Genomic DNA, 72,089 nt, shown 5'->3' on the forward strand with positions numbered 1-72,089 from the left:
TTATTTCTATTGGCGAAAATGTGTGCAATCCATGATTCGCAAACCAGCTCCTATCACAACTATAAATAATGCGTGCAATATTTATGGGTAAAATTTATAATTTTCGGTCACGCAGCTGGTGTAAGTGATTGGTGGCAAGCCAAGTGACTCGGGATTCATGGTGGTAGGTCATGGAACAAAAATACTTTTTTTGCGATGTTTGGTCACTGCAGCCTAGTAATTTAAGACGATAGGTTGTGCGGCAAAACAGATGATGATGTTAGTCGATCATTCGAATGATAAAAAAGGTAGTTCTTCGAATGATAGAAAGTTACTCAGCACTGATGTCCTGAGGCTGTTAGTGAACGCTCGTTAGCATGGCTTCGTAACATCAGGATGCTGCATCGACGTTAACCATTAGACTCTGGACGCGCGGAAGATTGATGAGCCTGAGTTGGCTATCGAAACATTAACACCCCTTCATTTTCAACCTCTATTGTTTGCTATCTTATCTTGAGTGAATGAAAACTTGTCATTCGATTGTCGCGAAAATGTGCTCAATGGTGTTGTTAAAATATGAAAATTAAATTTATCTGAGAATTTTAAATCAATTAGAAAGATTTATTGTCGATGATAAAATTTGAATGTAACGCTGGACAAATCTCATTTACGAAAATAAATATCCAGCTAGATTTTTGCAGTGTAAAAATTATTAAAGAATGTTTCAATGTCACAATAAAGATCCGATTTTGTTTCATGAGTAGCGTTCTTATTGAAAGCTTCAACAAAAGCATTAGTACATTTTAACAACAATATCTGCGCTCGTAATTAACAACACAAATGATTGGAAACTAATAATATGATCAAGATATAACACTGATTCAGTTATTACTTCAATACCTGCATTCGTAAGTGACATCAAAAATTCTCATATGACGTACAGTAATTACCATTACTGAAAACTTAATTACAAAAGCGTACAATATATGATCAGAATAGAGCACTGATCTCAACTCAATAGAGACATGAAAAACACGCTGAGGCTTTAGCAATAGTTGGCTATCTGTACGGCTCATCTGGCACTCAATATGTCGCCTCGGCCTCACCATCAAAACAAGTCGCCGACACAGCAATATTGGCCTCCTACCTTTTGTCTCCCGTGTGCTTTTGAAGCCAAAAACTCAGCTGCAAACATCGATATATTGCGCTGTCGCTTCCATAGTTACATCGCGTGGTCACAGTCTACTGAATAATGATATCTAATGAATTGCGAAACTGATAATTCTATTAAATTATTTCCTTTTATTTTGTCTTTATAATGACATAAATACTATCACAATGAGCTGCCTGTATTGCAATTGAAATTGAAGAAAAAGTAGAAACTTTGGAATAATACTCATAATGACGAAAGTTTTCCTTATAACCATGTTTAAGATTCATAACAAAAATAGTTTGCGTGTATAATACGAAAATATTGCAAGGCAATACTCCTAAGTTAAAGTTTGTTTATATTCATTCAAGAATTTTTGCAACTGTTTTAATTTTTACATTTCATTTTTCACAGTTCATTTTTTACAGCAATTTTCAACATAATTTTTGATACACAACGAGGGTTCCAGTCAAAGGTTAATTAATGGGACTCTTGACGGATGTTATCCTAAATATACTTCTGCAAATATTCCTAGAAGTGCTGGAGTGCAAATTATATTATCAGCTAGTACAAATTATCAAGACTAAGTTCATTCAGTTTTGCTGTGTGCAAACTGAGTGATAAACTCTGAGAGACAAAAATGTTCCTTTGGGTTTCCAAAAAACTCAGTAAATTGGGAGGCGCTCCTGCAAAAGAGGGCCGTGATTTACAAAGTTGGCAGCTCGTTTAAAGTTAGCGGATTCTACTCGAGTGGCTGAAATCTTCATTAGATAGCCGGCGGCGTTCGGTCCATTGAAAAGCTGAATTAGCTGGGATTAAGGATCGAGCAGTGAGGCTGGGACACGCGACTAGGATTGGAGTCCTTGGACTAGGACCCTTGTGATAAGATCTTGTGACTGTTCTGGTAGATCCTTGCAAAGACTCTTCTTGTTTCAGGGAATAGAGGAATATCCTATTTTGACGATAATTTACGCAAATTAATTGAGGTTCAGGTGAGTTTTTAGTGAACTGAGAGCCGGAGTCATTTAGTGACAGAGTTATTGGCAAATTACTAAAGGTGTATAATTATTGAATCAATTTAACAAAAAATCGTTGCGATACTTAGAACTTTATCCTGAGAGTACAGGGATTGAGGAAATCTTCGAGTTACACTCTAGGATCTGAGTTTGGGCATGTAAAATAGTTTGAAACTCCGTTGAGAGTGAGATAAATCGAGATGTAGACGAAATCGATCGAATTCGAGGAACTATTGTTCCAAATTGCCTCCGTTCATCGCTCAAAAGGGCTATTGCGAAAGCCTTCATGCCCAAAATGAAGTAGCGTTGCGTCCCTTATAGTCCATAGATACAGTTGAAATAAAACGATCATGTTAGCCGTGAGGTCGCTAGGTTTGTACCCGCAACCGAGAGAGGATCGCTCTGTGCTTTGAGCTGGTCGAGGCGCGCTTCATTTAGTACGTGGTCCCCCCAGGTTGGGCGGGCCGAGCAAAGCAATATCGAGATTCTCTGTTGACTCAGCACTCTCGAGCGCACGCTCCGCTGCTTCTGCGCCCGGAGCGCTGCCGCCTTTTGCCTGTCCTTCCTGGAGGATGACAGCAGCCAAGAGGTTGCTTTCTGTTCGCTCGTGGTGGAGAATCATTATGAGTAGTGAACCACTAACCATTATGAGGATGATCCTTATGAGGAACGAACCACTAAGACTTATGAGGATAATCATTATGGGGAGCGAACCACGAAACCTTATGAGGATAATCCTTATGGGAGCGAACCACGAAACCTTATGAGGATAATCATTATGGGGAGCGAACCACGAAACCTTCTGAGGATAATCATTATGATGAGTGAAACACTAACCCTTATGAGGATAATCATAATGAGGATAATATGTAACGGGACAGTTGAGAACATCGGGGTCGTCGTTAAAGAGTATATCGTTCTTGAAACAAGTTCATAAGCAGGAACACCATGAATACAAAAAAGTTGCGATTATGAAAAAGCGAAATGTAAAGTGTCCTAGAAGATTTGAACTTTTTCTTGAGTTGAGCTTCACTAAAGATTAACATATGTTACGAACCAGAAAACACAAATCCGGGAAAAACGACTTTTTCAATTTTTAATTAAGAATTTGTAATACTGGAACCGCAATTTTTATTTTCCTTATTAGTTAGCTTCTTGTTCATATGACTGGTGCTAAAATATCTCATCAACATAGTAATAAAATAATTTTTCCATGCCTCTAATGCCTTGTCTTTTGTTCACAGCGGCGTCCAGTATGAAGAGTTCGAGCTGGAAGCATCCAAGATTAAGAAGCTCAATACCGGGTGAGTGTTGCTGCATTGGCATAATAGAATTGAAAAAGTTGAAATACTATTCTTCTACCAATACTTTTCTTATAGATACATAAAGGTTTAGTGACATACTGGTAGTGACATAGAGGTTAGTGACATGTACTTATAGTGACATAAAGCATTACCGCGTGGTTCCGTTCCGTTTCCGTTTTTTGAAAAAAAAAATCCATAATTTCGTTGAAGATTTGGCTTCACGTAACATTTCAGATTATTATCAAGTACTGAGTTCAATTTTTGTAGTAAAATTATTTCCCTGCATTGGATTGCTTTTCTGTTGTATTGGGTTTGAAAAAAATGAGTTTCAGTAATTAAAATAACATCGATGTGGCTTGAATTTAATGGACTTTGAAACCTTCCAATGTTTGACTCTCATCAATCTGCGCTCCGCTAAATTGCCTGGAGCTCCCTGGGCAGTGCATGGCCTCCACGGAGATTTCATAGATATTTGCTCGATTAAATGCATAAGATTGCCTATTCTGTACGTATTAATTTACATATTTTATAGTATCTGATGTCATCTATACGACATTATATATTGTTGATTACACTTTATATTATTTATTATTATTTATTTATATTATTATTATATTATATTATATTATTATATTATTATATTATATTATATTATATTATTATATTTATTATTATTTATATTATTTATTATTATATACACTTTACCATTTACTGGATTACTTGCTCATGCCTACGTTTATTTTAACAATGTTATATTTTACAAAACTTTTTCACGTGACGGTTATTGCTGTGGTGGACCAAAGATAGAAAGTTCATCAATGAAGTGTAAAGCAGGAGTTATGAAATAATTTAAAAGTTACAACGGGCACATAAGGTGTAGATCTTGTGTGACCAAGTACGCTAATTGTACAACAACACAGAAGTACGCTAATTTTATCCGACGGGTGTAAAACTGATCGATTCAAATAGAACATTTTTGAATGTCAATCATTTTCAAAACAATAAATTTTTAGCAAACTATGATTATTTGAATAAGAAAACATATTGCAAATATATTTTTTAGAATCTTTAATGTTCCACCGTAGAACGAATGAAAATTTGCGCCCAATAAATCGTTGGGATTTACCACTCGCATAACATTCGTGTTGTTTACCTTGGCTTCTCCGCGATTGCGACATCAGCCAAGATTGAATTGGTGTGAAAGTGCGAAGCAATTCACTTAGCGTTCGCTGCTCAGTTTACCGCCACAACTTTTGCGCGTTCTCGTTCTGCGCTTCTGGTCCCGCGGGGGCCGTTGTCTCCAGCAACCCAAACCCTAACTGAATTTTAGGGCGTCTTCTTTATCGCTAAATGAGACCTCCAGTTCTACGAGTATGAAGGCAACTCTAAAATTGAAATGTTAATAAGAATAACAGTAATCAAAATTTACTTACCTAGGATTAATGCAGTGCAAATTCTCTGAGCACAATGATTAATATTTATGATTTCCTTTAGGAGAGCCACCAGAACTAAATTTATGGATTTTAATTCTACGATCATGGGTTTAATATTTGGGGTCACTGAAGAATTTATTTTCATTAGTATTATTGAATAGGCCCACAGTAACGAACAACTTGCTGCGTACAGGTTATTCGATCAAAATTCGTCTCTGGCATCCAGGTTACAGCAACAGAGTTCCATCTCTGGGGCCGTATTATCAAAATTTCGTAACTTTTTGTACTTCCGACAAAAAAGTTACGTGTTACGTAAGTACACCCTAATTTTGGCATTATCAAAACATTCGTACGTAAGACTTAGCTAAAAGCGTACTATCAAAACCACCTGGCCAACTGACCAATCAGAGGCTTTGGATTTGTTTACATTCTGTGAACTTCGATGGCGGGAATCGATGCCTTGTGATGATTGCCTTCGATGGTATCGACTATCGAATGCTGTCTGTCGGTATTGCTCATTGTTGGCCCAGAAAAAGCCGTTCTAAAATAGTTGCTTGTAAAATATAACGTAAAAGGAAAACAAAATCAGTTTCTGGCATTAACTCAATAGAATTTTTTTCCAATAGCACTGTTTAGCACGATCACTTATTTTGATCGTGCAAATGTTGCACGATCAAGTAGTGGAGCCATCACAAGTAGAGCCCTCATTCTGTGCGTGTATAATCCGCGCTGTCGGATTATTGACAAAATTCTATCACAAGTCAAGGTGTTGCTACTTGCTAGTAAATCAATAGTTTCCTATCGCTTCAACAGACACTCTAAACTTGTGGGGAACTTCACTTGCGACATCTCCGAGCAGGCATACAGTTACGTTACGTATCTTCCCGCGCAAATGTTTTTATAATACCGCCTCTAGAGTTACGTCATCAAGTCAGCACAGACGCCACTCGTAAGTCGATTTTGCGTACTTATGAAGTTTTGATAATACGGCCCCTGGTATTCAGGTTACTGCATCAGAGTTGCGTCTCTGGTATCCAGGTTACTGCATCAGAGTTGCGTCTCTGGTATCCAGGTTACTGCATCAGAGTTGCGTCTCTGGTATCCAGGTTACTGCATCAGAGTTGCGTCCCTGGTATCCAGGTTACTGCATCCCAGTTGCGTCTCTGGTATCCAGGTTTCTGCATCAGAGTTTCGTCTCTGGTATCCAGGTTACTGCATCAAAGTTTCGTCTCTGGTATCCAGGTTACTGCATCAGAGTTTCGTCTCTGGTATCCAGGTTACTGCAACAGAGTTGCGTCTCTGGCATCCAGGTTGCTGCTTCAGAGTTCCGTCTCTGGTATCCAGGTTACCGCATCAGAGTTGTGTCTCTGGTATCCAGGTTTCTGCATCAAAGTTCCGTCTCTGGTAACCAGGTTGCTGCATCAGAGTTTCGTCTCTGGTATCCAGGTTGCTGCATCAGAGCTCCGTCTCTGGTATCCAGGTTACTGCATCAGAGTTCCGTCACTGTATCCAGGTTGCTGCATCAGAGTTCCGTCTCTGGTATCCAGGTTACTGCATCAGAGTTCCGTCTCTGGTATCCGGGTTACTGCATCAGAGTTGCGTCTCTGGTATCCAGGTTACTGCATCGGAGTTGCGTCTCTGGTATCCAGGTTTCTGCAACAGAGTTCCGTCTCTGGTATCCAGGTTACTGCATCAGAGTTCCGTCTCTGGTATCCAGGTTACTGCATCAGAGTTCCGTCTCTGGTATCCAGGTTGTTGCATCAGAGTTGCGTCTCTGGTATCCAGGTTGCTGCATCATAGTTGCGTCTCTGGTATCCAGGTTGCTGCATCAGAGTTCCGTCTCTGGTATCCAGGTTGCTAAATCAGAGTTGCGTCTCTGGAATCCAGGTTTCTGCATCAGAGTTGTGTCTCTGGTATCCAGGTTGCTGCATCAGAGTTGCGTCTCTGGTAACCAGGTTACTGCATCAGAGTTCCGTCTCTGGTATCCAGGTTACTGCATCAAAGTTCCGTCTCTGGTATCCAGGTTACTGCATCAAAGTTCCGTCTCTGGTATCCAGGTTGCTGCATCAGAGTTTCGTCTCTGGTATCCAGGTTGCTGCTTCAGAGTTGCGTCTCTGGGCCTATACTTTCAAAAAAGTTAAGAGATCGTAAGTTCATCAGCCAATCATTGACGGCCTTTCAAGCAAAATCCACCAATCATAGACAAGAAAATAGAGCGTAAGTACTTACGTTCACTTAGCGAATTTTGAAAGTATGGCCCCAGGTTACTGCATCAGAGTTGCGTGTGTGCGACATGAGGTGGTATGGTGCAGAGGGTACAGGTGCACGACGCGTTTTAAAGCTACATGTGCCAAGCGAAGCCAAGCCCGCGCTGGGCGTCGCGGTTTCCACAACGAGCTCTGCTGGATAGTTAAGTTCGGTGTGGCAACGTAGAATTATTTCTACCGCTAGGTAGTTACTTAGTATGTTTACTTTTTTCTTGGCGCAATTTTCCTTTTATTTAGCGATAGCGCGAATCTTTCGGCTGACATGCCCTTTTAATCCCTTTTTAGCGCATTTTCTCATTTATGAAAAAAAAAACACACTATTGTGCTCGCCATGTCCGTCTGTCCGTCAGTCCGTCTGTCTGTCCGTCCGTGACTTCATGTTTTCGTCGACGAGAAAATGTGCACTCTGTCACTCACTGCAGTGAGTACTGAGTTATATTTTTTACTTCTTGTAATTATCAACAAATTCAATTATTCTATTACCTCTTATGTTTTCAAATCATGATATTCTCCGCTTTTAATTTCACTTCGTTTCCAGTCCGTGCCTCCCTTGTTCGCCCCTCTTGTTATGAAGTGAAAATCTTGCCGAAACTATACCTCTGGGAGCAGCGTGAGCCTCGACACCGTCAGGGCCGCTGGCGCCACACAAATCAGAGCGTCTGAAAACACAAGCAATTCCCTGCAAGTGGGACACTCTGCCGCTGATTTATTGCACTCATCCATTGCAAATTCATTGAATATCTCTAGACAATTGATAATTTTGCATAATTTGGAGTACGAGGTTTGAAATTGAGAATATTTATATAAGTTAATTGACGAACAGTTCATGCATAATGCCTGTAATCTTTGTGGTTTGCCCTCCATTGTATACCTCTATGGTTCTATTACTGAGCGATTCATCACTGACACATTAGTTACAACGAACTCGTCCGCTATCACTTACTTATTTATTGAGAACTTTCATTTTAAGTGAGTTCATTATTTCGTACAGAAGCTCCGTTCACTATCATTTTACTAACGCTGCTCAAATTTTTGTTCATGATTATTATAAAATTTCGACCGACTGTTCACGGTACGTGCGCTTACACGTGTTTGCTTCACCGACCTAATACGTCGTGAGCTCCGCCCGCTCAAAAGAACGTCTTATCGATTTCAAGTTGCGGAAGTCTCTCATGCCAGGCAAACGCAATAATCTTTCTCTGTGATCTCTTCTGTTGTGGACACCAAACCGGATCATTTGTACTGAACATCTGAGCGGCTTCGCAGTTGGGGAGTGAAGCTGATCCTTGGGAGCTGCTGGGTTTCGATACGAATAAAATCATTCGGCGAAAAATGTAGAACGAACTGCTGGTAAATCTTATATGAAAAAAATGAAATGAACAACTAGCTTTCGACTTTAGTTCAACTTGACGCTAAAAAGCTTTTGACTAGTTAAAATATCTCCTTACGTCAAAGGAAAGATAATGAATTTAAATTCCGTGTAGAATCTTGCTTTTCCAATTGAAAAATTTGAATTTTTCTGTTACTTTGCAAATACGCATCGGGCATTCATTAGGTTTCCTAAACTTACAGGTAAAGAAAAAAATTTCTTTTATGTTAAAGGCTAAAATTAAAAATTATGTTTCCGAGTAGTTAAATATAAAAAACGGGTAGATTAGGAGTCCTATAGATTGGAACGAAATGCATATAAAACAGAGCATGTTATATGTACATGTTCATGGTTAGCGAGTGTAGTTGTAATAATGCTCATGTACATTGTGATGGCATGGCGATGACACCGTTCATTAATGAGCGATTTTATTAGGACGTTTTTCAACTATATCCATTTTAAGAATTATAACAACTTGATTCGACAAATAAAAATCAAACCAAAACAATATTATTGTTCATTGGTAAGTTCTAAAATTGAGCATAGTATTCAACTGCAAAACCTGAAATAAATATCTCATTACCTAGGCAAAATTTTCTCTTCTTCGCGACGGCCCAGCTCACGGGAAACCAGACAAGTCAGCCTCCAGACAACTGGCATATGCAGGATATACTTCAGATCATCACACGTCTGAACCTGGGCCTATACTTTCAAAAAAAGTTAAGAGATCGTAAGTTCATCAGCCAATCATTGACGGCCTTTCAAGCAAAATCCACCAATCATAGACAAGAAAATAAGTCGTAAGTACATACGTTCACTTAGCGAGTTTTGGAAGTATGGCCCCAGAACAATTTCTGCACTGCCGCCATAAGGCTGATGGCAAAATAAAGAGCAGCTGGAAGGAGCCGTGATTCCATAAGCTCCTCAATTTACCTGTTCATTAAGTCGGTAAAAGTGGTTGCCGAGAAACTTTTGAGCTGCTAATTACATGAAAGAGAGGCTGTAATGGAGGCGCTCGGGATACCGACGCTAAAACGAACTTTACAAGCGAGCTTCTTATTCCTCACGAGGTTAATTTCGAAGCCTTCTTTGATCATATGGCTTCGGCCTTGGGCCAAGCGCGCTCTCCCTTCAAGAGAATTATTCTTTCGACTAAACTGGTATCTCGAAATTATCTGTTGAGAAAAAACCAATTCATGGAAAAACCGATTCACGAAAAGTGACGAGGAGGAGGTAGAGAGAGGGTGACGAGGAGGAGGTAGAGAGACGGTGACGAGGAGGAGTTGAGCGAGGATGACGAGGAGGAGATTGAGCGAGGGTGACGAGGAGGAGGTTGAGCGAGGGTGACGAGGAGGAGATTGAGAGAGGGTGACGAGGAGGAGGTTGAGTGAATGTAAGACATATTGGGTGGCAAATGCGAGGTTGTTTTGTAATGACAAAGACACGGCTTCTTATGGTGACAAGTTCTATACTTGCCGTTGTAACGACAAGATTCTGCTGGGGTCCCGGAGACGTGGCATGCGAGATAACTTATACCAATGACTTAAGCCAGATATACGAATGCGTGAAGCCAGGTAGAGTGACGATGGCATGAAGCCAGGCAGAGTGACGATGGCATGAAGCCAGGCAGAGTGACGAAGGCGTGAAGCCAGGCACAGTGACGAAGGCATGAAGCCAGGCAGAGTGACGAAGGCATGACCTCAGCTTGAGTGATTACTGCAGCAGGGGAGCTGACGTGTTAAGACGGCAGGACGGGGGCCGCTAGCGCGGCGCTGACGGGAGGATGAGTAGAGGTGTCGCCCGCGTCTGTTTCTTTTGGGTCGGAAAAACATTTTCAAGAAATATTTATTGCGTTATTATAATCATAATCATAAAAATTAGGCTTATAATAAATTGGCGAACAATATCAATGTTCGCAATTAAATTGGCCGAGAAAAGATTGTTAAGAAATATTTATTGCGTTATTATAATCATGATCATAATTAAGCTTATATTAACACACTCCGTTAGAACATTTGCAATAATTGAAACATGTTTAAAATAATTACCTATGGTTTTATGGTAAAATTTAAATAACAGGAAGATAATTTTGATGAATATTGATGAAAAATAATATTGCAGATGTACCTTATTTTTTAGTAAAATGTTCATGGCGTGAAACACTTTGTTCAAGCTTTTTTTCTCTATGAGCCTCGAAGAGATCACTTTGTGTTAAGCTATTCTGCAATGACGCAATAATTTAGATCATATATCGATGATATCGTTTGATGTGGCAATCCTGTTGTGTTTATCGTTCATTTCCGAAGCATTGCTCACTTCCTTATTTGATACTACATTTGCATCTTATCCTGGAGTTTTTATATCAAATGCATAATAGCGCGAATAGTTATCTCTTGAAAAAGTTGTAATATTTTTAATGTCGTTTTTTGGAATTTCTATGACGATCAACACTTTCCCGTCTCAACCTTTTTTTTCTAGTTCTGGAAATATTTTCCTAATTATAGGTTTCTCTCATTAAATTTTTTCCCTTTTTTTGCTCCTGTGCACACAATCTCGCTCTCCCGCCCCAGCTGTCTCGCCGCGTCGCAGCGATGACGGTTTGTCGATGAAGGAGCGCGTCGTTAGCGAGAAACAAGAGCCGCCGTCGTGCCGGCCGTACTCAAGAATTGGAGACGTCAAATGACGCTGCCAAACTCAGGGCTTATCAAACCAATTCCGATGAAAGTACGCAGCTAAACGACTTGTTAGGCAGTGTTCGATCCTTCCTTTGGAAGACCATGCGTGAAGATTAACAGATAAAATATTCAGTAAAGCACCGGACGGATTAAAAATAAAATTGTTTCCAGTAAATTCGAATCTTAGACCGAAACAGTGCGTGAGATATTTGGTGATGATGTCCTTCATGGCATTATAACAAGTAATTGGCATTTTTATATAACAGACGACATTATGCTCCCGACTTCCGGCCATTTTTTTAGTTTTATTACAATAAAATAGTTTCTGTATCATGTCGAGTTGTTTGCAGATTGAAATGAAAATAATTCCTTATAATAATGGCTGGATCATTGTTTCGCAGGGTGCCAGGAGCTTCTATGGAGGAGCCTGAAGAGCTGACGAGGGAAGTGCCGCGGCTGAGAAAAATAGATCAGTACATGACACCAGACTGTCCCTGCTGCAGCATGAGCAAGCGCTACACCATGAGCGTGCTAGCCAGCATCGGTGTGTACAGCATGATAGAGGCATAGAATGTTGATGTCCACTGAGTATTCATTTCACTATTATATTTTTAATAATTTAGGCATTCTTCAGGCAATGAAAAAACCCCAAAAAATGTAAATAATAATGTTTTGCCTTGCGTCATGTCTTACTTTCTCTCTGTGAATGAATGTAGTAACAGTAACCAATTACCTTCAAATTTGATCAATTAAATTTTAAGTAAAATTGAGAACTGGCTCTATATAAAATAACGCATGCCAATTTAATCTTATCGATATTAAACAAAAATACTGCAATTTCAGAAATAATTTTTTGCTGGCAGGTTTCCTCATCTCATTCGGCATCCGGTGCAATATGGGCGTCGCAGTTGTGAAGATGACGTCTAACCTCACCGAGAACGGGGTCAGCATTATATAGTTAGTGAGAAACATTGCTGAGGTCACTTGGTGAACTTGAGTCGAAAAACAAGAATTATCTTAATAGAAAATTCTTTTTTAAATATTGCTGAAGTCATTTGGTGAACATGAGCCGAAAAACAAGAATTATCTTATTAGAAAATTCCTTTTTTAATTCTCGTTCTTTTACTTTATTTAAGATTCGCAGGGCCAATTGAAGCATTTAATACTGTACTTCCTATCATTGAGCAGGTATAAGTTTCATTTTTGCCGGCGCATTTTTTATTCTCATTAACTAATATTGGCCTTATGTTAGTGGCGATTTTGAAAAAGGGCCGGAATGTTATTATTTTCTTTTTTTTCCTCATTCATGTTAGTGGCGATTTTAAAAAGGACAGGAATGTCATTACTTTCCGTATTTTTTTTTTTTGCTTTTGGCTGCTCCGTTCGTTCTGGTTCCCTCCATTCGTTGTGAAGTGCAGCCACCAATTTCTGGCGCACGTCGCAATGAGCCCTCCGCCGGCCTCTCCATCACCCGCTTCCTTCCGATCGCAAACACACGACGACTCCGCGTCTCCTGATCGCCTGGCGTCACGGCCGCTCGAGGAGGGGATTAGCTCGCGGTCTCCAGACCGAACTCAACAATAAAGTAAATGATAGGTCGTGGTGTCCAAAAACTGACACACTTTCTGCCCGTAGCAATGATACGCCCTTGATCGCCCGGCGCCACGGCCGCTCGAGAAGGGGTTTAGCCCGCGGTCTCCAGACCGAACTCAACAATAAAGTAAATGATAGGTCGTGGTGTCCAAAAACTGACACACTTTCTGCCCGTAGCAATGATACGCCTTTTAGAGTGGGTCACGATGACTCACAGAAAGACAAGAAGTGCGTCAATATTTGGATAAAATCTGGCTCACTTCTCCGAGTGAATGATAAAGCCTCGGGGGGAAATTTAGTTTGGTGGTAGTGTGCGCTGTCCAGGGATTCGTTCAAATTTGTTTTTATAAGGCACACGGCATATAAGACTCAAATTTTCAATTAGAGAACAGCAATTAAAGAAACTCGTAATTCTCTTTTTTTGATATATAGTTAGTGTGTCAACTATGAAAGCTAACTAAATAAGTATACCGGAACAATAATTTGATATTTTCAATTAGAGAACAGAAATTAAAGAAACTCGTAATTTTCTATCTTTGATATATATATATATAGTGTGTCAAGTATGGAAGCTAACTAAATAACTATACCGGAACAATGATTTGATAACTGATTAATTTGAATAATTTTGTTAATGAACTAACATCGAAACTTTTGTGCGTTCCAAGTTTGATGAGAAATTCATTTGCTTGCCATTGCCGCACTGCTATCGATCACGAAAGCATAAATCGAATGAAAACAATGTTCATTTTTTAAAAATCTTTCGAGGGATTAATTTTGTATCCATCATCTACATAATTAGGTGCACTTTTGGAATAAATGTGCCATGCGATATCTTAGACTAAACATAAAAGTATTGATAATTAATCTTAAATATTGCTAGAACATCAGGAGCAACACATCACCCTGGAGACCTTGCACTGCTCGGTGAACGTTCCTTGTGTCCACGTAATTGCCAGCAAGCTGTTAGCCAGTAGGTGTCTGTTATGCAAATTTATTCATAAGCTTCTCCTCAATCTGCGACAAGCAAGTGGCTTCATCACAGCTTCCTACATTGAAGCAACGTGAAAACCCTTTCTTTTATACCATTTAAAATGAATATTTTTTGTCGACTTGAAGTATGTTTATGACTGTGTCAAAATATCTAGAAGTAAAGCATTTATATTCGATAACCGCGAGTTACTGGATGCAAATAACGCAACAAAGGTCCAGTTAGGCGACAGTCGCAAGAGCAAGTTTGCAGGGACGCACTTTACGAAGATTAGAGTAAATTGGCCGCGGTGCTGAGGGCAATGATCGCACCACCCTCAGAGGGATATGACCCTCGGGGCCGCTGCAGGAGCACCGTCCGGCAACGAGCAAAATACGAGGGCTCGATATTTTTATGGGGCTCGTTATTGGATGAATATCGACTGCTTCTTTGAGCCATTTATGCTGGCTGGCTATTTTACTGTTGTGGCTTCCTGATGAAGGTTTTTTTTTCTGTCAGGCTCTTGATGTTTGTTGATTGAGCGTATTGCAGCCCCAAATAAAGTTTTTTTTTCGCTTTTTTGCGTTATTCATGGTCATTTCTTGACATTTTATTCTACATTTTATAGTTATTAGGTTTATTTATTTCGTAATTTTTAATTTAGCTTAGATTTGGCCCTACCCATAATCAATGATGATTTCAGAAGCGCGCTGAGAGGCTCCATAGGCATACATACATCGGATTTATGCTTCATAGTTATTACTTGTTGTTTACATGCAGTCAAATATACTTAATGAAGATTATTGAAGCGCAATATGTCTAATCGGCTTGCCTTTACATACGCTCAATAGCACAAATCTGAGATGAATTTTTACTATCATAGCTTTATGAGTTGGACTTCATATTACCCAATAGAATTGTGAAGAGGAATTAATGTCCATATAAAAAATGAATAAACACACAAATTGATTGCAGCCCGTATAAGTTTATGGTTATTCAAATGAGGAAATAATTATATTATATAGTACATTTCACTTCACTATACACAAGATGAATGTATAGAAAAACATTATTAATGCCATATCAATCACATATAGGCCTAATTCACGAATAAATAAATTATCTAATTTATAAATAAATTATCTAATTTATAAATAAATTATTTATATAGGAATTAATAAATTGAATGAAAATAATTAGATGCCTGGGGTTGTTTTGTTGGCCAGGTGGTGGAGATTCCGTGGACGGACGACGTGATCGGCGTGGTAGACTCTTCGTTCTTCTGGGGCTACATCGTCACGCAGATCCCGGGGGGCCTGATCGCCTCCCGCTATCCTGCACACAGGTTGTCTCGCCCCCCTACAGTTTATCTTTGATTCCTTTAGCCTGTGCTTAATATTTTAGCCTGTTCCTAACACCCAAGACTGTTCCTAACACCCATGACTGTTCCTAAGACCCAAGACTGTTCCCAACACCCAAGACTGTGCCTAATACCCGGCCGGCCTGTTCTTAATGCCACAGCCTGTTCTTAATACCCAAGACTGTGCCTAACAATCGAGCGTGTGTCTAATATCCCAGCCTGTTCCTAATACCCCAGCCTGTTCCTAATACCCCAGCCTGTCCCTATAATACCCCAGCCTGTTCCTAATACCCCAGCCTGTTGCTACCTCAGCCTGTTCAAATACCCCAGACTGTTCCTAATAGCCGAGCCTGTTGCTAATACCCCAGCCTGTTCCTAATTTCCTAGCCTGTTCCCAAGCCTGTCCCGAAGCTCTTAGCCTTCCTCCATTTCCCTAGCCTGTCGTATTCCCTAAGCATGTCCCTAATCCCCCACCCCATCCCAAATACCCCAGCCTGCCAATATTCTCCCATCCTGCCTTTAATGCCCTGTTACTGTCGTTTCCAAGAATCCATCGTGTCTGACCACAATCTCCCTTGCCTGCAACCAACAGGTTTGCCTGGAAACCTTAGTGTTTGTCCGTAATCCCCAGTTTATGTCAGTAATCCCCAGTTTCTGTCTGTAATCCCAGCTTCAGTGTAGAAACCCTAGTTCATGTGTGCAATCATCGGCTCTTGTTCGTTATCTTGATCCTTTCTACAATCGATATCCGTATTGTGAGGACTTAATTTAGCTCATAACTCTTCGAGATGGCATAATGTGTAATAATTGCTTTGGTGTTTTTTAAAGGCGAATCTTGTTCAAAATAATACATGTTTGTAAAAAAGTGAATAAATAATTTGACTATAATCATGTGATTAACTACTTCAAATATAATTTATGATGCCCGAATGAAAATCATTAAGGTACAATCGTTGAAAATACGTTTGTCATTAATTATGAATTGCCTTACGGGCGTTATTTGTTAATTTCGTCTACTTTTTTCTATCGAAGAATCAACCCCATGTTGCTCCTTCATTATTTTATTTTAATCGCTTAGACACAGCGATGAAACAGGGTGGCAAACAGAGCGTACTTCTATGATTTACATTGCCCACCAGACTCACTCATATGGTTAAATTATACCTCTTATTAAATTTCATTTAACTCATAAATGCACTCACCTAGTTGAGAGAAATCTCTGCCTTTGATTTTAATTTACTAAAAATTTAAATTACCTCTAACCGAAAGGTTTGATTTACCAAAACGACGTTCTTGCAACCCAGTAGATTAGCATCTATACAAGCCACTTACAAAATAATAATCGATTAAAAGATATGAAATATAACTATACTCTCATCGTGACATCAATGGGGGATTAGCTAGACATGGATAAATCCTTTTTCACAAGTATGCTTCGTGTCGTATGGAGGGTTCCAACTTTATCAGCGCATTTGCCGCGCTCCAGCGCGCCTTTGTCGGCCCGAAACAAAGGGTCGCGCCGGCGCTTCTGCGCTCCATTTGCCAAATTAAGTTTTGACTTCAGGGCCTTTGGAGGCTGCGGCTGTCCGCGCTCGCCGCGCAACGCATCGAAAATCAATGCGACCGTGACAGCGCCAGCGCAGCCTTCAGATGGCTTAGTTTGTCGATGGGCGTATCAATAATAACATTAATGTAATCTATGTTAGAGCAACGTTTTATAAGATCTATAATAACATTAATGTAATCGATGGAAGAGTAATGTTGTATAAGATCTATAATAACATTATTGTATTTGTTGTCAGAGCAGCGCATTATGATACGCACGATAACTCTAACGTTTTAGTATTAGAGCAGCGTATTATACTATCTATAAAAACATTAGTGCTTTTCTTGTCATATCTTTTAGGATATCACTTCTAATTTCACCATACCAGGAGCACTGGAGCTTAAAGCTCAAGAATACCAGCATAGTTTAAAAAAGGATTTACCCAAATGTTGGAAGCAGTACTGGCGTGAAGATGATAATTAACTGGACTACAGAAATGGAAAGGGTTAAGGCATCTTAATATTAGGAGTAACAGAACTATTTCTAAAGGTGATAGAATTGGAGAATCGTACTATCATCAACAATCGTTGTTTCACTGAGAGTTGTCATATGCGAGTCTTGGTTGCGCATGGCCAACATGTTTTAAAAGTGTATCATGCAAGTGGCTAATGATCTTGAAACCTCCCCAGCGGATCATTTCGGGTGCTTGCGCTGTTTGTTGAACAATGAAGATTATAAACTTAAGGGCATGAATTTGGCTCTGTAATCGAAGCTCACAAACTTTTTCATCAATTTGTTTCATTTAGCATCAACTTCCTTTTATTTTATTTCCAGAGTGTTTGGCTTGGCGATTGCTATCTCCGCTTTCCTGAATCTTTTCATCCCCGTGGCGTCGCGCATGCATCCTGTGGCGGTGATCTTCGTCCGCATCATGCAAGGCCTTGTGGAGGTGAGACTTTTTCTTTCAAAAAAAAAATCTATTATCAAAATAAATCATTTGTGCCATTTATACAAGATATTCTTCACTTCTTATTTTCAATCTCTGAGACTCGATTTTATTTAATTTTGTATCTGACTTTCATAAATTAAATCAAATGGCGTATAAATAAAGAGCAAAAGTGGGACAAATTTTTTCCATAACGTGTGACCGCACATAGAAGGACAGGGCCCCTGTCCGCGCGAGTGGCAGCGATCCAAAAGTCACAAGGTGCACTCGAGGAGCGTTTAAAACTTAGTCGAGTTCCAGGGCTCTTAGAAACCTCTTAGGACCTTGAGACTCTCCTCCATTACCTCCCTCTCCATCTTCTGCCCTCCCTCCCTCCTCTTATTACCTTCTCTGTCCTTCTCACTTTTTATAGGAGCAGCGTTCATGAAAGCGCGACGTATTCTCGTGACAAGAATTTATGTAATTTTTTTTCGTTTTAGGCAGTCGCAAACAGTATGAATTAAATTAAGTACCTCAACATTCCATGCAATCATTCTCGTCAAGAAACATTTGAAAATTATTAAACATGATTTTTAAAACATAAATTATTAATAGAATGCGTTTTGTCTCAATGAAACCAATGAATTTTGCTATAATTTCTTACCAAGCACTTCTACCACTGCTTGCATTAAGAGCCCTCGGTATTTCGTGCACAAAAGCTTTCTTTCCTTCTTGCATGGCATCCTCCTACACTCCTTCTAAACAAGACCGGCATTTATTGTCTTGTGTTTTAGTGCGGCCTATTATTATCCACGCACCACCTCCTCTCTCGCTGCGGTCTCTTCTCTGAGCCCCGCAAATTGGAAGTGAGTGCAGACTTTCTGCGACTTGCCCTAAAGCCTCTCTGCTTCCACCGCCGCAATCACGATGGCTTAAAAAATACCTGATTTTTAGACCGGGGAAGTTACAAATGTATCGATAAATGAAAATCGTAGAAATTGAAATGCAATTTCTCAAATATTGTTTAATGCTTTAAATAGAAATCCACCGCCGCAATCACGATGGCTTAAAAAATATCTGATTTTTTGACCGGGGAAGTTACGAATGTATCGATAGATGAAAATCGTAGAAATTGAAATACAATATCTTAAAAATTCTTTAATATTTTAAATAAAAAATTGGTGTACTTCCTGAAGCATTTTGCATGGGGAGTTAGTCGACTATTCAAAAACTGCTTGTAAAAATTATATAGAATTAAGAGAAGCTTCGAAACCTTCCAAAAATAATATCTTTTCAACATATCGCTCCAGTTTACCGCAATATCAAAATATATGAAAATACTTTGTCCATTTATGAATTCATTGAAGCCCATAAATCTTCTAAACTTATGCTGTTATGAATATCGACTAGAGAGAATTTATTGAGAAAGTAAGTTAAGATATGAAGAAAAAATTGAAGTATAAAACGTTAATGGGTCACCCAAAAACTAAATTTCAGATGTGATAGTTTGGACTACGACCAACGTTAACATCGGGAGACAGTGGAACAACTTGTTGCTTCAGTTGCGGTCAGAGCCGAGGATCCGGTGACTAGGGCCCTGACATAGGCGTTCACTGATTAGAGAAAAACGCATAAAAATTATGATTACGTCAAATCGTTATAGCCCCTGCTGTGTTAGTTGTAATGGTAGTCATGTTTTTGAGATGGTAGCACTGTTTCTTCAAGACTGTGGTTGTTCGTTCAATGCGTTTGCCTCCTCTTGTTTATTGCATGCGACCTAAAGCGCTTGTCAGATTTGAATGAAAATCGTTCAATCCCGGTTCTAAAATGAGGTAGAGATTACCACTGAAATTAAATCTCATCAAGAAGCAAAACCTCCTAATATTTTTACTATCGCTAGAAGCGAATTGATTTTCTCAAGAATTTTGTTTAATCAATTAATCTACACTACAGATTTTTGGTGGTCAAAGTAAGTTTTGATGACAAAGCTAAGATTTCGATGCCTTTGAAATTACCTACTTAATCTTGGAACTTTCCATGAAATTATGCCATCAACGCATTGAATACATTTTGATGAAAAATATTTTCTCTATTACTACTCATGATTTCCTGAAAATTTGTTCCATCAACTCAGAATATTCTCGCATGATGATGCAAACTTGTGCTTCGTGGTATCTCAAGTTTTATCCTCTGAATGCTCTGAGACTCTAACTTGAAAGAACATCTGGGAAACTCAAGTCTCATCTTGTAAATCTGGCAAACTATCGATCTCTTGGAGCTGTGAGGCGCTGTACATGTAGACGCATGCCATATCTTGCCATATCTTACCATATTTTGTCATAGCTTGCCATATCTTGCCATATCTTGCCATATCTTGCCAAGCTATGAAGCGGTCTTTGCAAAAGACGGTTTACCTGCACTGAAAAGCACATCTCATCTGTTCCACTAGCTCGATTATCGGACGTATGCATATTGCAATTATATTAATAAAGCCTAACTGAGTAAATATTAATCATATTGATTCGGAAATAAATTTATCTTAGCTTTGGTTGTAATAAATTTAAGTTAAATCGTTGCTCGTAAACAATTTACAGTGCTCATGAATAATAAAGCCTCGTGAAAAATGATCGTTTATTCATGATCAAATAAATTGTTATTTCTTTGAATGTTATTTGTAAATTACACACATCGAAAAAATTACAGCATTTCAATCACTAAGTCTTTACTGAGGTTTGTAAAGAGGTCAGCGAAGGAAATTGAGGTAGAAAATGAGGGAGGTGGATGAGGGGAGGAACGGCAGATCGAGAACCTGCTATTATCATCCTAATTACAAACTTTAGAGGGGATCGAGTGGAAAGGAGGGATTCGTGGAGTGGTCGGTGGAGTGGGAGGTGGAGTGGGTGGTGGAGTGGGTGGTGGAGGGGTCGTTACCACAGGTACTGTGTTGCTCGCTTGTTAGACGAGGGGAAGCAATATTTCCCTCAGACACCAGCTTTTTATTGCGGCCTCAAAAGCCACACAAATAGAAAATCAATGAGGCAGCTACTGAAAATCTCTGTGATAGATAGTCGGAAACTCTGCTCAGTTGAGCAATAAACTTTGGCGTGGCAGCATGAGATTTTTTTTTTGTTTCGAATAATTTTAGATTTTAATTGTGAATTGAGCAATGCTAAGGCATTTTTCAGTGACTTGAAATGACAGGTATTTCATTTTATAAAAGATTGTAAATGACTTCAATAGTAAATTAGTGTAGTTAATTCGATGACTTAGAGCAAAATAATATTGAGTTATGTGAGTTTTTTTACAGCAACCACCAAAGTTCATTGAGATACACACAAGCAGACATCGTTACATGTATTGATAAAACTTTCCTTACATATACTTTTAATTCGTTATTTCCTTACAGGATTTGGAAATTACTCATGCGAATGAATAATAAGTTTTCTCTTCTAAAACATTGTCTAATAAAAATTTCATTATTGAAATTATTATTCATGGCGCGACTAGATTTTGATACTCATAATTAATTCGAATTACTCTGACATCCTTTTGGTGGAAAACATTTATGCAGGGTTAAGTGAGTATTTTAAATTCTTGCACGTAATTTTTCTGAATGGGAAACAAAGAATTCCTGGAAAGACTCTTGAAATTTTAACGTACATTAATGTCCATTTCAAACGCATGGACCTTACCTAACATCACAGGTCGCACAAAGCATTGATATCTAATGACTGGCTAATGAACGCCTTTACTAATGTCGCTCTTATGATCGGAAGTCGCTGTGTCGCAGTTAACCCGCCGACTGGCCCCCCTCAGCAACTGCACTGATTGCATTTGCACCGCCACTAAATCGCATTAGCTTCACTGAGGAGCCTCGTGTGATCCGACAACCTGGCTCTGTGCTTCACCATTTCCACTTCAATCGAACGATATGCCGGGGATCTCCGTCCGTATGATCGAGCCGCTTGGTCGTCTCTGTCGTCGGTTCATAGAGGCGCGATCTACACGTTCCAAAATGATAATTGCTAAATGTACGGAAAGCAAAGATGAAAAGAGAACTTAATTTGTTGTAAATTTGAAATGTTTTTGCCATGACTGCTCTTTATACGAGCAAAATTTTAATTGGGCAGTTTAGCTCTAGCTCCCTTGATGTTACCTTTGCCGAGTTTGTTCGTCTCACCTCGTATCCTAAGATGTTTGTCGAATTCTATCCCCATCTTACTTTATAGATCAGAATCATGCCAAGGCTTACACTGTTGGATATTATGAGACAATGACGTCCATTGATTCATATTCAGCTTTAAAGTAATAGTGAATAACACAGCAAACACGGAGACAAAGGACGGAACTATTTTCTATTTTCAATTTGTGTTGCTGATTTTCTTATTTGTCACCCATTCTGCAGTAGGTTATTAGGCAGAATATAATGAGCTGTTTATATTCTGCAATGAGGCTCATTTGCGTCGGTTAGTAACGTTAATATTTTCCGTTGTGGGTTTGAATTAATATTTAGCATTATGCTTCTGGTTATCACATGACTCGCTCATCATTAAATTCCTTGTAAGAGGTGATTATAGAAATATATTAGATGACCGCATCAGTTGTAATATATAATATTATATAATATTCATAGAATATCGATAATATATGTTTTAGGATCAATATTGAACGCTCAATAGTTTTAAAATTGTCATGAATGGCCTCAGATTTAAATAGTCAAGCACTACGTAATGGACGTGCATTATGGTTACCTTATCATCGATGCTTGTCGAATTTAATGGACAACGTATTTCCGTAGTTCACTATTATGCCTATTTGCATATATTTTTTGATCGTTTATGGAGATCGTTTCGCATGCAAACTCAGTCGTTTTGCTGTCCACGCATTCTTAGCATTGCATTGCAATGGGGTTCGTGGGCTGCGGGCGTGGATCGTCTTGCCGTCACTCATTCGTTTGAGCCTCACTCCTACTTGCGAGTGCCACTCCTCCGTGTGACCGCCACTCCTCCATGCGACCGCCACTCCTCCGTGCGAGCGCCACTCCTCCGTGCGAGCGCCACTCGCCGCGAGCTCAGCACTCGAGCTAATAACGGCCGTCTCGCCGCTCTCGTAGATAATTGGCCGCGGGCTGTATTGTCGAGTGCTCTTCACATTTAATTGCGCAGATTAGAATAGGATTACCGGTGTTTTCAGCGGGCGTCAGGACAGGATATTTCTGTAAATTTCCCTCGGTAAAAGATAGCTGCTGCACATTTTTGCTTCCTAATGTAGTTTCGAGAAAACATTTACTGGCAATTTGATAGGTGAATTTATTTATTTACGTCGATTTACATTAAAAAAAGAAGCTTTTGTTTGTGAAAGTAATTTTCTCAGATTTAACTTTTTGTCTCAAATGTAAAAAAGTAAATATAAACTTGATCCAAAAGGTGAATATTAACTCCGTGACGCGAGTGATGGCTTAAGACCATGTGGCTTGAAATTCCTCGTAGACAGCAAATGCACCATAACCTGTTAACAAATCATGAATTTAAGAAACTCTTATTCATAATATTTTCTATTTATAAATATTTACAAATCAGTAATATAAATCACCTCTCTATGTGCTAAGTTTTCGTGGTGACGCAAAATTGTCGTTTTATTCAGGTTTTCAAGGAGAAGCTGTCAGTTCATTAATTAATATGTATCAGAAGATTTATTGCTCGTTTTGTGAACTCAGAATAACCCACTATTGCTCATAACCCATTATTTTTTTTTATAAACCCACTATATTTTCTAAAGATGTAAAACCTTGCAGCCATGACAAATTTTACGATAATTGGGAAAACACGTAATATTCATGGAGCTCTAATATTTCTTCAATACATATGTTAAAATATTATTTATCTATGCCGAGGAGTATTTCTGCACAGGATCTTTTTGGCATCGAAAGTGAGAAATTATTTAAAAAAATGATTTGTACGAAGAAAATATATTGGTGCAAAATTTCGAGATTTATCGTTTTGTACGCAAATGAAAGTCTAACAAGCAATAAATGCAAAGAAAGTGTTTTTTTCTAATATTATTGTCAGTCAGAAACTATAGCGTGGTCGCAAACAAAAATTTTCCCGAAACTTGTGGTTATTTTAATGGATAAACGAAAGAACACGCAGAAATTAAAAAAAAGTTTTGCTATGAGTGGGACGAGAATACATTGCGTATTAATTAATGATGTCAAAAGAGGTGAACATGCTCCATAGTTGCCAATTACGAGAAACATGGTTCCCCCCAGCGTTTCCCTGCGGTGAACATCGTTCAGTTAACAAGCTGTTCGTACTAGACCATTGAAATGTGGATGAGTAAATGACTAATAAGCTACACGTACTACAACATTGATAAGAGGATGTGCGGAGGATTTGTCAGTTATGCGTATACCTCATGTACATGTGGATATGAACTAATATGAACTAATTTATCTTAATAATATGATTTTGCTAACATGATTCTCTATCTCCTGTCAAAATTATTCGGCTTCAAGTCCGTTCGGATTTAAACGGTTCACAGATATTTACTACTTTTCCATTTAACGGCAAATTATTCTAGGAGTTCGAGCTAACCAAATCTTTTCGCTTGTGCGTCAACCAAGAATTGCTGTAATTATGTTATATTCGTGGAACTTCAGCCACTGACTTAGACAGAAATTTTTGTCACAAGCTTATATTTATGTTTTTCTTTCTCAAGCCCAGATTTCCTTTCCGTCATCACAAATGTGTTTAAAAGTTAATAAATCACATGCTAACCCAAGCCCATAAGAATACACCGAAACCTCAAATTATGCATGTTGTTAATCGATAGGTTTTTGTATATCTTAGCTTTTAGAGGTTTTTGGTTTTAAACTGTTAAGGGTATTTTCTTGTTTCCCTCATTGACTGTACTGATTTGTTTACATTTTTGAACCGATGATGGAGCTGGTTCCCAAAATGTTTTGACTGAAGATATCATGAATTTACTTGGCATTTTCTCTGCCTTTACATTTATGGGGAAAATGCGAGCAAAATAATTATACTTACTCAAGTACCTGAACTCAAGTTTCGAAATCTGGTAGGGGTGAAAAATCCCACGTGCCACCACATATGCATTTAAAGTCTTTGGTGTGTTGCTGGGTGAGACGTACACGGCGTGCCAAGACATTTAATGTAATGCCATTCTACTTATGACTTGTGGTCGCATGTGCCGTAAATAGCTTGCCGTGGCTCACTCATCTAATGCTAACCATTCCCTGGAATGCGTCATATAAAACCCACATATCTGAGTCAACCTAACTTAGACGTTAAGTAGGGCGAGACACGTATTATGCCACGGCAGACACGTATTATGCCATGGCAGACACGTACTATGCCATGGCAGACACGTATTATGCCAAGCTATCTTTGGCATGTTACAGGGTGTTACGTATCCCGCGTGCCACGGCATATGGCGCAACTGGGCACCACCTCTTGAGCGCTCCCGTCTCGCCACGATGGCGTTTTGTGGCAGTTACGCAGGTGCCGTGTTGGGCATGCCAGTGTCTGCCTACCTTACAGACTACATAGGCTGGCCTGCACCCTTCTACTTCTTTGGTGAGAACAATCAGCCTACCTCACAGACTACAATGGTGAGAACAATCAGCCTCCCTCACAGACTACATAGACTGGCCTGCACCCTTCTACTTCTTTGGTGAGAACAATCAGCCTACCTCACAGACTACCTAGGCTTTTTCTGCTTTTTTTGGAGTGGTAGGCTTCTTTACAAATTTCTTTGATTACAAAGGTTCAATACTAAATCTGCAACTGTCTGTAGAGCGGTGATATCATTTATTGACGGCGGTTGACATGTAGGCATATTGCTTCCATTTTACAAGCTCCAAACACGTATTTGACTACAATTATTGCACTTTATTTTAAGAAACAACAAGTTCGTATCTATTAATGAAATAATTCGATCACATTTTAAACTAGACGGCTCAAGGTAGAACTACAATTCTGCCGTACGTTGAATTTGAGTTCCGGGAGCAATAGTTTGGTCGTTCGGACTTTTGCAAAAGCTTTCAAGGTTTTGATGTCCTCTAAGCCGTATTTTCTTTCCAGTTGCGTGAATATACACTTACATTACTCCATTACCTTATTGTACATTAGTCGTTATTTTTTAATTCGTTGTCTGCGACTCTATTCGCGAACCAGCTCAAGCCCGAAAATCGTTATGTATCTGGATCACATTGAAAACAATATCAAACATATATGGCTCGCCTGTTTTGTTAACGACAGATTTAGCCTTTTCTCTTTGCATATTTAATTTACTTGGAAAATCAAAATCTGATTTGAAGTATCCAATGCACGGATATTCGACATGAAGTGAATAAATAATTAAATGATTGTCAATCCTAGATAATAAGGGAGATACTCAGTAGAGATATTAATAATGAAAGTTCGGCAGAATTTAGAATTTTCATCCGATAAATTTTAGAAAGGCTAAGGTGTTAAGGTGCTGTTTACTGAGTGCCTAATTTTTCCAGAAGGGGAATTTCATCGGAAAGTCTATCGTAATCAAGTTTCATAAATCTATGCTGATAGATCCAGATTCTAAGCCTCATTAATTATTTCTTTATCGTCACCAACAACGCATACCAGGAATGGTCGGCTTAGTGTGGCACTTCTTTTGGTATTGGCTGGCTTTCGAAAAACCAGCCACTCACCCAACCATCAGTGCCAGGGAGCATCACTACATCGAGAAGAGCCTGGGTGATCAGGTTAGTAGTAAAGTATCATTTTATAGTTTTATTTCGAAGAAAATTTCTTTTCCATTCTCGTGTGTGACACCAACTCATTGCTTTAGTTAGGATCGTTTAAATATTTTACAGAAATTGTGGAAAATGTCTAACTGTATTATTATTCTTTTCATCCAATAGCTATCTGCTAAGCTTCTCTTATTGTTATATTGCTCAACATACTGCATGAGTAACGCTCAAGAAAGAATATAACAACAAATCTAACACGTCATTTGGTTTTATGATAGAACTTTAATCATGGTTCTTGAAATAAGTTGAATAATCTCAATTCCGAAAATTAATTCACATACGGCCTATTTTTCTTGAAGTCAAAACAAAAAATTCCAACGTTTGCGACAACTCCTTGGCGAGCTTTTGCAACTTCGACGCCAGTGTGGGCCATCGTCGTGGCCAACATTGCTCGGTCATGGACATTCTACCTGCTGATCATCTCCCAGCCTACGTACTTCAAGGAGGTCTTCCACTACAATGTTGCCGAGGTGAGATTTGGTGTGGGATATGTTTGCACACTTCAAGGTCTTCCACTACAATGTTGCCGAGGTGAGATTTGGTGTGGGATTTGTTTGCACACTTCAAGGTCTTCCACTACAATGTTGCCGAGGTGAGATTTGGTGTGGGATTTGTTTGCACACTTCAAGGTCTTCCACTACAATGTTGCCGAGGTGAGATTTGGTGTGGGATTTGTTTGCATACTTCAAGGAAGTCTTCCACTACAATGTTGCGAGGTGAGATTTGGTGTGGGATTTGCTTGCATACTTCAAGGAAGTCTTCCACTACAATGTTGCGAGGTGAGATTTGGTGTGGAATTTGTTTGCGTACTTCAAGGAGGTCAGGGAGGAAGGAATTAAGAAATAACGTCATTGGATATATGTTTTTTTGCTCTAAATATTAGATGATTAATATGAGACAAAATATTAGATAGCCTTTATAATCCTTCAGGAATATAATTTTTATGAACTAAACTTAATATATAGTGCGAGCGGTGCCTCTCCAATACAGAGTGAAGACGGCGATATTTCAAAGGCTTAGTGCGAGATCAATGTCGCTATCCGAGTTAGGCGGCACCATCGATTTTCTTTGCAATGAATCAGTATTCCTGAGACGCCCGAGATCGGCGAGCGCTAAGCAGCTTTCGAAACGTTTTGGCGGAGCGTCTCAGAACTGCGTGCAGCGAGTATCTTAACTTTTATTTGCTTTGCTTATGCTTGATTGTTACGCTTCTTTTCCTCTAAAAATTTTAAATACTTATTAGGGGTACCAGCAAAATTTTGAATATCGCATTAATTTTTTTCTTATTTATTCATAAAGTTTTTACTATTATTACTTCTCAGGAAAGAAAGATTGCGATTGATGATATCCTTTCGAAATGAGCTTTATTTTTATTTACGGACCTCAAACAACAAAAATTACTAATCAATCGTAATCTTAATTCTAAAATATATACCTTACATATCGGTGTATCTTAAATTGTTACGTTCATCATTTTTTAGAAACAATACGGTACATCTTAAAGTCACCATTTCTTTAAACTAAAAGTTCACAGCAGCAGTCTTTAGATTAAATTGCAGTAAATCCTAATTATTTTCATTATCAGGCGGTTTCAAAAAACCTCGAACTTCCCTAATTATGAAACTCATAGCAGTTAGCAAGTCCCTCGAAACTATTGTGAATTTGTCGCCTCTATATATGTAGTGTATATATACACAACGTCGTATTCCAGTAAAATGTTATTTGATTACCTACTTTTTGATCATCAAGCACCCGCAAGAAATTTTGATATAGTTATTGAAAAATAGAAAATTCTTTATAAAAAGCTTGCTCTGGTCTTCAATCAAACCTACATAAATGAAGAACTTCTGCCTAACTACGCTAATATATAGTGTAGTTAGGTATATAGGTATACACTAATAATGTGCATACCTGCTATGTATGGCCCAGAGCGGCACGCTGTCGGCACTCCCTCACCTGGTGATGGCCATCGTGGTGCCCTTCGGTGGCCAACTGGCTGACCACCTCCGCAAGAACGGCATTCTGTCCACCACCAACGTGCGCAAGGTCAGTGGTTCGCTTATGCCGTACACTCAGAGCTATGAGTGAGACTTTGTCCAATTATCGATACACGTTTTACACTTCTGTAGGTCATCCTGACCCATGACCCAGCAAAGAGGCGCATCCGTGCTACGTCCGCACTCTGTACTTGCAATGGTCACTATAGTGTGTCACTATTTGAACAGCATGGCCCATTCATTTTTAGGAGTGTTGTTTGGCGTTGGGTTATTTCTAGATAATATAATTATATAATATATATAATATATTATAATATATAATTAATTATGGTATAATTATGGCATATAATTTGGCGGTATAATTTAGTAGCTATTAATTATGGCAATAAGTGGGATTTGTAAATAAGGTGTAAATTCAGTTTTATACAGTAATTTATAAATTGAGGACGAACTATGAGGTGCTCACACATTTGGATTGTCACCTTTAATTCTTTTTGTTATAGACAGCTGTAGAGCATTAATTTGCATTATTTTGAAGTTTAATCATATTGATAACGGTTATCGCGAACGCAATAAGTCCGGTTTCCATCCGATGTATTCATGGACTGAATCTTGGTTAAAGTAAAACTCAGTTAGCTTTCAACTTTCGATGACTCTTTCGTTATTAGTACACGTACATAGCTACTGTGTTCAACTGTCGTTGGATACTATACTTGATCCTCAAACATAACTCAGGCATACACATATACTATCATCATACTGGTAGTACTGATATGACTGATCAACATATTACTGATTGTTATTAACAAATGATCGCAAGTGCACCATTGGGAGCATTCATTGGGGTCGAACTTGGGACCAGCTTACGATCCTACTTACTAATGAGTCAAACTTACTATCTTAATTACTCATAAGTCAAACTCACGATCTTACTTACTAATAAGTCAAAATTATGATCTTAGTTACTGATAATTAAATTTACGATCCTACCTACTTACTAAGTCAAACTTACGATCTTAATAATAAGTTAAACTTACGATCTTACTAACTTACGATCTTACTGATAATTCAAACTTACGACCTTACTCCTAATAGGTAAAACTCACGATATTACTTACTAATTAGTCAAACTACGATCTTACTGACTAATAAGTCAAACTTACGATCTTAGTTACTCATAATTCAAACTTATGATCTTACCAATAAATCAAACTTACGATCTTACTTACTAATAAGTAATAAGTCAAACTTACGATCTACTGAAAAGTCAAACTTACTATCTTACTAATAAATCAAACTTACGATCTTTCTAATAAGCCAAACTTACGATCTCACTTACTGATAAGTCAAACTTACGATCTTACTTACTATCAAACTTACGATCATACTTGCAAATAAGCCAAACTTACGATCTTACTTACCAATAAGTCAAACTTACGATCTTACTTACTAATAAGTCAAACCTACGATCATACTTACTAATAAGCCAAACTTACGATCTTACTTACCAATAAGTCAAACTTACGATCTTGCCTACTAATAAGTCAAACGTACGGTCATACTTACTAATAAGTCAAACTTACGATCTTACCTATTAATAAGTCAAATTTACGATCTTACTTACTAATAAGTCAAACTCACAGTCTTACCTACTAATAAGTCGAACTTACGATCTTACTAATGAGCCTAACTTACGATCTTACTTACTAATAAGTCAAACTTACGATGTACTTACTAATATATCAAACTTACGATCTCTCTGATAATTTCGCCTGCGTGTGCCCAGATCTTCAACTGCGGAGGGTTCGGCATGGAGGCGCTGTTTCTGCTCGGCGTGGCGTACGCGCGGAGCAGCGTGCTCGCCATCACCTGCCTCACCATCGCCGTCGGCTTCTCGGGCTTTGCCATATCAGGTCACTGAAACTTGTGTTTTAATTCATTTGTATTTAATTCATTTATTTCATTAGTCATTTGTTGATTTGATTCAGTATGTTGATGATTCAATTCATTATGTTGATGATTTGATTGACTATGCTGATTATTTGAATCATTATGTTGAGGATTTGATTCATTATGTTGAGGATTTGATTCATGATGTTGATGATTTGAATCATTATGTTGATGATTTGATTCATTATGTTGATGATTTGATTGACTATGCTGATTATTTGAATCATTATGTTGATGATTTGATTAATTATGTTGATGATTTGATTAATTATGTTGTTGATTTGATTCATTATGTTGATTATTTGAATCATTATGTTGATGATTTGAATCATTATGTTGATGATTTGAATCATTATGTTGATGATTTGATTCATCATGTTGATGATTTGAATCATTATGTTGATGATTTGAATAATAATGTTGATGATTTGATTCATTAGGTTGATTATTTGAATCATTATGTTGATTATTTGAATCATTATGTTGATGATTGGAATCATTATATTGATGATTCAATTCATTGTGCTGATTATTAGAATCATAAGGTTGAGGATTTGATTCATTATATTGATGATATGATTAATAATATTTATGATTTGATTCATTATGTTGATTATTTGAATCATTATGTTGATGATTTGAATCATTATGTTTAGGATTTGATTCATAATGTTGATGATTTGATTCATTATGTTGATGATTTGAATAATTTTGTTGATGATTTGAATCATTTGTTGATGATTTGAATCATTATGTTGATTATTCAATTCAATATGTTGATGATTTGATTCATTATGTTGATTCAATTCATTATGTTGATGATTTGATTCATTATGTTGATGATTTGATTCATTATGTTGATGATTTGATTAATTATGTTTATGATTTGATTCATTATGTGCATGATTTGATTCACGATGTTGATAATTTGAATCATCATGTTGATGATTTGATTCATTATGTTCATGACTTGATTCAAGATTTGATCTATTTATTCCTTTTTATCATTATAATTCTTCATCATACTACGAGTCCAGATCAATGGCCATATTGCGGTCACATTCCTGACATCTGTCGTTGTATTAACATTGAAATAAATGTTGTTTGGCCGAATCAACAAATGTTTTTTCAACATCTTTTGCCGGCTGGGATATAGTCAGTTTGAGTTCACCAAGAATTTGAAAGCAAAGAAAACGCCCGGTCCCCGAATTTTCTAAATGAAGATATACTAAAATTATTTGCCGTTTTCTTTGTTTATTTGTTTCCCAGAAAATCATGATTACAATGAAAGACTTTTGTCTCTCTCTCTAAATCTGGGCAAATTAAGCTAACAGGTTTAAAATTTGTCCTATTCTTGCAAATATAGGATATATTTTCATACCTTTAAACTTGAACGTTACTGACTTAGAACGATTGTTATGCAATTTTGCAACGATTGCACTCTGCAAAGATTGTTATGCAATTTTTATAGATATTTGAACTTCATCGTTTAAAAAGATAGACTTATGTGAACTCCCCAAGCATTCCATGTAACAGAAAAATCTATGAAAAAATAACTCACACATTAAAATTTTAATGAAAGACTCTGTGATTCCCGTACCCGCAGAAATATATGCGCATAATATTTGACTATTTTTTTTATTAAATTAGCATACATAATTATTATTCTTGCTGTTGAATTTGCGTTATGATTTTGACTTCTGACGGACGCGGTGGCTATTCTATATTTAATAATTAACTGTGATATAAATAAAAAAAAAACAAAAAAAATATTGGAAGACATCAGTTAGTGTTCCACCCCTGCCACCCCGACTGTAACAATTGGAGCATCAATAATACAATTCTAACAGTAACTTGCAGAAGTTACGCTTACTGTTACTTCTATCCCTAAAAATAAAGTTCTAAATGTAACTTACAGCCCTAACAATAGAACTCTAACTGTAATATGGAACATCGTCAATATAATTCAAACTGTAATCTTAGCCCCGACAATACAAACCTTAACTTCAGCTTGGAGCTTCAACAATTCAACTCTAACTTAAACTCAACAATACAACTCTAACTGTAACTTAAAGCCCTAACAATGAAACTTTAACTGTAATATGGAACATCGACAATGCAATTCAAACTTTTACCTAAGCCCCGACAATACAAGCCTTTACTTCAGCTTGGAACTTCAACAATACAACTCTAACTTAAAGTCAACAATACAACTCTAACTGTAACTTAAAGCCCTAACAAAGAAACTCTAACTGTAATATGGAACATCAACATATGAAATTCTAACTGCAACTTGAGCCCCGACAATACAAACCTTAACATCAGCTTAGAACTTCAACAATTCAACTCTAACTTAAACTGAACAATTCAACTCTAACTGTAACCTAAAGCCCTGACAAAGCCTGCATTACGGCGCTCAGGCCTCTCGTGTCCTCTATTGCTTCCATGGCGCGCTTGTCGTTGACAATAAGCGACGTCGCGCCTCAATTTCCTGTCTGAGGCCATCCTTCTTACGAGGCTGTCATGGCGCCAGCAACCTCGTGGCTATTGGCAACACAATTCTGACATTTATAGAAGTTCGGGAATATTTGGAATTAGGAACATTTTGGTGATTTGACAGTTTCTAATACAAATTTCTGACTGACTCTTTTAGCCTAGAGAAGTTCGAGAATATTAGGAATTAAGGATATTTTGGTCATTTGACAGTTTCTAGTACGCATTTTTGACTAACTCTTCTAGCATATAAAAGTTCGGAATATTAGGAATTAAGGATAATTTGGTGATTTTACATGTTCTAGTACATATTTCTGACTGACTTATAAAAGTCAGAAAGCCTATAAAAGTTCGGGAATATTAGGAATTAAGGATATTTTGGTGATTTGAGAGTTTATAGTACGCATTTCTGACTGACTCTTTTAATTTATAAAAGTTTGGGAAAATAAAGATATTTTTCAGATGAACATCAATGTTGTTAGTAGCTTAAAAATTGGGATTGTTAAACTGGTAATGTGTTATAATTAATGCTGGTCAGAAATGTGACAATGTCAAATCCGATTAATTAGCAACATTCATGGTTTAAAATATCAAACTGAAATGTTTCTAAAAGGTTCTGTTAATTGTTTTTTTTTTCGCTATGAGGATATTCAGTGTCCACGTTTAACATAAAATTCTTTGGTGTTTAGAAATTGCATCCGGATTACAATTCTAACACAAATGATACATCATTACTAAGTGTAATCAAACTGAACAGCAATATATTCATCCTCAGTAGAAATCAACAAATAAAAAAGTTCATTGCTTGATTCTCATTATGAACTCAAATTAAATTAAACATTTCTCTGTGTCAAAAATTTTCCAGGTGAAGAATGTTAGTCTCTTTTTCCTACATCTTCATTCACTCATGCATTTGCGCTTCATGATCTCCCGTACACCTTCGTTCCGTTCCCCTCTCTCCTTCCCTCGTTCCTCCCTCCCTCGCCCCGATCCGCTTTACCCTGCCCCATTCTCCCCCTCGCTCGACCCATTTCCCCTCCCCACCCTCCGCCTTTCCAGTCGCTCAGTTCCCTTTCCCTCACCCCGCTCCCACTTCCCCTTGCCTTGCTCCCTCCTCCCCTCGCTCTATTCCCTCTCCTCTCACCCCGTTCTCCCCCTTCCCTCACCCTATTCCCTTGCCCCGCTCCCACCTCCCCTTGCCTTGCTCCCTACTCCCTTCGCTCTATTCCCTCACCCCGTTCTCCCCTTTCCCTCACCCTATTCTCTTGCCCCCCTCCATCCTGCCCTCGCTCTATTCCCCCTTATCTCACCCATACTCCCTCTTCCCTTGACCCCTTGCCCCGCTCCCTCCTCCTCCCCTCGCTCTATTCTCCCTCCCCTCACCCTTTTCTCCCTCTTCCCTCACCCCATTCTCTTGCCCCCCTGCCTCCTCCCCTCGCACTATTCCCCCTCCCCCACCCTTCTCTCCCCTTTCCCTCACCCCACTCCCCCTCCCCTCGCTCGCTAATAGCCGAGCAGTTATTGCTGCAGCGTCCCGACGGAGCGTTTTGCGTTGCCATGACGACGCTTCTGATCCGATTTATCCGAGTTTGATTCTCTAATGACGGATGAGTGGCGGAGTGGCGGGGGACTGGCGGCGGTGGAGTGGCCGGTGGAGTGGCGGGGACTGGCGGGGGTGGAGTGGCTGGTAGTGGAGTGGCGCTGTCTCTTATACACATCTAGATGTGTATAAGAGACAGCTTCAAGGTCTAAACCGCAGAACAGAAAACCGATGGTGGCAAACTTTTGAGCATAAAATACACGATTGCGCAAGCAGATTGTCAATCGTTAACCAGAATTAAACGCACTAATTGCACTGAAAAAATAAATTAAGAAGAAAACCATCGAACGTGTTGAGGCCAATTCAGCGAATATCAAGACAAATTTGCAAATGATTTTCATGAATGTAATGAGACATCAAAGTGGAAGGAAAGCGAGGTTAGAGCGCTGAAGAATCATTCCATAGACCGGCACTTTGGGGAAGCTTGTGACTTGAACATGGTTTTGCAACACCGCTTTGCAGCATAAATGAGCCGTAATTATGAGCNCCATCATTATCATTTTATCATTCATTTCTATAATTTATTTCGCCAGTTCACCTAGTTATTCGTACCATCATTATCATTTTATCATTCATTTCTATAATTTATTTCGCCAGTTCACCTAGTTATTCGTACCATCATTATCATTTTATCATTAATTTCTATAATTTATTTCGCCAGTTCACCTAGTTATTCGTGCCATCATTATCATTTTATCATTTTATAATTCATATCTATAATTTATTTCGCCAGTTCCTTACCTATTATTATCATTATATCGTTGTTATAATTTATTTTGCAAGTTCAACAAGCATTTAATACATACCTATATAATTTTTATAATCATATCACAAGTTCAAGAAGAATTTAAATGCAGAGAAAACGCCCAGTAAATTTATCAAAGCTTCAATGAATGGAGAGGATGTGAATAAATGTTGCATTATATATAAAATATGACGACTTTACCGGGCGTTCTCTTCGCTCTTTTGATTCTAGGCACCTTATACTTGTAATATAATCAGCAATTCTTTGGGATGTTCATCAGAGTTTCTCAGAATTATTTTATGAGAAGTAGGACTTCTGAAAAAATTTGACCAGCTGGCGTCTCGCGCGTATAAAGAGATAGGTTTTACTGAATGACATTCTGCTTCTATCCTGGAGCCACAGAATATTTCCTTGTTTCTCTGTATTTCAGACTTATGTGACTTCTTTACTTTAATCCATTAAGATTCAAGAAATTGTTACCACAGTGAGGAGTGACATGCAAATCGCATAATACTCATACTAACAATAAGCTCAACAACGGGATTTCGGATTTTAGTTAAAATTAAGTACGAAAATGTAAACCTTGTTACGAATAAAAAAATTTGGGGTAAATTTGGAACTGATAAGAGGCGTGAGGTGTGAAATTCAGAAGCAGTTGATGGGAGCGTCTTCAAGGCCAAAAGCGCTGATCCGGTCTTTAGAAAGACCGCCTCCCGCGGGACAGGTTCTCATTTGCGGCGCGAGCGCTCCGTGGAGTTTTCTCAGGTAGAAAATAAGGTGCGATCCCCTGAGACTTGCGGGGTCTTTGTGGAAGTCAGGGCTGTCCTGAGTGGTTGGGACTTTTAGATTGGAATAAGATGAGGAAATACGTTAAGGAAGGTTTTATTTAATATGGAATCGAGATGCCAGTTCCTAAGGGTGAGATTTCTTGAATAATTATAATCCAAAATTTTTTTGATTAATAAAGCGTGAGATTGTTGTGCATCACAAGGAAAAATATTGCAATAAATGGTGCTACCGTTGTTCAATAATTCAACAGAGCAAGAATTAAGATGGACCTAGATTAAGTAACTCTTATTTTAAATTCAATAATGCGTTTATCTCCTGTTAGTAGTATGCATTTTGCTACAATGGCATCGCAGTTCCCACAATAAGCCTTCGGGATTAAATGAAATTAGATTTAAGTGTAGTAGTAAATGAAAAGATGGAGTTCCAAATAATTTGTTCAAAAGTTAAATTATATTCGAAGTCAATAATGTCCCAGTCCCAATTTAGGCAAGCGTACGCACATATACGGTCTTTTTTTATAATTGGGGTTAAGACTTGTGGCGACAAAAGCGCCCACCAGCCTGATCTCTGTCAAAAACATATACGGTCATTTCAGTCGAAAGACGAGTGGCAGAGGGTGTTTGTGATCACATCCATGATTCATTTCAGTCGAAAGACGAGTGGCAGAGGGTGTTTGTGATCACATCCATGATTCATTTCAGTCTGCAGACGAGTGGCAGAGGGTGTTTGTGATCGCATCCATGATTCATTTCTTCGGCATTGCTTTCTACGCCGTCTTCGCATCAGGCGAGCTCCAGCCCTGGGCCGCAGATGATGAAGACGTCGAGCCGCCACAGGCAGCGGTGAGTTGGCCGCGGGTCGCGGCCCAGCATCTATGTTTTGTGTTTTTGAAATTTCATTTATTGTGGTGAATGTCGTAGAACTGCAATATATTATTGTCATTTTATTCTTTTCTCATATTGCTAAGAAAAATAAAATTAGTATTAAGCAATAAAATCAATTAAGTAAATTTCAGGACGTTCAAATACCCGTGTACCGGCAGATCACATCGGATTCTGTTGACGCCAACGGCCTAGCGACGTACGGTACAATGGTCGGGGACGGTCAGTACGTGAGCTACGACCCCGACATGTCGCAGGGACTTCCTCCTCAAGACGTGCAGCCCCAAGGCATCTTCCCCCAAGCAGGTCCCTACACCCAGGACTCGTGGGGAGATCCTCCCCCAGCGCCGATGGACAGCTATGGGCAGGTGTGGCAGCTGGGGAACAGGAAAAAATTTCCGTTTATTTTTAAAAGTAAAATATGTCGATAATTTTTCTCTTCGACTACCAGGAAAATTATTTAACACAGGAAACTAAAAAAAACGAAGTCAACATTTTCTTAAACGGCACTTTTTTCTTAAAATGACGAAAGTTTTTTCTCACAAATCACCAATAATACGCCGGGTTAATGAACTAACTGATTATTTTTTACTTATTTATCTATAATCATCAGACCATGAGGTTTTTGGGGACGTATATCTTGCTGCAACAAGATTGTGTTTTACAGGACCCGTTGGGTGCCAACCCAAACAACCCATTCACTGGAGTGGACGCCAGCAATTATTCTGCATCGGGCCAAGCTCCTCCTCATACGCAGTTTGCTGTGGGTCCTTATTAAGTCTGACTCAGGCTGGTGGCTTCCAACGACTTCACAGGTAAAGTTTTCGAATCATGAGATGCCAGCTGATCATCAATCATTGCGTACGCTCGCACAGTCATCGGGTGCCTTTATAATCAGGCGCTTTCTAAGCGTATCGGGTGATCGCGTCTTCAATATACTCATATCCTTTATGTTGTACTCGTTACTCGCGTACAGTTTTCATCTTGTAGAATTGTCTAATTACTTATCAGACTTATGTTAAACGTATTCGTCCACACCGCATATCTGAGATTTGTTATTCATGTTGTTCAGCTGTGTCGTTTAGTGACATCTTCTGTGGCGGAAAATTCATCGCGTCGAGACCAGAGAAGAATTAAGCCACACGCGCACCTGCCTTCTTCTTGAGAGAACGACAGGCTAACGACCGCACACTCCAACGACTCCTGTTATCGGATGCTTCGACATGACGAGACATCGGGAACAAGTGAATGACGAAGGTCTCGGAATCGAGAAAAGTAAATAATTAAATAATAAAAATTCAAATGAAGAAATACACAATTGTACGTGGAAAAGTGACTCCAACGACTCCTGTTATCGGATGCTTCGACATGACGAGACACCGGGAACAAGTGAATGATGAATGTCTCGGAATCGTGAAAAGTAGATATTAAAAATTCAAATGAAGAAATACACAATTGTACGTGGAAAAGTGACTCCAACGACTCCTGTTATCGGATGCTTCGATATGACGAGACACCGCGAACAAGTGAATGATGAAGGTCTCGGAATCGAGAAAAATATTAAAAATTCAAATGAAGAAATACACAATTGTACGTGGAGAAGTGACACGCGTTGAGGCAGGAAGCGTGATAGAAACAAAAGTTTAAACGGAAATAGTTGAAAATTATCTTGTCGCATATTCGAGATTATATCGCCGAAATATAGAAGTTCAGAGTTAAATACTAACCTAGAAAAAGTAACATCTATAGAATAATTGGGTTTTGATGGGCAAAATCCACAATGATAACATTTAAAATCTACGCGCAAAAGTTTGTTAAAACTGAATTGTCTCGTAAACTCCGGTAATTAATCAAGCGCAGAATTCTACTTCAAAGAGTTACCGATAGGAAATTTTGACATTTCAATATTAGTATGGCTTTTATATTAAACGAATACGATGGAGTTTTAATGAAAGATTATTAAATACGAGACGTCAAATAAAATGAACAGGCGCTGTTTTTAGCAAGTTTTCATCACGGCTCACTCGCGCATCAGAGTGATGCAATAACACCTGCTTCGTTGCACCGTTGTAACATCTTCATGTTTCTTGTAACATCTTCATGTTTCGGGAGAAAAGTTGGCTGTGTGTTAAATGTAATTACTTCCTATGTTGAAAATTATTGAGATAATTCATTCATGTTATAGGCGGAATTAGAACTGGAGACCAGACCCTCAAGAGAAATTAGACTTATCGTGTCCCTAAGGCTATCATAATTGAATATTAAGGGTACCGAAACATGACCATTGCAGATCAAAATTTGAATTAGTAATTTGAAAATTTGAAGTTAGTAATTGCAGGACAATGAAAGGCATAGAATTGCAAGCAAATGAAGCCCATGGGTTGGAGCAGAGATGACGCCTGCCCGCATGTCCACCGAATTGCTCAGTTGAGGTGTATTCGAAAGGAAAAGAAATAAATAAAATTGTTGCCCATGCAGATTACGCATGATTATTCACTGAACAACCGCCATGAAATAAATTTTTGAGATGATAACAGAAACTTCTGAAATTTGTATAGTTTATTAAAGAAATGGACGTGGGAATTCATCTAAAAACATTAAGTACTCAATATTTTACGTACGCTGTACAGTTACGGACAATATAAATTCGAAAAATATCATTATCTGATATGCTGTCTGTGTCAGAACGACCTGACTGATTATAGTGCGAGAGTGTAATTTCAACAAAAATTTCTATTCATGCGCTGATATCGATGTTTTAATAAACTAGAATGGATTTTTCGAATGGATTCGAAATTTCGAATGGACTCGAATTACGAAAAAGAATGGATTTTTCGAAAATAAGTATCTCCCAATCTTATTGTTCCGTGATCCTCTATGGTGGAAATATTAATAGTGTTTTAGATGCCATCTTTGGAAGCAAGTGTTGTGTATCATATAGAAGTGTTAGTTTCTAGTTGAAGTGTGTGCATGTTACAATTTGCAATAATAGTCGAGTGCTTGCTATGTTGAATGCCCACATGAAGGCTCCTTCTGTGATCTCTGAAGTAGTTAGATTTCTTGGAATCGTAACTTCAATTATTGACTTCAATTATTTCTTCAATTACTTCTTGTAACTGAAGAAAGAAACTTCAATTATTTCTTCAATTACTTCTTGTAATTGAAGAAAGAAACTTCAATTATTTCTTGGAATCGTAACTTCAATTATTGACTTCAATTATTTCTTCAATTACTTCTTGTAATTGAAGAAAGAAACTTCAATTATTTCTTGGAATCGTAACTTCAATTAATGAGTAATTGAAGAAAGAAACTTCAATTATTTCTTGGAATCGTAACTTCAATTATTGACTTCAATTATTTACGATTAAAAAAAATAATTGATGTTTCTTTCTTCAATTACAAGAAGTAATTGAAGAAAGAAACTTCAATTATTTCTTGGAATCGTAACTTCAATTATTCAACGACGACAGGAAATTTCGGCAAACTTATCAAGAAAAGCAGCGTGCGTTTTAAATCACACTTTCGACGCGTTTTGGTGGCGTTTTTTAACAATAAACTTGAGTTAAACGAATAAGTTTACATGATTTAAATTACTAAATACTTTGATTTACACTGAAAAGTAAAATAGGTTGTAGACCAATCCTGATTAGCTGCCTATTACGTTCAAGTTTGGGATCCTCATTCTGTTCGCGAATATTATTATTGTTTAATTGTTGACAACTCCGTATACAAAAAATCGTGTAAACTAACAGTACTAAAACAACACAGAAAACAAAAGGAACTCTCCAGCGATGAATTTTTGATGTCTTTTTTGTCTTTGCTTTGAAAAACTTAAATTTACTTGTAATTTTTCCGCAAATGTAAAATAATTCTCATGCCTTTTCTGATTTAATATTATTTAATGTACCTAATTGCTGATTGAGATTAATTTATATGTTTAAATTTAGGCAGATAAGCCGATTAGTTGAAGATGACATATTGGTTAAAAAAAGCATTATAAAGTTTGTGTTGCTGATAGATATTCTCATTTACGGCAAGTTTCGGGTAGAGGTGTCAGTGCATTACGTTTGCGCTGCAAACAGTGACGTGTGACGCTTGACCGCGCCAGACGCGTGAATCTTGCGGTTGTTTTCGGACACAACTGCTGGAATCTTCATATAAATATCTTAGATTAAATCTTGAGTTTTGCTGTAATTCGAACGCGAACTCAACATTTAAACTGAACCATGAAATAAATCCACGAAAATGGTTTCGATTGATGTACCGAAAATGTTCATTCACAATTGAATTAAATTGGAATACCACAAAAAATTTCAGATCTCGAACGGAAATTTTGATGAACTAGATCATTTACTAACAATGAACTAGATTAACAATGATGAACTAGATCATTAACTCTAATATTCCTATGGCATTTGTTTGATTATACATATAGAATCGGGATGCATAGACATAATTTTTTTATTATATAATTCATAGTTGATGGCATTTATTATAACATAATTGATTTTGGCGCATAAAGTTGATGTTAGATTCTCCTTTTATTTCGTAAACGTGAATTATGCGCGAGTATTCAGGTATTAACAGGCGTTATCGTGGCACATAAGTGTCATGGTTTATCTGTAATTGATTTCAAAAGTTTAGTCTCCGCTGTCTGTTATGTTTAACTGGAAGAGCGGGAATATGAGATTTTGATATTTGATTCGTGTAACTTTAGTGAAATTATTTATTGAAGTATTTCTCTAAAAAAGTGGTATGAGGCTGCGAGCCACACGTAGAGTTCATTAGTTCATAAGATTATTATTTGTGAATTTTTTGCTAGATGTGTAATTCTTGTGTATTGTAGAGTTTAGGTTATTCGATTGCTCGTGCGTACGGATGGAGTGATGCTACGAAGTCCAAATCTGTTGTCGATGCGGACATGAAGATCTGAAAGTTCCTAGATCTGAACTCTCCTAGTGAGAACACCAGTTCTATGTAGCTGCGGTTGATAAGAAAAATGTAACGAGAGATTAAATGTTATTTTTAAAAAGTTAAGGGACGTAAGGGATAGCAATGTATTTGCGAGGACAAGCAATGGAGTTTTCTTCATCTTAAAATCACAAAAGTTACCATGACAAATCAACGCAACATGACGGTCGAGTAGAAATGTGCAGAATTAAATCAGCTTCCTCTTTTACTGTCCAATTGTTGCCGGTTTGCAATTTTGTAGGCAATGAATTTTTATTTCTTCACGACCATGTTTTTGCAGCCAGATGCCGCGTGAGTACATCTTAAAACTAACACATTCTGCTTCTCTTAATAAACATAATTATTTCATTTATTATGTATTGCATGATATATTAAAGAGTGCGATTGCAATTGTAATTGTGCCTGTAATCTAATTCAATATTTATGTAGGGACTGGTGGCAATTTTAAATGTCACGCCACAGGTCGAATGGGCTAGTCTGTTTCTCTAGATGGTATGAGTTCCACTCAATGCATCCTCAGCAGACTTATATCCCTGACTGGTATCGATTTAAAACGGCATTTTATTCTGTAATAAGAGGTGCAAATTTTTAAGGAATAGCTGCATCGCCATGAAAAATTTGAGACTGCTATTATATTTAAGGCCGCGACACACCTTCATTTTTTTAAAAATGAAAGTCCTAAAAAGTTAAACAAATGACTTATTCAAACTAAAATTATTAATGAGGATTAAAATGACTTCCTGGGAACATCCTAGCCATTGTGAGGGCACACGGCCTAAAGGAAGACTGGCTTGGTGAGTCACGAGTGACATGACAATCAATAATAATTTATTTTCAAAGATTAATTGTTGCCTGAAATGATTGCATGTTCTACAAACTTCGTCTCCTACTTTATTACTTCTTTACCCTTGAACTTTAATTCAGGGTAAAACTTTTGCATGCGACCAAAATCATCCACTGTCTCTGAGCAGATTTCGGCATCAATTGCCGTTTTTCTTTAAATTATTTTGCTTGAAAGTGCATGAGGCTTCAAATACTGCAATTAAATGACTTATTATAGATTCAATAATTAAGGCTCAAATGAAGCTAATATTAGATGCAGATATTGTACAGACGTTGCCTGATCTTTCCAGCGACTCAATTAAGCCGGGAAACTGTTTCTGTCTTTCCTAATTTCTAAGTGAACAAAGACGTGTTTATGTGTTAGTTTCGTGGTGTTCGTTGTTAAATAGAGTACTTTATAAACACGATAAGAAGTGTATGCTAACAATAATCCCTGTAGATTACATATACGTGCCCATCGCGATCATACGTATACGTAGTGTATCGTGGGTGACGTCGTTGTTTTTCCCTTATTCTTCGTGTTTCAAGCTACGCAGAAGATTGTAAGTGGACTCGAACGAACCAATGAACTGCCATCTAACATACATTCTATCTAACGGTTATTAAGAAGGGAAAATTTTGTCTGTTGTATAGAGAGAATTGCTCCCTCACGATTAACCAAAGATATGCACCAACGAATTTTATGATTATTTGATAACAAATTTTTAAATTTCGTATCGATTTATTAATAATTTTGGATTAAGCATATAGAATTCCCAAATGAATATTATTAATTTCAATTAATTCAATTGAAATTAATGATCGAAGTTTATCTTTTTCAAATTCATCCCTCATTAAAATAAGAAAGTTTATTCCGAATGACCGAATCAGCCCAAATTACGTTTGAGAGTTGATCAATTTTTACTTTGGAGTCCACTTAATAATTTTTGTCTAGTTTTAGTGTAGCTTCTAACTTAAGTGATGTTGAGAACTTAATTACTCGTAATAGAGTCGATTGAACGTGGCATTACAAGCTTCATTTGGAAATAAGTACTTCTCAGGTGGCGGTCTTCAGTATAACAATAAAAATAATAATTATTGTCATAACTGTCATTGATTTGAATAAGTCGGAAACGATCGTTCTTTAGTATCCTGACGGTTGCAGTTTAAAATGTGGTCTTTGCATTGATGCATCAAGTAATTATATATTCATGTTATTCAACAATATCTCACTATATCTACATTGCTTCTCACATAGCTTGCGTCCTACATAGTTCTGAGCGTTTAAAACGAACTAAACTATTCATTTGAATGTTGGTTAACCACGCAGATTTACTTGGCATGAGTTATAAAGACAATACCATTGAGGTAGCGCTCTACTGCGATATATGGCGAAATTCTCTGTGGCTGAAATATTTTTTAGATTATTCATAACTTCACAAATTGTCATCATGAGAATTATATTTTACTCATGGAGTGCATCCATTTTACTGCATGTTAGTAATTGTTGGCATGTGAAACATCTTTTTGCACAGTATCTCAGTAGCGCACTTAGGATCATGTAGCACCGCATCTCATTAAAAGCACCTTATCTCATGTAGCACCGTATCTCATTAAAAGCACTTAAACTTAAGAAGCACCTCCTCTTGCAACGTGTATCAATGAGTGAATTTAAGCTCAAGAAACCCCTCCTTTTGCCATGTATCTTAATAGTGCACTTAGGATCTTGAAGCACCTCTTCTTGCACCGTATCTTAAAAGCACACTAAGGATCACGAAGCACCTCCTCTTACACCGTAGAGCAGTTAGCGCACGTAGGCTTAAGGAGCACCTCCTCTTGCACCGTATCTTAATATTGCACTTAGGCTCATTAAGCACCTCCTCTTGCACCGTATCTCAGTAAGCGTATTTAATTTACGAAGCACCTATCCTCTTGCACCGTATCTCAGTAAGCGTACTTAGTTTATGAAGCACCACTCCTCTTGCACCGTATCTCAGTAAGCGTACTTAGTTTATGAAGCAACTCCTCTTGCACCGAACCTAGGCTTCGGAAGCACCTCCTCTTGCACCTTATCTCAGTAAGTGTACCTAGGCTTCGGAAGCACCTCCTCTTGCACCGTATCTCAGTAAGTGTACCTAGGTTTCGGAAGCACCTCCTCTTGCACCGTATCTCAGTAAGTGTACCTAGGATTCGGAAGTCCCTCCTCGTGCACCGTTTCTCAGTAAGTGTACCTAGGCTTCGGAAGCCCATCCTCTTGCACCGTATCTCATTAAGTGCTCCTAGGCTTCGGAAGCATATCCTCTTGCACCGTATCTCAGTAAGTGCACCTAGGCTTCGGAAGCATCTCCTCTTGCACCGTATCTCAGTAAGTGCACCTAGGCTTCGGAAGCACCTCCCCTTGCACCGTAACTCAGTAAGTGCACCTAGGCTTCTGAAGCACCTCCTCTTGCACCGTATCTTAGTAAGAACACTCAGGCTTCGGAAGCACCTCCTCTAGCACCGTATCTCAGTAAGTGCACCTAGGCTTCGGAAGCACCTCCTCTTGCACCGTATCTCAGTAAGTGCACCTAGGCTTCGGAAGCATACCTCCTCTTGCACCGTATCTCAGTAAGTGCACCTAGGCTTCGGAAGCACCTCCTCTTGCACCGTATCTCAGTAAGTGCACCTAGGCTTCGGAAGCTCCCTAGGCTTCGGAAGCACCTCCTCTTGCACCATATATCAGTAGGTGCACTTAGGCTTATGAAGAACCTCCTCTTGCACCGTACTTCACCAAACACACTTATGATTATAATATCTCACATGCACCGTCATTATCTTAGTCTGTCCTCAGTCACAACTCAACGTCAATTGCAATTTCATAATAATTCCACTTGAAGCATAACTTCTTGCACCGTGTGCACCGGTACCTGGCCCGTATCTCAGCGTACATGGGCCTATGCATGAAGCATGTTATCTTGAACGTATATCAGTGAAAAGACTTAGTTTTATGAAGTAATTCTGCTTGCGACGCGCATTTGTTAGATGTTAAAAGCTTACATAGCACCTTGTCATGCACTGTATTATAGCACTTTAAAGCTAAGAAGCACCTCATCTTGCACCGCATTATATTAAGCACCTTGAAGGTTATGAAGCCCTTTATCTTGCACCGTATGTTAGCAAGCACCTTAAAGCTTATAAAGCACATTATCTTGCACTGTATCTTAGTAAGCACCTTAAAGCTTATGAAGCCCCTTATCTTGCACCGCTTTTTAGAAAGCACTTTGAAGCTTATATGAAGCACCTTATCTTGCACCGTATTTTAGCAAGCACCTTAAAGCTTATAAAGCACATTATCTTGCACTGTATCTTAGTAAGCACTTTAAAGCTTATGAAGCACCTTATATTGCATATTAAATATCTCATTAAGCACATTTTCTTGCACCTTATCTTAGTAAGCACCTTTTCTTGCACCTTATCTTAGTAAGCACCTTTTCTCGCACCGTATCATAGAACATCGTATCTTGCACCAGAAAGCTCATGAAGTAATATTTCATGCACTGTATTTTAGTCTGCTTTTCAAGTTTGAAGGATCATATCATCTTGTCCTACTTCTTATTTTCAGCTAACACAGCATTAAAAGCCTTTGACTTGCATCATATCTGACAATGTGTACGTGGGCTGACGATGAACTTTCTCTTAAATTAGACAATACTTTCACGTTTCAAGAGAGAATAGATGCCTATGGGGCAGATTTCTCGAAGAGTTCCTTATATAGATACTGTGGCGTTCGCAAAACATCTGCCTGCACTGTGTGAAATATTTTTTTATAGTTTATAAATTACCTAATCGTACGCACAAAATATATACATCGTCTTCTCCAACACATCTTTATGCATAGCGCATTAATTTTCTGGATCTAGTTTACGTTCTAGCCTGATATTTCGTCTCACGCCGGCTACTAGTTTTTGCATTACTTATTCTAGCAGGTCATTCACAAGTAGATTCTGAAAGCATTGATTGTTTTTATTCGAGATGTTTTTGCATTAAATCAGGTTTGGTTACGCTATTATCTTTTGCGCTTTCTCTTGTGAAGCATCTCACATAGTTATGCTCCTTTTCCCAGTGCTTTTCACCAATTGAATGTTCATTTTTTGGTAGCACTTTTTCACCGATTGAATTTGCATTTTTACGTAGCATTGTTTATTTTCCACCAGAAGTTTCTGCACTAGCCTCACGTGGAATGTTTTATAATTCTTCTCATATTCAATAAAAAAAATCATGTGGATTATTTCAGCAGTCCCCTCAAAAATTGGTTAACATTCGGAGTCTGGTGATCATCCGGAATTTTCGCCACTATTTTAAGTGCAGTAATAAAGTAGTACATGCGGAAACAGTTACACCAATATTCTTCTTCAACTTTGATGCAGATTACACCCGTATCACTTGCATTGATTTACGTGGATCAATCAGAGGTCCATGCACTGATATGATGTAAATGATACCAGTAGTTGCACACTATGCTGCTCTGGTTTTTTGTATTATATACTCCAGTGAACAAAGAACCCCACATTGCATTTCACACTCTTTTGCTTTAGGAGTATAACACTTTAAGAAGCACCTCCCCTTGCACTGTACTAACTTCTTTTATAAGTATAACATTTTAGGAAGCACCTCCCTTTGCACTGCACTATCTTATTTTTTATGAATAACATTTTAAGAAGCACCTCCTCTTGCACTGCACTATCTTTTTTTGTGAATAATATTTTAAGAAGCACCTCCCCTTGCACTGCACTATCTTCTTTTAGGTGTATAACATTTAAGAAGCACCTCTCCTTGCACTGCACTATCTTCTTTTAGGTGTATAACATTTAAGAGGCACCTCCCCTTGCTCTGCACTATATTCTTTTAGGTGTATAACATTTAAGAAGCACATCCCCTTGCACTGCACTATATTCTTTTAGGTGTATAACATTTAAGAAGCACCTCCCCTTGCACTGCACTATATTCTTTTAGGTTTATAACATTTAAAAAGCACCTCCCTTGCACTGCACTATATTCTTTTAGGTGTATAACATTTAAGAAGCACCTCCCCTTGCACTGCACTATATTCTTTTAGGTGTATAACATTCAAGAAGCACATCCCCTTGCACTGCACTATCTTCTTTTAGGCGTATAACATTTAAGAAGCACATCCTCTTGCACTGCACTATCTTCTTTTAGGTGTATAACATTTAAGAAGCACATCCCCTTGCACTGCACTATCTTCTTTTAGGTGTATAACATTCAAGAAGCACATCCCCTTGCACTGCACTGTCTTCTTTTAGGTATAAAACATTTTAAGAAGCAGCTCACATTTGTTTAGGTGAATGATACCCTAAGATGAATCTTCATGTACACCTATTCTGTATTGTTTGTCATAACTTCTTGCTAAAATCCTTGATCGTTTAGTTTAGTGAGATCTACAACGATCTTAGTTTAGTATCTTGTAGGTCTATTCAATTAGATTATATTTGTTATTGGTTGTGATCTAAACCTATAGTAATTTGTGGAAAGTTTTAAATGCATGCAGCAAATTTATATTGAATGTTGTGTAATGTATATTTATAGGAAATTTTCATTGAGCGCAGACGTAAGAAGTTTAGTGTAATGTTCCACGTCCAGTATTCGCACCTTGTTTAATATGACAATGCATTTGAATTTAACACGACACTCGTGAGCTAGACTTTGCATGGTTCTTTCAAAGTAACTTCAAATCTAATTGCTAAATGTTGTCATTTGAGTTCAGACGGAACATGAAAAAACTTAATTTATTTGCTTCCCGGCCATGCTTATTTACGTAGGCCTGTTGTTATAGTCCTCTATTCGATCTGTTTGGCCATAGGAAAGCATTATACAACAGATTGTTTTGCATTGTCCAATCCGGCCTAATTTGATTGTTGTTATAATACCAGACTCGCTTGTGAATGGCCTGGTTAAGGCAGAAGACTGTCGACAATTGTTCTTTGGATAAATAAGTAGTAATATATCTAACGATTATATTGCGCAAAACAGTACAGACTAATCCGAGTTTGTTGCTCTCGTGGACTTGTCGTTATGCAGGAAATTTTCTTCTCTGACCTCTCTATTGCCAGAGCCGCTTCTGTTAGACTGTTCAAATAATAAATTAAACTACGATGCTCAGGTAGAGATTGTTTCTTTTGTAACGTATCTTTCATAATCACTACTGGACACCAGCTTATTTCCAGTGTTTTGGTATTCGTTAAATCTTGCAGAGACTAAATTTAAGTTTCGTAAATGTTTTTCCGTTGATTTTCCTATAACGACTTCCATGTTGAGTTTATAGACCTACAGCTGAAGAAATAGTATTTTACTATTAAAAAAGAAAAAGTACATACCTACTTGCGCATTTTTATTTTAGATTGAAGTTTCAAGAATTAATTGGCAGCTACGAAAATTTAACACATTTCAAAATTATTGTTTTTTTCGTATTTAGAAAATTTTTTATTATCACGGGCTGTTTTATTAGCTGATAATGCAAGAGTCAAATCAATGCTTTTTAGTACGTTATATCATGGACGATCAACACGCGCATCTCTGTACCTGGCTTATTCCTGCAAGTAGGGATTATTTTTTTTTTAGGGGTTAATTATTATTTGACTTTACTGTGGAATTTCCGCATGTCAGTGCTTATAATTGACATTTACATGTTTTTATTTTTTATTGAATTCCAGCTGCTTGAATTTTTTCTGTCGCTGTTTTCCCAGGTAAAGTTGAGTTGATATAAGTTTTGTGAATTTATTTGAATGGAAAAGTTTAGAACCTCAGAAAACGACATGACATGAAAGATTCTAAATGGCAACTAAGTCTAAAGTTGGTTCAAGTACGACTGAGAAGTGTGGAAACTTATGTAATTAGTGTCACTTTTGTAGAAATTGATTTTTCATACACGACATTCAATTTTAACAATTTCAATTATCCATCTCAAAATTGTTTTTTAAATTTTTTGAAGTTACACGTTTCGAAAATTCGCAACTTGCATCACTCCCTTCCTGCGCACGAGCAATAAGCAAAAAAACAACAACAACACCAGTGGCTTCCCTCCTGTATATAATATATAAAGAATGTGTAGCGTAGCTCCAAAAATGTTCATTGACGTTAAGCTGGGAAATGAGGACCGGTGGCTTGACCAGCCTCAACTTGGAAGCATTAAATATTAATTGTATATAACAGCAAGAAATTTGTAGTATTAATCAACGTTTCGCCTCTTGAATGACTTCAATTTTAGTTATGAATATGTGAAGGCCCTGAAGGTTCAAAAAAAGTTCGCAGAGCGGTTTAATCAGGTTTAGTAATAAAATTTTTAATAAAATTTTCGTAATCGTTGGAAAAATTAACGAACGGAATTGAGCTCGACACGCTAAGCGTTGTGCGTTCCAGGTATGCTTACAATACAACATTGCTTCAATTTTACCACGAAATTGAACAAATTTGTCGTAGCAATTATCGTTGGTATTTCCAAATCTAATGTCCTGTAAGAAAACCGTTGTCGAAATGAGCGTCGGTGTAATTTATGTGTTAATCAATTAATCTGCAGTGTGAAATTTAGCTGTAGTATTAAAATTGTAAATAAAAATGGAGCCCTTTTATTTTTAAGTGTCGTACTATACAGTAAGCTGCGTTGCCTTCTCTTGCCATTCGTCGTTATCATGTAAGAATAAAAGTGTTTCTGCTGACGTATGTGATATTTTATTTATATTATTGACTGCTTCATTACTGTTGCTTCACAAAAACATTAACAACAACCTTTCAACTTTCCAATAAATAAAGTCAAAATAGATTTTCGCCATTTAAAATATGAGAAACTCTGTACTGACCGCATTAATTATTGAAAAATATCTATCATCGGAGCATTCATTTTACGAAAAGAATTCATTTATCATTGTACAGATGAGTTAATCAGTTTCAAGCGATCACTCACGTTCGGTTTTGTTGAAAAAATTTGAGGGACTTGAGTAGAGACCTGACTAAATTAACCCTTCAGTTCATTCAAATGAACCCTTCAGCTCATTAAAATGAACCATTCAGTTCAAAATGAACTTTTCAGTTCATTAAAATGAACCTTTCAGTTCATTCAAATGAACCTTTCAGTTCATTCAAATGAACCTTTCAGTTCATTCGAATGAACCCTTCAGTTCATTCAAATGAACCCTTCAGTTCAGTCAAATGAACCCTTCAGTTTGTAATTAGTTCCTGGAACAAATTAATCAGTCTCATCGACTGCGTGCAGAACTGTGGACTCTAGCAATAACCTTACATATTCATGCGTGTTCTCTCTTTAGGAATTTGTTGTGTACAATTTTTATCATATTGTAGTGTAAAATGTACATTATTGAAGGCCAAAAATGTGCAATAATCTTGTAAGTGTTTCTAAAGATATTGATGAATAATTCAGGCAAATCTTAAAATCAATTCGGTAAGAGTGTAGTCTGCATACTTTGGTTTCTCTTGCAATTTAGGATCCATTTGCGTTATTACTATAATTGCTTTTTGAAAATTTTTCCAATTTATACAGAATTGGGATCCTCTGATTCAGAATGAACGACAAACGCTTGAGATTCCCTTAAAAATTCGAATTTAATTAGTTGGTTAATAACGATGATGTTTAACCTACCTGTCGCACTAGACGAAGTGCACTTTACATAATTCACTCAGGCTTAAGATCACATAATCAATAGAACTAAAAAAGTAATGAAATTGGTTTACTTTCATTTGCAATTTATTTATAAGGAGAAGAGAAAAACCTGAAAATTTCTAGCAATTTATCATTATATTACAGAGCAGGAAACAATTTCGCAAACTAAAAGCATATGCCTGAACATTTAATTTACTTTTGATTTCGGCCCCGAAGTTCTGGGCCCAAACTTTCAAAAAAAGTTAAGAGATCGTAAGTTCATCAGCCAATCATTGACTGCGTTTCAACCAAAATCCACCAATCATAGACAAGAAAATAGAGCGTAAGTACTAACGTTCACTTAGCGAGCTTTGAAAGTATCCACCAATCATAGACAAGAAAATAGAGCGTAAGTACTTACGTTCACTTAATCATAGCAAGAAAATAGAGCGCAAGTACTTACGTTCACTTAATTATAGACAAGAAAATAGAGCGTAACTACTTACGTTCACTTAGCGAGTTTTGAAAGTATGGCCCCTGATTATTAACAGCTTGGCGGAATTATTTTGAAGAAGCTTATTATTATTATATTATTATATATTATTATTATATTATTTCAAAGAAGCTTCTTTAAATCACTTATTTCAAAGAAGAATATAAGAGATGTCAAGAAAGCAAATGTGGTGCAGCGATTAATCTTTATAAGAAGGGGAAGATAGAGTAATGCGTGGAGGGGTAGATAGAGTAATATAAACTAAATAATTTACAACGTAAGGATCTTTGCTAGGATATTCATATGTATACAAATATTTTCTAGACGCTAACTTAGTTGTAGGTTTTATGTGAGTCGTGCTGTCTCTAGCTAGTCCTTCTGAAGCGTGTTTGCATAGCAATCAATAAAAAGTTATTATCTGTGCTAATTTAAATTTATTCGTTATCACTAGATAGTGTTATGAGATGTATTAAAATATCATTGTGTCCTTAATTGTTGTTCATGCCAAAGAGTGTGTACATCGTACGAGTGTCCAGCACTCGTTAGTTTGTAAGAAAATATTGTGCTGACCATTCTTATTTTTCGACTGCGTTTATCTTTTCAGTATGTTACTAAGTTTATACTGGAGATTGTCAACCAGTAATAAATCTGTTAGATATAAATAATTTTGTACTTGTATTGAAGCGTGGTACACTTGATGAAAGATATCGTGAATTCTGCATGTGGATGTTTTAAAATATCTAACTAATTAAATATATAGTATGATTAATGTATTGTTGACTAGAAACGTTCACAATTAATAGGCATGGAGATCGTTCTGAAAATTGAGGCAATATGAAATTTATTTTTACTTATCCTTCTGTTCGTTCCTTCCGGATGACAAGTTCTTCGCGAAATCCATGAAGGTTTCCGATGTTCCCAGTTGCCGGATAAGCCGAAGTCGTGAAAGCGTGGAATCCAACGAATGGTTTTCAGTACCCAAGACGCGAAAAGCTACAAAACATTCAAATTAACATATTCAGGCCAAATTATTAAGAGAAATAAAATGAATAATATAACTCAGCACTCACTGCAGTGAGTGACAGAGAGCGCATTTTCTCGTCGACGAAAACTTGAGGTCACGGACAGACGGACGGACAGACGGACAGACAGACGGACGGACATGGCGAGCACAATAGTGCATTTTTCCATAAACGAGAAAATGCGCTAAAAAATGCTTTGAATGGTAATAACTTTTTGGTTTCAAATCTTGCTTATAACTTTTAGACATTTTTTTATATTTACAAATAAAGTTGCATCCGAAACACAAGCTACATCGTGCAAATGGAAATTAGTAAGGAAAACAATAAAAATGAGTAATAAATTATATACAATCAGCCGTTTCCACTTACTAATTTAATTTATGCTCATTTTTATGCTCGAATAATTTTTTAAAAATCGTTAAACCTTTTCATTGCATAAATTATCGGTGATGAAAATTCGTTTTGAGGTAAATACTGATGGGAAAATTCATACAAAAAAGAAAAAAAAGTACCAAAGATACAATGGTCCTCCAGTTATCAAACGTTTTATAAGTCAACCAGATCCGTAATTTTTTTAATAGGCAATATAAGAAGTAGCAAAATTTTGCTCTAAAATTATTACTGGAATTAAAATTCTAAAACGCTTTCAGTAGTTGTTCATATCAGCCGTTTTAAAAATGTTCGTTCTGCCCAGCCTGCGTCTTGCATGTCATTGCGAGTCAGTCTGCAATCGGAGAAAGATTTACGCTCCATGTTTCGCCTATTCACACATTTTGCGCTAAGTTAATATCACCGAAACTCTAGGACATGTATCCAACGAAAACGGGTTGAGAAAGTGTACGTAATAAACGGAATGAAGTACTGGAAAACCTTCACTTTATTCGATCAACCAATAATTTACTAAAAAAATTAAAAGCAAAGTAAATTGCCTAATAATTCACCGTATCATTATAGAAATGGAAATTCAAATGGCAGATATTAAAGCCTACATTTACCAAAAGGAATCAGCATGACGTAACTACAAGCAGGACTTTCCCATGGTTGAACTAATATTAGTTGTATTAGTTCAACCATGGACTTTTCGATTTACAATCTCGAGAGTTTTGGAAGTAAAACTGGTATTTATACTAGGCAGGGTATGAAAATATGAAGGGATGTTAAAATTTGCAGGTCAGAAACACCGGTTGAGAAGCTGAAATTCTAAAATCACCATCTGATACCGGGACCTTGTACTAGGTACTTGGCATATACCGCGTACAGCTGAGTGAGGGAGAAGGGCAAGAGGGTTTTCTGCCCTATAACTCCTCTCTTTAGGCTCAAACGGGAGTCAGTCAAGTTTATCGTGGGGCTTTAATCATATAATTGTTTGACTTTTCTAGATTGCAAAGTTAAAAAATCAAATAGACGTTTCTAAACTAATCTTAGTGTTTCGTTTAAACGAAGCGGACGAAAATAATTCTGACGACGCTCGTTAGAGCAGTGGTTCCCAAACTTTTTCATTCTGGCGCCCCCTATGGCTCCCTAGTGAATTTTTAGCGCCCCCTCTCCCCCAGACACATATAAAAACATACGACTCTTTATTGGAATTTAGTACGCTGCAATTTAAAAAGATAAAGTTAAACGCAAATGTGTATATCACAAATAGAACCCCATTTAGTGAACCAATATCTTTTTTCAGCTGTTTTAACGGTTCCAGTACTAGAAACCTAGGACGTCTCAGACAAATTTAGGCCAGACTCGTGGCCCGTCTCACGACCAATCTCCAAATTCAATGATCAAGTAATATCTCCCAAACTAATGAACGCAGCTCAATAAAACTTGGAACACGTATCCATTAGGACCTAACGGTGATGTTTAGCTCGTGAAAATTTTTTAAATTTTACCTTCATTCTTGAATTATATTGCGATACAGCCGAAATTCGCAGTGATCAAAGAATTTCTTCCAAACTACTAAACTGATATGAACGAAATTTTGTATATACATTCCTAACTACCAAACGGTGATTTCTTAGCTCATGAAAAATTTTTGATTTTACCTTCGTTTGCGAGTTTTTTTCATTTCACCGTCATTCTTAATTTCACACTTCCTTATATTCGGCCCTTTCGCCCGGTAATTTGTCGCTTAAATTCGCGACGATCAAGAAATTTCTTCTAAACTACTGAACAGATTTCAACGAAACTTCGCATATAAATATCTTACCTCCCAACGGTGATCTTTAGCTCGTGACAATTTTTGTATTTTACTTTAGTTCGCGGGTTATACAGATATAGGAGGAACGACCGGCTTTTCTACCGGCCGGTTTAACCAAGAGTCATTTACGTATAGCCGTATAACTCGGAAACGAAGGCAAAACGAAAAAAAATTGTAACGAATTAAACATCACTGTTGCTAGGTTAGGTATTTAAATACTAAGTTTCGTTCAAATCTGTTCAATAATTTGGAAGAAATTTCTTGATTACTGCGAATTTAAGCAGGTATTGCTGTTTAAATCACGCATGAAGATGAAGTTAAAAAAAACTCGAGAACGAAGGCACAATCGGAAAAATTGCTACGAGCTAAACATTACCGTTCGGTAGTTAGGACTGTAAATTCAAAATTTCGTTGGAATCTGTTCAGTAGTTTGGAAGAAATTCCTTGATCACAGTGAATTTCGGCCCGTGTTGCCATATAACTTTGGCAAAAACAAATGAAGGCAAAATTAAAAAAAATTGACGAGCTAAACAATACCGCTAAGTCCTAATGAATACGTGCACCAAGTTTCATCAAGTTAAGTTCATTAGTTTGAGAGATATTACTTGATCATTGACTTTGGAAATTGGCCGTGAGACCGGCCGCGAGTCCGGCCGTTAATTTGTCCGAGACGCAAACCCAGGAGAGGTTAATAAAAACAGATCTGGGTGAAAAAACCATCGCTGGGAGTCATGTGCTGCACGCGTTGTGTACAAATCGTCAAACAAACGTTCGAACTTCTGACATCGACTTTGCACTGCCGCCCCCCCTACCGCCCTCTTCTTCCTTACATGGTTGAACTAATATTTACCTTACTTTATATAGTATATACATGTACAATATAAAAAATCCCCAAAAATATTTCCACCGCCCCTAGGGGGCGTATCGCCCACTTTGGGAACCACTGCGTTAAAGCGATATGACGTGAAAAACATACTACAAAAATTCATCGTTAAAAATTTTTCCAAAAATTCGTCCCCGAATTCTCGACAGGTAAGAACTTAGAGCACATGTTGAGGTTTTGTTTTCTGTTGTTAGCTGCATGGAAGAAAATTCTGACAAGGGGAGACCGTAATAAAATGATATGCTTTACCGATAATTGCACGAATTGGCATTTGCAATTTACGGCTAAGAACAATATAATAATACAATTTTTGGAATATAGGCAGTGCGTAGGGACAAAACAGAAAATGACTTGGTATAATTCTTTTTCTAAAATATGCGTTGCGGTTGCGTAGCACGGTAGCCGGTGGTACGATAGAGGATAGACCTGAAGTGAGGTTTTTTTAGGCGGTTGTTGGAACAATTAAGTAGTCCCTTTTCTTAGCAATTAAAGTAAATATGTAGGTTGAGGTTAAGAGGAGATGTGAAGACATTGAATTCAAATGATTTATTATGGGAGTGAAGGAGATGCGGCCGGCCAACACCTGCAAGGTATTGGTCGTTATAGTACAAACATAATCATAAGGAATATTTCAATTCACCGTAGCAGGAATGGTTAGCAAAAACAATTGAACAGACCTTCAACTATGACGAGACTTGTAAGGGAAAATTTAGTCAACCAAGAAATGTTTTTCAGCGAACTCGAGTCTAGAGTAGGACTTGGCTACTTATACCCTACACACGATGACACCAAACAGAAAATGAGGCTTTAGAACAATGCGGCCTGGTAGTTGGTTCTCTACACCTCACTCATAATTTACATGGCAACATTGCGATTTATTTTCTTCACGTCATTAAAATGTTTATTATTAAGAAAGAACTGGAGCGCCATTCGTACTTAAAAATAGATAAAAGAGGATTTTTTTATTTAAAAGTTTGAATAATAATGTAATAGGTGATATTGACAAATTATAAAGTAAATTTTAGCAAAGAGGTCGACAGTAGTTATTTAATTTGGTGACAAACGAGTTTGGAGATTTAATAAAAATAATTTTGACGTTCACCAGAAATAATGGCGCAATATATGAACTCGAGTCGCGGCTACAGATCGTTAAGGGGAAGGCGGGGAATTTTATATTCAATCTCATGATGTATGAAAATCTTTTGATTATTTATTCCTAAAAAAACTAAACAATTAAAATCTTCACAAATTGTTACATTTTGATACAGATACAACTTGTTAAACGTCCAACACCATTCCAAAGGAGTAATAAATATTTTAAGAGGAATATTGTTAATAATATTATAACATTCCTTATGATTATTTCTAAAGTATTGATTGTTAGTTGCATTTGAATTGGTAAAGCGGTGCTATGAATGAATGAAACCAGGCACCATACAGGCATATTTTTAACACTTAGAACGCAAACAAGCGCCTAAATTAACTGGAGTTGAAAATACAGCTTATCATTTGATTTAGAGTTTCAGTTGAGAATTCTTCATTCATATGTATGAACCCATGAAAAATTTCAAGCATGTTTGCTTATTTTTTCATTGCACATCAATGAAAATGTCTGTACCTACCAACAGGTGGCATGTATGGCAGACTTTCGTTCGCTCCCTTCTTACCGATGAACAAACGAAACTGTAGAATGTCTCATAAAATGAGACATTCTACAATTCTACAAAGAAGCAATATCAAAATTTTTGAAATGGCGAATACTAAATTCGGCAACACAAGCAATTGGATAAAGTTGTAATACATATAAAAAGTAGTTATGAAGTTTATTAGTAGTAACAATGCAAATTTAACGCGCTGAATTAAAATGGGTTGAATTTATGTCACATAAGGAACAACTGAATACTGACCGAACGCTTGCCACGATATTAATTACTCTAACTATGTTGAAGGCTAGAGAAGATAGAGACCATCAAAACGAGGAAGCGGAATTCATCACAAATTATTAAAAACCGGAGTTTCATAGGCTGGTTATTTTTAAAACGTTTTTCTTAGCTTAGCTTCGCGTTTGTTTGTTTGTTGTTAAAATTGACAACAAAAATTAGCCAACTTCTGATTGTTCTAGAGATCTGAAATTCGGCATGCAGGCTATTTTCGCCTAACAATTTCAGATACAATCATATAGACGAGCAGGCGCTGACGCTGCGTATCATCAATACGTACGTCAAGTCACGCTTTTTAGTCCGTGCAGCAACGGACTAAAAAGGAGAAAATAAAATATTTAAAAATACTTTTTAAAAAAATACGTTTTTCTTGTGGACTAAAAAGTAGAAAATAAATTATGGCTCGCCCCAAAAAACGTGGCTCGGGCACGTTCACCATCAAATTTACAAAATTCGTGTGTTGTGTGCTTTTCGCTTTAATCATAAATCTGCCCGACACACGTTTTTTAGGGCGAGCCATAATTTATTTTCTACTTTTTAGTCCACAAGAAAAACGTGTTTTTTTAAAAAGTATTTTTAAATATTTTATTAAATAAAGGCCTAAGAATTAAGTGTACATGCTTGATAATTTTTTAAAAAATAAGAAGCAGGAGCTATTTAAAGGTTGAAGTGAGTTGATTCATAGTGTTGCCTGTCGACAAATTTAATTTTTAGAAAAAAAACGCATAAACATTAATAGGAGTAGCTATATTAAAAAATAACAGTCAATGGTAATAATAACCTAGTTTAAAAATGGTCTCAAATAAAATTGGTGTGTCACTAAAGTGATCAAGATTTTTCCCAATTTTGAAATTAAATAAATCAGCTAAGCGCGTTAATGGCTTGAAGAAATTGGAAACGACTTCATCACATCATCCATTTAATTAAAGTGCACTCGCTTCGATGGGTTTAAATACGCAAATTTATCTTAAAAAAATCGTTTCCAGTAAAACAAGCACACAAAGGTAAAAATAATTGCTTCTAAATTACTAATACACACAGGGTTATCAAGTTACTTTAACAGCTTTATTTCGAAACTCAAAACGTCATGATTCATCATGATGTCAAAACGTCATGATCATGATTCTTAACTAAAAAACTTACCAAATATTTCATTGAGGCAGGTCAGTTGAGTCAACATCGAAATAAAATCTAACACGTCCATTAAAATTATAATTGAATATAGCAAAGTTGCGTGCGAAGTACGCACACCAAGAGGTCTCGGACAAATTTACGGCCGGACCCGCGGCCGGTCTCGCGGCCGAAAGGTTTTCTTAGTGTTTTTATGGGTTTTTCTAGGTTTTTTGTGTTTTTAATGGAACCTGTTCCTAACTGGACCTAACCTGCAAGGTTTTCGTTGATTGGCTAGGTTTTTTCTATGTTTTTAGTCCGGCGGCCGCGAGACCGGCCGCAGGTCCGGCCGTAAATTTGTCCGAGACGTCACACCAAGCGGGAGATTTATTCACAAAATGTACTTATAAGAACTTTAAGTTCAACAATTCAGATGGCTTCGACACCTGAATTGCAGAACCTACTGAAGTTATCCTATGATCTTTTTATTTATTTCACAGCTCACAAGATCATAATAGGTTGTATTCGTTGTTAATGAGTTTAATTATTCTAATCACAATATATGAATGTTAACTAACATACCTTTTTAAAGATTAGATGATTTTATGTCATCTTCTATATTTATAGTCTCTCCTCATCTATTTTATAAAATTTTTTATCTCACTCTTCTTATAAAAAAGAAATTGAGGGTAAACTGCAAAATATATCAGCCACCATTTCACACTGTTCACTCTCAATTCCATTTCTGCAGTTAAAGACGGACTGCTTATAGTTTAATAGTTTAAACATTCCTCTCACATATCTCTAAGAAAATAAGTGCCAAAAATAATGGTGAATACACGACACAAAAAAAATTTTTACACCTACATTATGGTGTTCCAGAAGTTGAAAATTCCCGAATGTAGGGGAACAGGTATTACTGCGGTCTTTAATTGACTCTAAATTCATGTATAAAAGTTAATTAATTAAATTAATTAAACACACTTTCCGCTAATACAAAGTGTGCGGGCACACACATGTACGTATTGACATATTTAAACACGAGTGGTCAATGACCAGAGAAATCATTGATTTAAATTTTCAGGATCGAACAATATTCTTCAGTGGACGTTGGTTGATATTCCAGAGTTTTTATCAACCAACGTCCACTGAAGAATATTGTTCGATCCTGAAAATTTAAATCAATGATTTCTCTGGTCATTAACCACTCGTGTTTAAATAAGCTTATTCTGCTATCTTATAGTAAGTATTGACATATGTATACAAGTGAACCTGCATGTCTGTGTGTTTGAACTGATGTGTGTGCAGATATGAACGCTCTATGCCAACTGTGAATATGATTGTGTGTTATGTGGCTAGAGGTTAATACAAATGCCATGTCGCTGGACTAATATTCTTACAATAAAATTGGTGTCACCCCACACAGAGATCCAAATCCAAGCATAGTATCATCGGATCAAACTAGTGTCTTACAGCTGTAAGTGTGCTTTCACGAATAGGCCTTGATAAGTGGAGTATCCTCATATGAGTAATCTCCTTGCCAGCTGACTATCCTCATGTCGTCAGTAACCTCCCTGGCCAATAGAGTATCCTCATGTCATCAGACTAACTCTTACTCACGAGTATCCTTATATGTCCTTAGAATAAATCTTACCCACGAGTATCCTTATGTTTTTAGGGAAAACTCTTACCCACGAGTATCCTCAAGTCCTTAGAATAATTCTTAACCACGAGTATCCTCAAGTCCTTAAAATAATTCTTAACCACAGGTATCCTCATCTCCTTAGAATAGCTCTTATCCACGAGTATCCTCAAGTCCTTAAAATAATTCTTATCCACAAGTATCCTCATGTCCTTAGAATAGCTCTTATCTACGAGTATCCTCAGGTAAAGTCAGCCAGTGTTGCTTACAAGTGCCGAGTATCCTTCTGTTCCCTGAGCTGCGTCAAGTCCTCAGATTATCCTCCACTCACCACACAACCATACAGCCTCAGGACTCTCGTACCAGCTCACCGATAATCAAGGGTATCGGTAAACGGCTGACGTATCGGTTTTATCATCAGTTGCCTCTCATGAAAAATTTCTCTTTCTTGACAGCCATAGAATTTTCGAACACTGTAATGGTTCAAGTAAAATTCTTTGCTAAAAGTCAAAACGCATATTGTCCGTTAAGCTTGTTTTTGTGTTTTTGATACACTAGCAGGTTAGCTCGGTATAGCTGGGACAGATTTTTCCTTCAATTTTAGAATCTAGATATGCCTAATCTTTTTATACCAAACATTAATTTTTAGTATGATTCACGCTTACTAGAAAAAGAATCACATTCCATTTTTTATTTCAGGTGATTACTGAAAAAATGTAATCCCAGGTAATATCCGGCAACGTAATTATCGATAGCGAATACGTGCCCGACCAGATGCTTTAATTTGAGAGTGCCTCTTCAGCCTGACGTTGCGTGATGCCCCAAAATTAACGCCAGGTATATAATCCCTGAGGGTATCTTAACAGCAGCTTCTTCTATATTTCCAGCTTGTACCCTTTTATATATTCTTAGGTATAAGTTTCACGCAAACAAACTTAAACAAATACGTAATTTGGATGTGATTGACACTCATTAATTAAAACTCTGAAATCTCAGATTATTTATGTTCACTTTAGGATGCCAAAATTAGATAAATGCACGCATGATTCGTATTATCTTGAAGGGAAAACTTTTAAATTTGTTCAAATATTTGATTCTGTGCTTCGGAAAGTAGCACTTTAAATCTACTTCTATTCGAGATGGCGTCCAAAAAAGTAAAAGCCAGATTCTAGTGAGGAGAGAATTTTTTCATGCAAAAGACTCTCCTAAATACATAATTTTGAATGTAATTGTAATTTTTCTATAAATCCACGGGAATATCCTCCGGCAGGAAATCTTCACAAAATGCAGCTGTTCTCTTCAATGTTTCTACCCGCTACGCGTTGCTGTTCTATAAAACCTGCAAATGGAGCAGGAAGAAATTGTGCTTCAATTCAACGACGTCGTTTAAATATGTCAACAAAAAGTCCCATAGGAAACATAGTGACAATTTATTAGATGTGCCGCTGGCCGTTATTAAATTCCGCAAGCGAGTGGAGCCCGGGAGTCCGGGACCGTTACGAGGGCTTGATCCATAACGACTTGATCTGGTCACATGTCTGTAAGGCTGCGCCTCACTGTTATGGGGTTCAGGGGCCTTACTTTCAAAATGTGCTAAGTGAACTTAAGTACTTACGCTCTATTTTCTTGTCTATGATTGGTGGATTTTGCTTGAAAGGCCGTCAATAATTGGCTGATGAACTTACGATCTCTTAACTTTTTTTGAAAGTATAGGCCCTGAACTCCTGGGTATATTGCAGGGCAGGATCTAAGCTGCAATGACTGCAGCAGAAAAAAAGCGAAAATTTATAAAGTAATTTTTTTTAGACATTTCGATTGACCACTATATTTATTTTACAAATCTTTGATGCAACATTCTAATTGGTGTTGGGAAACATTTTGGAAAAGCCACGGCTATTAGAAAGTGTCATTTATTTTTTCTGAGACAAGTTTATGCTAGTAAATATTTCACAACCAACTATCAAATGTTGTTGGAAAAGTTTTGACTTCGCGCTACTTTATCGTAATTAAATATAATAAATCACAATGCAAATTTTAAATCAACAGCTTCAAATCAAGAACCAAAATTTAACATTGAGAAAATAATGCAAATTTTTATAGAGTTAAATGAAATTTTATTTCATCTCTTGAAAATAACGAAAAAAATTTACATCCATAATGATGGTTTATTTATAAGCCAAAATATCTATGAATACACATATGCTGTCAAGTAATTATCTATATATGTCCAATAAAAATGCATTTCAATACGCATGGTAAAAATTCCGAGGATGATTAAATGAAAATTGTATCGCAAATGACAGAATTTTTTCCCGATAACCCAGCGAATAAAATAATTTTAATGATTGTAATTTATTTCCACGTAATCTTATAACTGAAGACCATATAACTTCAAATATTGGTCCTGTACATGGACCAATAAATGCACTTTCTTTAAATTATTTTCATTAGCGTCGATGTCTGGCAAGCCTCGAGGAACTTTTTTGTTTTAAGAGAATCGGAAATGGCGGATTTGGCATCCTGCGGACCACGAAGCAGGACGGTCGTTTTTCCGGGACAAGTTCTGCAACAAAGTCCCGGACAAACTTTGTGTCAAAGGATTCGATAAGTTCCCGAAAAGTTATTCGATCGTCCCAAGATTCTGGAGTTTAGATGATGGAGCCCTGCAGGAGCTCGGTGATGGGTAACAATATTATTTTTATATAAGCTGGTCAAGTCACCAAGACTGAGATGGTATTTTCTTCCATGCTTCAGAGCGAGTGAGATTAATTATCGCAAGATAACATAAGTAAAATTGTTTTTTTATTACATGAATAGAAATGGGAATCGTAGCGTTTTTTGGGATGCATAATAACGAAAGTTCAAGATTTTTTGGACGTCATTCATAATTTCCATGTAAAAGCAATTACACATGCACTTAAGCTTCTTTTTCGGGACAAGGTCACTGATAGCGCAATCACCTTCCATGCATTTAATATTCTTTCATTTTCTAGCTGGAATAATGTTTCTTGCACGCACGTTGTGACCTGAAAAACTCAAAGGTTTGATTACAAAAAATTGTTCTTCATTAGTGTCGAATCGTTTCCATTATTGACCTTCCGATAAAGTCAGACGCTATATACCCATTTCATACTTATACTTTGAATTTTCATACTTTGAATTACGATAACAATTTAGAAAGTTGCGATATGGCAATTTTGTCCCTCATGAATATTCAAAAATTTTCTTTGAGGCTTGCCGTGAAGTTTGAAGAAATCTCTCACGTATTTCTGAACAATTTTAATGTCAATACTAGACAAAAAGTTAGGCATGCTCATTCTCTCTTTCACCATTTGATTTCCATGAAAATTCGCCAAAGTCACTTGTTTCCTCTCTTTCAAAATTTTTTTTTCGTCAACCAAGACGGAAATATTTCCTAACTAGGACCTTTTAAATAATGATGAGAAAAAGTGCTTACACATTTAAGAAGTACTTACATTATTCCTTTAAAGAAAATTTATTCGTCCATAGTATTATGTATTATCTCTTTCTTTCATAATATTACATTATTTCATTACTGAAAGCAACCACTTTTATTATTATTAATTTATGGATCCGTCCCATCATAAAACGAGTGATCACCGAATTCCTTTGTCATCACTGGGCTTGCATTCTCCTTGCATAAAATATTCAATATGCTATCGGGCGATCGGGTTCCATAGTCCGTTTGCAACCCGGACAACTATTACTTTAGTGGCAGTAATAAAGTAATCACGTGCGCCACAGGAATACTCTTACTTTAGTGGCAGTAATAGAGTAAAAACGTGCGCTACGCGAAATACTCTTACTTTAGTGTCAGTAATAAAGTAATCACGTGCGCTATGAGGAATACTCTTACTTTAGTGACAGTAATAAAGTAATCACGTGTGCTACTCAGAATACTCTTACTTTAGTGGCAGTAATAGAGTAATCACGTGCGCTAACAGGAATACTCTTACTTTAGTGGCAGTAATGGAGTAATCACGTGCGCTACGCGAAATACTCTTACTTTAGTGGCAGTAATAAAGTAATCACGTGCGCTACGCGGAATACTCTTACTTTAGTGGCAGTAATGGAGTAATCACGTGCGCTACGCGAAATACTCTTACTTTAGTGGCAGTAATAAAGTAATCACGCGCGCTAACGGGAAGCCCTTTTGCCGTAACCGGCGAGCAACCGGGGCGAGATTGCAGCGCTAACGCAATCGCCGGATAAGCGTCGTCGCTGATAAAAAATTTCCGTGCATGTAATTTACGTTCATCGTAAAATCTTACCGAAAAAATTGGAAAATGTTATTATACGGAAAGCTAATGTTGTAAATAAAGTGACATATATTAGATTAATTTAAATAAAAAATGAATAAATATGGATTTTAGGCTAATGGTTTTACGTAATTGATGATTTCGGTTAGAAGAGAAATTTACGTACGAAACATTGCCGTTGAGATGTCAAGCGTTTTTTGGATTAGATTGATTACATATTTTCGATATTTATGTGAACACTTGATGCATAAGTAAAAGAGTTCGGGTACTGTGGAGTTTATGTAAAATTTAGATAATCAATCATCATTTAAATACTATCAGTTAGTGATAATTCGCACCGAACATGTCTATCGCACCATTGATAAATCTTCATGATAATTTGAAGGACAAAAGGCAGAGAAATCTTTTTGTTGAAAAATTCCTTTTCAAACTTTTCGATGTAACTTGCATGAAATTTTTTTTTCACTCTGCAACATGAAAAGAATAAATTAATTAAATGAAAAGCCTCGTGAATTCCTACAATCTGAATTAATGTCACTTCCTTAGATTTTTTCATCACAGTATCAGTGGAATGATTCAAGTCTAAAATCAAGAAAGATTAAGAAACCACGCTAATGTTCTGAAGAACACAAAGACATAAGTCCTTGTGGAAAGGGTCCACAGTGGCTGCTAATTGTTCATTATTGCAACGGTCGCGGCTGTAGCGCACATGTGGCCCGAGGGCTGACTCACATAATGCTGCAAGTAGCAGGGACTGCAATCTTGAAAGAAAGAACTTTCCAATATTTGACATCATAATAGTGACTGTGGATTTGATTAGGTAAATTTTGAATAATGAATGAATGATACTCTAGGTGATACGAGGATAAAATTTTAGTAATCGAACCCAAATACGAAAAATCCAATATAAGACGAAAGTAGTGATACCTTTTTCTGTGGTTCCAGAAGAGTGATGATATAGAAACAATAAAATTTTTTAGAATATTGCCACAGCGAAACTTTTTGCTGTGATACAAAGTTTAAAGAAGTAAAGAAAATTCATTTGAACCGTTTTCAAACTTCGAAGTATTTCCATTGTGATAAGTTCAGCTTAGAAAATGGTGTAAGAAACGAGCTATTTAGGTTCAATTGTTTGCAGCTTTTATTTGGTGAATGAGAAATGATGACGTCATGAAAGACATTTAATCTCTATGTTTATGCATGAGTATTCCTCAGCGTCCAATGCATCTTATTCCCTTATAGGAATAAAAAAATCGTGAGTCAGATTCTGATTGAGGAAGCTTGATGATTTGTGATTACAATTCTTAAATAAATTTCAACAAAAAATATTAATCATTTAAGGTAATCCTCGATGAAAATCTGATTTTTCTAATGGTATAAATCATTTTAGGTACTCACATTAGCTCCATAGTGCTATTGAATATGTTTTATTGTTTCTATAAATTTGTGCCGCATCAGAGATGCATTCAATTTCAGTACAATTGCGTTGGAATGTTATTAAAACTTTTCAGTATTTCATTGAAGCAAGGTTGTAAAAATTGTTATTGTTATTGTTGGCAAATGAATTGTTATTCACGGCAAATGAAAGTTTAAATTTAAAATTCAATCATGGAACATATAATAAATCCGAATAATTTAACTGAGTTGCTTCAAATCCATCATGAAATAAGGTCTCAACATTATCAGTGTTTTCTCCCGTGCATATTAAAAGTTCAGCACAAGTCAATCTTGACGGACCTGAAAATCGGAACGAATACTTCTCAGGCTTCAATTAGTCCAGCATATGATGATTAGGTTTCGTATAAAAGGACTGTTATAGTACAACAAAGGATAAAAGTTCTATATAAAGAACACGTGTAGATACGATGATTAGGTTTCATATAAAATAACTCTTGTAACACAACAAAGGATAAAAATTCCATATAAAGAACACGTGTAGATACGATGATTAGGTGTTTCATATAAAAGGACCTTGTAACACAACAAAGGATAAAAGTTCCATATATATGACACGTTTAGATACGATGATTAGGTTTCGTATAAAAGGACTATTGTAACACAAACAAAGGATAAAAGTTCCATATAAATGACACGTGTAACACACCACAGAGTTTGAATTAGTGTATCACCAGCAGGCACGTCTGGGTTTGACCACCGCAGGCGTTGGCGTTGCTGAAATTAGAGCTCCACGTCCTCCCTCAGGAGCCGTAGTGGCAAACTTATTTAAGTGAAGCCGCAGCGATTACACTTCCTATGTTCAAACGCAGCTGAGCTTTCATCTCCAGCTTTTGAAGTGAGCTACGCTGTGTCTTGCATTGTCTTCTTGTTTTAATACAATAAAAATACAGAGTTTCATTGGAGTTTTTAGCAGAGTATCATGGTTTATACCAATAGTGTAATTGTGCACGGAAGTTTAATAAAGCTGGATTTATATTATTTATTTATGCATACAAGTCTGACAGGCATTGCCTTGTTTCAACACAATGAAAATTCAGAGTATCACTGGAGATTTTTGCGAGGTTATGGTTTATATCAATAGTGTAATTGTGCACGGAAGTTTAATTAAGCTGGTTAACTTATTTTTATTATTCATTTATACATACAAGTCTGACAGGCCGGGAAGTTGTAATAATTTCATATATAGTCTGATGATGATTAGGCCCATATCAATGGTCAGCCAAGTAATTCAAAGAAACTACTTTAAGTTTCAAATGCGACAGAACACATACGGGAGATACTTAAATATTCGGACCATTATCCGTAGACTATGATGATTAAAACTCCGTATATATAATTGATCTTCTGGTTGTTGCATATAGATTAATTTGATAGGCTCTTTATTTAAAGAGTAAAATGAACTTTTGAGTCCCTAACGCAGAATCGGAAGGTTAAATGGCCAGATCAAATGAAAAAGTCAGCGAGCGATCAATGCTCTCTGTGTCATCGGGAACGAGGCAGGTCGTGCGCGGGCTTTCAATAAATACTGAACGTCCGCATGCTGGGAGCAAGCATTATGTACGAAGAGAGTAGTAATATTTGTAATAATACTGATAATAACGAAAATAATAATAATAATAATATTAATAATAATTATAAAAATAATAATAATAATAATAATAATAATAATATAAAAAAATTACATTGTGAATCTCCATGGGTGTTCAAGGATTGACATTTGTTCTTCAGCAATTGAGATGAACGTCTTAGGCATTAAATCAACGATCATCAAGTGTGACTTTTAGATATATTTCTTAATTAGTTCTTTATTCACTATATTACTAGGTAACAAATATAATTATTTTATTTCAGATTAAGCAAATTAATTTGAGATTTGTATTGAACATGTTGTTCAATTTCAATTCTAGCCAAACAATTTTCAGTGATTATTATTATTCTAAGCGTCGAAATGTTCATTGAATAATAATGGTATAATGGGATAATACTGAATAATAATTGAATAATTATTATTGAATAATTATAAACAATACATTGAATAATACGAGATATTTTAATGGATTGTTTTTGTTGAGTGTGTCAGACAGCAGATCTAGAGTGAGTCTAGAGCCGCAGAGTACGTTTGAGAAATAAATTTCTTTAGAAAAGTATTCAAATACGACTGAATTCGAAAGCAAAATCTAATGTTGTTTGCATGACGTACCTGAAATTTACATAAAATTTAAAGCCAGCGAGTTGGTCATTCCGTAGAAAGCGGAGTAAAGGTCACGGACTGCACATAGCTGGTCTGTCATCGATCTCGTGCTGGAGTTACATTAGAGTTATACAGCGGTCTCTTCATAGTCAATGTATGCGCGGTGGTGCACACAGCTGTACGATTGTGACTGCAGTCGTTCAACTGTTTAATCTTTCGGCCGTGTAGCTGTGCACCTGTGCAGACACGAAGCTGTGCAACCGTGCAGTGGTTCCACTTTGCAGACACGGAGCTGTGCAACCGTGCAGTGGTTCCACTTTGCAGACACGGAGCTGTGCAACCGTGCAGTGGTTCCACTTTGCAGACACGGAGCTGTGTTGCTGTACGTGCAGCCGTGCTGCGCCTTCCATGACTAGTAGTTGTGCGCGAGAAAGCCGCGATGAATATGAATAGACTACGCTATATTTTTTATCTTCACATGCCAAAACGTTTACGTCCCTAACGATCAAATATTTATAACATGAATGTTAATTTTATAAAATATAATATTCTCGACATTTTTTGTTTTTGATGTGCGAAAAGTGTTAACAGGATTGATTTCATGGATGCTAGTTGTCAAGTTTCGAGACGTAGCACATTCACACCTGTAGCTGCATACTCGGTAACAATCAAGACATCGTGGGTGCTAAAGTAATACATATGCTGGTTCTGAACTGAGCCCCCCAAATGCTGGCGCTAATCCTGCATCTGTTCTTGCTAGAATGTTAGCAGATCTTGAAAAGTTCACACACATCGCGGAAGTGTAACAATACCCAAGGAACAAAATCGAGAATAGGTCGGAGAGCCGAGTGCCACTCTCCTTCGTCTCGTGTATTCAATAATTCTGTAATAGACAACATTAAGAACTGTTTAGTAAGTCTTCGCAATGGGTTAATAGAATAAAGCTTTTTCCAAGATATTTTCGGCCATATCTGCAAGAATTTTGCCACATGAGACTTTGAAAAGGAAACTATATTATTGACATTCATTGCTTAATAAAATTCGAATATAATAAACATTCATTGCTCACGATATACTGATAAAAAATACTATCTAGGATTTAGTTAGAAAAATTAGTTGCGTTAGTTTAATCATGTTGAGAAGGCACTAATGCATATACATTTCTCTCATGTGTATGAAAAAATGGTTTCTTTGCATTAAAATATAATTTCGCGACGACAAATATATTGCATATCAAATTAGGATTCGCTCTTACCACGACGTTTTGCAGCGTAATCTCGCACTGAAATAATGCTAATGCAAAAAACTGCTTCGTTTATTGAACGAAGTTAAAATGTTACTAATCTTAAAACCTCTGCTTGTCCCAAGCTCCGTTCTAACTCAGGTAGGTTCGAACAATAAACGTGATTTAATTTTTCCGCTCGGGTCATCAAGAACCAAGTCTTCATTTATAAAATTTCGCGAAATTTTTGGTAACAATGTTTCGGTGGTGGCCCTGGCAGTGGCACTCTCCTCTACTGAAGGGTTCAGTGCGCCACGAGCAGCGGTCGTGTGAGGTGTTGCTTGTGGATGTCATGTAGAGTGTGTGTAGAGGCAGGTGTGCTCAGGTGCTAGCGGTAGAGCGTCGTGCTGTTGCTTTGTCGTCTCTCGGTAAAGGACAAACGCATTGAGTAAATTATTTATCACCAAAGTCTACAAGAATTATTTGTTCACTGGGAAGCCGAATAATCACGAAGACGTTTGATGAGTGACGGTGAGTATCGTGGATACGCGGATTGCTCGGTTGTTGTGGCACCGATCGAAGTGAGTCCGAGGTTTATGCGTCAGTGACCAAGCTGGGCTCTTTTTTTGGTCATTTAAACCTTTTCTGTGTGAATGTAACCTGTTTATTCCAATTAATAATGAGATTTTTATTATAATAATAAACAAGGATTTTAACGCGCTTGCTTTAATAACTAATCTTCTTAGTATAGTAAAGTATAGTATAGTATAGTATAGTATAGTATAGTATAGTATAGTATAGTATAGTATAGTATAGTATATCGGCATTGAAGAATAGGCCTGGATAGGCCTGTCGCCGATTCTTGTACTTTTCTTGACTAGACTGGCCTCTTGATCAAATCTTTTCAACGGACGGTAGATTTAAAATCGCTTCTAGATTTCAGTTAATTATTCATGACGCTCATCTTAGTTCCTACATTTCAGTGTGAATGTCGTTGTGCTTTCGTTGTTCAATGTCTCTTCTCTGGTAAGACTTTTGCAACTGAATTGCTGCTAGAAATTATTCCACGTGGACTCGGAAGTGGACTCGGACAATTTCACGGACATTTTTTCACGCCCGATCATAACAAACCTTTTTGGTTGATGATTTATCAACGGCAATCGATTTCGCCATTATATAAGACGTAATTACTATGAAATTTAATCTAATATTGATTGAACGTAGGTGCAGGAAAGGCAGAATGGAATTTATTATTTTTTTGCACGGGGGGAAGTTCATGCAATGTTCTTACGATGAATTCCGTGTTTGTACCTTAAAAAGTTCAGGAATTGAAAGTAAACTGTACCGTTTCCAAGTTTCTTCAAGGCTTTATACAAAACTTTTTGCCTCCTGAGCCTTTTTACGCGTCTTTGGTCGGCCATTAGCAAACAGTGAGCGGGAGAAACTTCTCGCAACAAATTTTCGAAGAACTTCATTAAACTTACATATAAAATTACTAATCTATTTGTCTGCTGCCTTCCTAAATGATAATTAAAACTTATTTTATGGCGGGAAGATGACTTTATACCAATGAACTATCTAATTATATGAGCTTTATATCGAAGCATGAGTTAGAGTAGCAATTATTATTCTTTCAAGAACTAAATAATAGAAGTAAAAAAGTCACTAGATTGCTTTAATCGCAGATTCACTAGAAATTTAAAAGCGAAGAAAACACCACAAAAATTTAGCATATCTCTTTTGAAAACGACAATAAAAATGCAACGGTTATTCAATACAAATGCAGCGGTTATTCAATACAATGCAACGCATAGTCAATGCAAATGCAACGTTTAACCAATAAAAATGCAACGGTTATTCAATACAAATGCCTCCGCAAATACACTGATGCATGACGAACAACTAAACACGCTTAAGCCACGAATTTTTCTGTGCTGCAGTTTGCTCGGTGGGCCAGACTTGCCATCACCTTACTGACCTGTGGCATTACCTGCAGTTTTCATTAATATCAAGCTTCGATAATAAGTTTGAGTAGCAATTTGCGTCTGCCAAATTTATATTAGCAACATAAAAATAAAAAATACTATTTGAAACCGTAATTTACCAGTTCACACATGACAAGCCCGAAACAACTTTTGATGGAAAAGCCAAAATTATGTTATTTTACAGGGAAAATGTTTAAGGGGATGGAAAGAGAGGTTAATAACATGCTTAAGTATATATTATTTGGTTTACTCATAGTGATCCATAAAATTCTATCAGAAACAGCCATCGCATATCATATACAGTATTACCATATTCTGCGATATTCATCAATATAGCTATTGAATATGAATTCATCGAAGCTGATAAAAAATAACGAA

At 37.1% G+C, this 72,089-nt stretch overlaps 1 protein-coding gene across 1 annotated transcript; it reads left to right on the top strand.

The window, feature by feature from the left end:
• The first annotated feature begins 3,001 nt into the window (after nucleotides 1–3,001).
• LOC108675242 (vesicular glutamate transporter 1-like) lies at nucleotides 3,002–37,629 on the top strand. Its single transcript, XM_047885103.1, has 16 exons — nucleotides 3,002–3,054; nucleotides 3,390–3,449; nucleotides 6,329–6,429; nucleotides 11,089–11,173; nucleotides 11,595–11,737; nucleotides 12,057–12,094; nucleotides 14,983–15,101; nucleotides 17,497–17,611; nucleotides 25,008–25,182; nucleotides 26,230–26,348; nucleotides 26,696–26,866; nucleotides 28,326–28,442; nucleotides 30,180–30,312; nucleotides 36,619–36,812; nucleotides 37,013–37,219; nucleotides 37,519–37,629. The coding sequence occupies exons 1-16, from the start codon at nucleotides 3,002–3,004 to the stop codon at nucleotides 37,627–37,629; spliced, it is 1,941 nt and encodes a 646-aa protein (XP_047741059.1).
• The last annotated feature ends 34,460 nt before the right edge of the window (nucleotides 37,630–72,089 follow it).

This window comes from Hyalella azteca, unplaced genomic scaffold (assembly GCF_000764305.2).
Source record: "Hyalella azteca isolate HAZT.00-mixed unplaced genomic scaffold, Hazt_2.0.2 contig2100, whole genome shotgun sequence".
In the NCBI taxonomy this organism is placed as follows: Eukaryota; Metazoa; Arthropoda; class Malacostraca; order Amphipoda; family Hyalellidae; genus Hyalella; species Hyalella azteca.

What these genes read in the sequence shown, in the direction of transcription:
- LOC108675242 (XM_047885103.1), top strand. Translation starts at nt 3,002, where the DNA reads ATGAGGATAATATGTAACGGGACAGTTGAGAACATCGGGGTCGTCGTT. An exon ending in GTTCCGTCTCTGGTATCCAG is followed by an intron (nt 6,430 to 11,088) that starts GTTACTGCATCA and finishes CTCCCGCCCCAG; the next exon opens with CTGTCTCGCCGCGTCGCAGC. An exon ending in CTTTGCCATATCAGGTCACT is followed by an intron (nt 30,313 to 36,618) that starts GAAACTTGTGTT and finishes GATTCATTTCAG; the next exon opens with TCGAAAGACGAGTGGCAGAG.